This window comes from Durio zibethinus, chromosome 17 (assembly GCF_047325235.1).
Source record: "Durio zibethinus cultivar Kanyao isolate XHJ-2024 chromosome 17, ASM4732523v1, whole genome shotgun sequence".
NCBI classification, from domain to species: Eukaryota; Viridiplantae; Streptophyta; class Magnoliopsida; order Malvales; family Malvaceae; genus Durio; species Durio zibethinus.
This window is the reverse complement of record NC_143178.1, coordinates 9,208,607-9,280,695: the sequence shown is the minus strand read 5'-3', so window position 1 is coordinate 9,280,695 and position 72,089 is coordinate 9,208,607. Positions and strand designations below refer to the sequence as shown.

The 72,089-nt window shown below is 29.5% G+C and overlaps 3 protein-coding genes and 1 pseudogene across 3 annotated transcripts in view; 3 read left to right on the top strand and 1 right to left on the bottom strand.

Moving 5' to 3' along the window:
* The first annotated feature begins 2,307 nt into the window (after positions 1-2,307).
* On the top strand, positions 2,308-4,483 carry LOC111274467 (PTI1-like tyrosine-protein kinase At3g15890). The gene is made up of 4 exons (XM_022859134.2): positions 2,308-2,363; positions 2,494-2,638; positions 2,797-3,059; positions 3,833-4,483. The coding sequence occupies exons 1-4, from the start codon at positions 2,308-2,310 to the stop codon at positions 4,455-4,457; spliced, it is 1,089 nt and encodes a 362-aa protein (XP_022714869.2). The 3' UTR covers positions 4,458-4,483.
* A 10,546-nt stretch (positions 4,484-15,029) lies between these two features.
* On the top strand, positions 15,030-42,506 carry LOC149514013 (uncharacterized; annotated as a pseudogene).
* A 1,690-nt stretch (positions 42,507-44,196) lies between these two features.
* On the top strand, positions 44,197-48,258 carry LOC111274461 (uncharacterized). Its single transcript, XM_089745815.1, has 4 exons — positions 44,197-45,444; positions 45,534-45,938; positions 46,029-46,085; positions 46,320-48,258. Exons 1-4 carry the CDS (start codon positions 44,373-44,375, stop codon positions 47,744-47,746), a joined length of 2,961 nt encoding a protein of 986 aa, XP_089601941.1. The 5' UTR covers positions 44,197-44,372; the 3' UTR covers positions 47,747-48,258.
* A 23,093-nt stretch (positions 48,259-71,351) lies between these two features.
* The window catches only part of LOC111288352 (gibberellin 20 oxidase 1-D-like), a 2,800-nt gene continuing 2,062 nt past the window's right edge, over positions 71,352-72,089 (bottom strand). The window contains exon 3 of the mRNA XM_022879225.2: positions 71,352-72,015. Coding sequence (XP_022734960.1) covers positions 71,752-72,015 — 264 coding nt within the window. The 3' untranslated portion in view covers positions 71,352-71,751. The remainder of the gene's footprint in view (positions 72,016-72,089) is intronic.

The following is a 72,089-nucleotide window of genomic DNA, read 5'->3' as shown; positions in this document are numbered from 1 at the left end:
CGGTAGTTAGCTTAGGTGATAGTCTTTTGGTAGATATTATGTTAACTATCAAGAACCTGACCAGATTGAATCTTGTGTTGATTAAGAATGGGGTGGTTTATAGAAAGAAAGGGATTATCCCATTGTGTGTCTCAACCATTTGAACTGAAAAAAAAAAAAGCCGAATCAACAGGTCAAAACTTAGTGCTAGACAACCATTTCACCATGTAGGAATATTAAGTTTCCTTTTCTACATGCTGTATGTAAAAATTCCTTCTGGTTTGTTAAAGGCTTTTGCTGATCAGTGATCAGCAAAAACTGTTTCCTAATGCTACTCTTACAGTCTTACCCTCATGCCTTTTAATTCTCTCTTGAAAAAGAAGCGTTTGAACTTAGCTTAGCATTTCTTAGAAGTGGTATAAGCTGTTAGGCCAAATTTAAATTGTCGAGGTCTTCTCTACAATGGTAGTAATTCGGTATCTTTATACATATAGAACATATATATGTTTTTTTGTTTTATATATATATATGTATATATATATATGTATGTATATGTATGCCTCCTTCCTCCTTTTTAGGTATGACAAGTGCATTGATATGTTGGGCATTTATAAGATATGTCAGGAGGTTAATGATGGTAGGGCGCAAACTTTTTGTTTTTCATTTTCAGTGTCTCAATCCAAATTGCAGTGCTTGATGATCAAGCCAAGCATTTATCTTTATTTCAGTTGGTAAATATGTGTACATTACTAGCATCTCTCATTATGGATGGTTTGAATTCTTCAAATTCATGTATGTTGCTTTCTTCGTTAGATTTTTTTATTTATTTTAAAATTGTTTTTTTTATGCCTAATTCAACTGTGTCCTATCGATCTTATACGTTTAATTGGGATTCTGCAATAGCCTTACCAAATTAATAGTATATTCATTACTACTAATTTGGTAAATAGTTCTATAAAGCCAGTTAGTTGTCTCTTCTCCTAAATGGTTTTATATATAGAAAAAGAAAGTTGGGACAGAAATTATTGCCAGAAACATTACCACACTTGAACACTGTGCTCCTTGTTGTCTTTATATAATTTATTACCACTCTTTTTGTGCCATTTGAATATGCTTTGGCAAACCAGTTGGATTTTTGGCCCAAATTTTTCCAAGCTAATTATTAGTCCATCAGCTTAAGTACAATATGATAATATTAGGGCAACCATGGACAGCTAACCCAACGAATCCTTGAGCCCAGATGTCCAAGCCACCCTTAACACGTCTCTCCCTCTTTGTTTCCCAGCTATAAAATGAGGTGGAAAGTTCAAAGCATCCTATCGCCTTTTATGTATAATATCATTAGGGATATTTTTAGATTTTGTTTGAGTTTAAATTTTTTAGATAATTTTAAGAGTGAAATACTCTACATCTGCATTTAAGATTTTAAAATACTTAATCATAAAAATCGAAATTGGATTGATAAAAAAAAACTCTCTTTAACAATTGGATTAACTTTTCCGGGTCCCCACCATTTGTCTGGTGTAAAAATTTGTCAACCTCTGCTGTAAATTTTTGGACTCTTGTTTCTTATTTGATCTTAAAGAATAGTCCGTTCTCAAATTGACAAAAATATTAACTAATTCTAACTGATTAAAACCCTTGCGTGCAGTGATTCCTCTTTGAATGAATTTGGTAGGCTAATTGTCCATGATGTATGTCCTTTTTCTAACTAATTTAAACTTAAAGTTCAAGATCATGCGGTGGAAGATCTTTTAATTGAATTGCATTATGCTAAATTATGACATGGTCAACCAAATCAATGCTCCAGATATATTGAAAGCTGTTGTTAGGGTCTATCACTTTCATATGTACATATGGGCTGCTGAACCAAGTAGTTGTTGGATTTGAAGGAGTCGCTTCCATCTAACGAAATTATTACTATAATTAAAACCATGCTTATCACATTACCATTTGATTAATCGTGCTGTTATGTCACAGAAAATAAAGAATAATAATCGTCAAGAATGTTTAAAGAGTGATAGAATATTGTGATGTTTCCAATGGGAAAACAGATTAAGGCGAAACGTCAAGAGCAACAATTCAATTAGCTTAATTCAAGGCTGTTTATAATAGAAATGTATGCCTCATCTTGTTTTCACACCCCATTATACTCCAAATTCCTTGACTTCTTAGGCTGCCTTCTGTCTTCAGTGCAAGAAGCTATATATTTTCTTCTTCACTTATCTCCTATAATATTTGCTTGCTGCTTTGTATCCCCAACCTGTTTCATTTTTTTTGTTTGACACCTCGTTTTTCACCGCTCTTAACCTTTCTGCCATAGAAACTATGAACTGGAGATATTTATTCTGTTGCATCTATCAACAAAAAGAAGACCAGAACAGGTAGGTTTTCCAGGAATATATATATATTATATTTATATATAAATATCCATTTAACGGTTTTGAGAAGAGCGTTTCTGGGTTATTAATTTGCTTTTCTATTTTTTTATTTTTTGTATACTTTTGCTTACAGGGTGAATAAGAGAAGGGATTACCCCTGGGAAATATACTCTCTCAAGGAGCTTCTGTACGCAACAAACAATTTCCACAACGATAACAAGATTGGTGAAGGCGGATTTGGAAGCGTATATTGGGGTCGTACAAGTAAAGGCGTCGAGGCAATTATTAAATGTTTTACTTTAATTTCTCTCTTGCTTAATCTTCGTATCTAGTGGAAATTAACTAATTATGGTATATATAAACTTATATTAAATACATAGTATTTGTTTTTTTTTAATTATTTTGTTAATTTTGTGTAGAAAACATGGTGTTGCAGATAGCAGTAAAACGACTTAAGGCAATGACTGCAAAGGCAGAGATGGAATTCGCGGTGGAAGTGGAGATTCTAGGGAGGGTAAGGCACAAGAATTTGTTAGGTTTGAGAGGGTTTTACGCCGGCGCGGATGAAAGATTAATAGTCTACGATTATATGCCTGAGCATAGTTTGATCACTCATCTGCATGGTCAACTTGCCGACGATTGCTTACTAGATTGGCCACGCAGAATGAAAATAGCCATCGGTTCAGCCGAAGGTGTAGCGTAAGTAAAACAAAACTTTCTTAACTTGCAAGAAACTTATGGAATTTATTCTTCAAATTGTTCGCATATGGTGAATGCCAAATTAAATCAAAGATTAACAACATAATATATATTTGATACCATACACTGCATAGAAAGAGAATTAGATGATTTCACCGTATCACTGACCAAAAATATATACATCTATATATATATAGAGTTAGCAACCCAACTCGAGCTTGATGGGTTTCAATCCGATCACATAAGATTAATTTTTTTTTTTTGAAATTCAGGTTTTAGGTCAGGTCGGAGTATTATTAAAGAAAAATCGGTTTTGGATTTTAGACAAACCAAACCCGATATTATATTAAAAATTATTTTTTTAATTATTTTTTATTTATATATAATTATATAATTATATTTAAAAAATAATATTTTATTAATTTCGGATCAAGTACTATTCATACAAATATCAAATCGTATTGGATTCGAGTTTTTTTATTATAAAAATCAGGTCGGATTCGGGGCTAGCAAAAACCCTCCCCGACCCGTTGTCATCCTTTTATATATATATATATATATATATATATATATATATATATATATGATTTAAGTAAACCGACAATGTTGCTTGATGCTGATTGCTGACATAGTGAGATTTTCTGTATAGTCTAGTTTCAATTAATTGATCAGTGGAAATGTTATTAATCTACATATTTCCTTTAACGACTTATTTAATATGTTTTTGAGGCCGTCCTAATTTAATTTAATATGTCGTTTTATTTATTTTTAAGGTACTTGCATCATGAGGCCAATCCTCATATAATACACAGAGACATAAAGGCCAGCAATGTTCTTTTAGATACAAACTTTGAAGCAAAAGTCGCTGATTTTGGCTTTGCAAAGCTTATACCAGATGGTGTTACGCATATGACAACTAGGGTCAAGGGGACTCTCGGATATTTGGCCCCTGAATATGCAATGTGGGGGAAAGTTTCCGAGAGTTGTGATGTTTATAGCTTTGGCATTTTACTTCTCCAGATCATTAGCGGAAAACAACCTTTAGAGAAACTCCCAGGGGGGGTGAAGCGGGACATAGTGCAATGGGTCACCCCGTATGTGCAAAAGGGTGCATTTGATCATATTGTAGATCCCAGGTTGAAGGGAAAATTCGATCGAGCTCAGCTTAAATCTGCAGTCATGATTGCAATGAGATGCACCGACAGCAATCACGAGAATCGGCCTAGCATGTTAGAAGTAGTGGAGTGGCTTAAGGATGGTGTGGGAAGAAGAAGAAAAGAGGTGACTAATATTGAAGACATGCTTGAAGAAGAAGATGCAGACAATGATGAAACTGATACTGATTTTGAAGGGTTCAGAATGGTACAATCTGAAATAAGAAGAAAATGGACGTGTTAAAAGAAAGATTTGAATGTTTAATTTATTTGTTCTTTTCTTTGTGTACCTAATTTGCAAGAGATTGTCAATCTCTTGGATGTTTTTTAATGTCGTTTTAGTTAAAAAAAAGTGAAAAACCATATGTATATGACTAGGTCTTAATTTGGAATCTAATTAATTTTATGTATTCTTCTTTCTTTCTTCATTCGTTTTGATTAATTAATTAAAAATTGCTTGTATAGTTTCTCCTATGAAACACAACAGGAAGGACACAGTGAATCGCTTTCATTCGAAGAAACAAAGCAGGAGTTGGTCAAATTTTTACTATTTGGCCTTACCTTCACCAGTACTCTATAGTCAGAGAAATGAAGATAAATCTAGATATATTAGTGTAAATAAGTCCAACATGAGAAATGATTTGGGAGCCAATCTGGGTCCATCCCCTTCGCTTCAAAAATCGAAGTTTTCCACCAACCGCCCTCAAAAGGTAAATCCATTTTAAGAAAGACACGGATCCAACTGGCGAGCAGCCTTCCGATTGGATTTTGATCATGGGCTTTCCTTTTCCTAGCTAAGGTTTAGGTTCCAATGGGCTTAGAGTTTTGTGGCCTGCTCAGAAGGTCTTGTGTAAACCCTGTTTCGAGTTTGTTTTAGCCCATGTCCTCTCTTTTTGGATTTAGATTGGTATGCAGAGCGAATGCACTGACAATTCGACGTGGATGGTGATAGATGATTAATGGCAACCAGAGGCAAAGAAACATTCCATAATTCCAGTGCACTCTACTAACTTGTTAAAGCTTTAGTTTTGACCTTTTCAATAGGCTAAATATACTAATTTACTAGCAATTTCTAGTTTCCAGAATTATATATATATATTTCTTTTTTGTATATATTCTTTCTAGGCAGTGTAGCTATAGATGATTATAGAATATTGGGGCTCTGACTTTCGCAAGTGCGATTTTAGAAATTCCATAAATGGCTCAAAGTCCATTTTATTAGCATGAAAAGGACTTGAAGGAACGTAAGAGTTCATTCCTCATACAGCATATACGGGCCCTTTGATTTTGACCATGCGTTGCTTCAGCTGCACAAATGTTGAGTGTTCTTTCCGTTTACATTTATACAGAGAAACTCTTGTTTACCCTCATCCATCACACTCAATTACTTAAAAACAAGTCCAAGAAAATAGAAACCCCAATAGCAGATCCCCTTTCTTTTTTTCCTATTTTCAAATCCTAAAGTTGATGGGGCTTCTGAAATGCTAGAAGTGGAGACGGCCCTTAGTCTTGGGTTTTTGGATTAATTATTAATTACGAAAAGTTGATTCCTGTATATTTAAGAATTAATAAACAATTAAAAACATTATACAAGTGAAAGTATATCATTTATAATTATTACAATATAATTAATTAATAATAATATAATATTGTATAAGGTCCCAAAAAATCATGCAAAACTCACTTTTAAATGGTGAATTTTTACATAATTTTTTATTATGATTGTTTAATTATAAAATTATAGTAAATAGAATTATAAATGAAATGCTCCTGTTATGAGTATTTGTAAATAGAAAAATCAAATGGATCATGTCGAGTCGATATTGCTGGGAGCATATCACTGACACTCATGATAAAATTTGTATGTTAATGAATCATGGTGGTTCAATATTATTATTTAATTATCGTGCTTGCACTATTCAAAAAGCTAATAACATAGCCCAACACAACAAACGTCTCATAACCTTTATGGGTCATGAAGTGCTTGACATAATACTATTTTTCGTGTCAAATTAGATCAAACACATGTCTCATAACCTTTGCTTGTCGTCCTTTTGCACCATAAACTTTCCAGATGAGTCAGATGCTTCGGGTTCTGTTGCTGCGCTAGCCATTCCTACAGGTCAGGAAGCAGTCCTTGTGGCCTGGAAATATTGAGACGATTGGGACAGCCGGACAGGCCTTATATTTGAGGAGGCGTTTGGACTTTCAGGAGGTTAATGTTGAGAGAAATCATGGAGAGGAAATAGAGGTGCCCTGGAGAAGCAGCTGACCTTACAGAAACTAGTACCACTGCTAATTAATCAAAAAATCGGACATATCAATTTTCCTATTAAAGGGGAAGCAACATGCTGCTTCCATTAAAGGTGTGGCAAAAGATTTTTCAAAGTAGTTTTAAATGCTACACTACTCTCAATTAAAAAAAAATTAGCAGTTAGGACAAGGAGAAAAGCTAATTTAAGGCTTTCAGAATTCAGAGCTCGAAAGTGAATGCAAAACAATGAATAATAGCCAGATAATGCTCCATTTAAGTTGTTTTAAGGGTATTATAATTCCTTGAGGTTCACCCAGGTTGATGATGACGGATGTTTGCCTTGAAAATTACTGAGAAAAACAACAATGCGCCTTTGCTGCTAGAGAATGTTGGTAGAGAAAATTCACAATGTATATTTTGCCTGCAAAGATCCCTAGAATAATGTTGGGACATAGCAAAGATAAGATGCCCGACTTTTCAAATCCCAAGGTGCATGTTTTTTTTTTTTTTATAGTGAAAAAGCTAGGTACCCTATCTGCTAAAGTGCTACATTATAGGACTTTAGAACATTATTGATGTTAGTAGTAATAGTAAATATATAATTATATCTGCATAAATTAGATCGGTTTAGTAGTCTCCCCGTGATCAATTGAATCACGACCATTCCTAACGTAAAAGCAATGGCTACCTGTGTTAAAGCAACTGATCATAGTGGTTCGAGAAAGCATTTGCATGTGTAGGCTTTGATGGGAACACATAACACGAGAGAGAAAGATAAAGAGAGACCTAGCTGCAGAAGATCGGTGAAAAGGACATCAGCCGGCCTACAAACACTAGGGTTTTCAAGTAGAGCACAGAGAGGTTTCTCACATGCCATATTACTTGTCATTCTCTGTTTTCCAAGCTAACGGTTCGTGAAATTTAAGCTCTTTATTAATATAATATATATATATATATATATATATATTAACAACAATGCTAAAAGCAGCTTAACAATAGGAATTGAACAGTTGCCTTTATAAAGCGTCACATAATGTTTATTTTAAAAGCGAAAATCGACTATCCACCATACAAATAGGCTGGGATTGAAAGCCTTCACAACTTCAATCCTTCTTTTCTTTTCTTTCGGTTAGTTAATGATTTTCAAGGTTTTTCTTCTCTTTTGTTTTTGGAGTTTCCGCTCTTGAGTCTTCTCGAAACTCTGGTCTCCTTCATAAATCTTTGAAAACATATCTCCTCTAGTTTTTTTTTTTTTTTTAGAGCTTCACTTCTCTTTGATTTTTTAAATTTTAAAAACTTGAAACAAACTCACATTACAAAAAAATGACGTATTAGCGATAGTTTCACAGCGACCGTTCACTTACAAATATCATTAGCTTTCGTGGTTTTATAAAACTTTAGGTATTTATTATCAAAATATCACTAAATTTTTAAATAACAATATTGATACTTATAAACGTTACCCAAGACTAGATATCAGTGACATTTCTAGATAAAAATGCCTTAAATAATTTTTATTAAAAATTTCAGTAAATAATAAAGGTGTACTTTTGATAGACAATGTATTCAATAATCACATAATAAAAAATTGTATGAGATTATTGAAGGCGTTTTTCACAAAAAAAAAAAAACACCTTTAATAACTTGACAAACAAATTTTACAGGCTTATAAAATTATTTGGATCATACGGATGTTTACCATCAGGTTATAGATTCGATCCCTCTCTTTAACCTTTTTTTAATTTTTTGCATAGATTATTTGTAATTGATTATTCCAAGCATTTTCTTGGCAAAAACGCTTTCACCAATTGCTTTAAAAAAATTTTCAGATAATATTGAAGGCGTTTTTCACAGAGAGACACCCTTAATAATTTATAAGCTTTTTGGCCTATAGATACTTGAAGGCATTTTTTACTCAAAACGCATTTAATATTGTCAACGATAAATTTTAATGGGCGGATTATTGAAGGCAATTTTATCCAAGAAACGCCTTCAAAAATATTTTAGTTGGTATTATTGAAGGCGAATTTTGTATAACAACGCCTTCAATGTTTTTTGTTAGGGATGATTGAAGGCATTTTCTTGCTAAAAATGCATTCATTAATCCTATCAAAATAACATATTTGATATTGTATATGTGTAGTCATTTGTAAGTTTATGCCCAGAAAAATATTTGTTGTTAGTTTTATATTTATGCCTAAAAAATATTTGGTTTATATATCTGATACTATGAATTAAATTTTGGAATTTACATAATGAACATTGTTGTATTTCAATATATTGACTACACATCCAAAATTAAAACTGATATCATTGTCATATTAATATATTTTTATGAAATAATCATACTTAGTAATTTATTAAATACACATAGTGTATTCATATTAAGTATAACATTAATATTAAACCAATACCTCAATGTACAAACTTAAAGTTTTCATTCAACATGGCATCTTAAAAACATTATAACAATTTGTTCCATATATATTTACATTCAACCAACAATGTCTAACCTAAAGGTTTATCAACATTGATAAATGATAATACATAATCACACCATTCTTTATAGATTTCATCTAGTTCCTCTTTCGAGAAACTTTCTTTACCCTTCCACTAAAAAAAAATAAAAAGTAAATGTTAAGAAATGAGAACATAATGTACCTTTATATTTTTTTGAAGATATAAGGAGTTTATGAAATTTATACTAATCTTAAATGGTGTGATCATAAAATCATGTAACACTATCTCTCGCATGAAACGAAGGACATAATATTCATATTCAGTATTATCGGGTTGACGAGGTACCTAAAAATTAATTTGAGTAGGTTTAAAAAATATTTATCTACACAAACTCATAAAAAATTGTATATTTCACATTTACCAGTATGACACCTATTTCGATTTTTTTATCTTCTTATCGAATATAGATATTACCCTAAATTGAAACGAAAAAAATTTACTTAATACATAAATAAAATTACTTATGAAGAAACAGAAGATATATAATATAATAAAGTGTAATATCTCTTTATAAAACTTTGAATATCAGGGTTAGGTATGGCCGTTGGATTAACTGAATTAAATAAGTATGGCATTAAGGATTGGGTATCAATCACAATCAGCACCCAATGATGATTACAAAATAATAACAATGATATACTCAGATTACGCATCTGATCAAATTTGGGTGAGGTTGGAGTAATTAAGGTTGGAATATAGTTATTGCGTATTATACGGGAGTAAATAATAATCAACCGATCTTTTCATGTATATGATCACATGATTAGTATGATACGCGACTGTGCCACTCTACTCACTAATGAAGTTGAGATCAATGAATCTAAATTTATTAGTCAACTGTCTCCTTTTGACCTCTCTATATAGAAAGCTGTACGATAACAATCAACATTGTTAGTTAGTATTACACCTTAATATAGATTATTACATATTGAATGTGCATATTTGTATTTATAAGCTAACCTCATATAAGTAACGATATCAATAGCTGATAATTCATTCAGTTCACAAAATTCTTTTACCTCATCCACACTAATGTAAGAAAATAATGGTTTATCAAATAACCTTTCCTCAGACTCAATGTTTATGAAGTTTCTTCCAGATAAATGTTTCAGCAAATATTTGGATAACTCATCCATGAAAGCTTGAGCAAGGGTCATACTGTAAGTCTAAACATCCTGCTACAATATTTAATGAAGTATAAGTACTAAAATCAAATTAATCAATATAATAAACAAATTAATATTCAAATTATAAACAATATCATACTTCTTGGGTGGTAACGGAGGATGAGATCGCTTCTTTACTTCCAACGGAAGCTTCTTGTATGGGGACGATGCTATTAGGTCGACCTACTGGCATAACCTACTACATTGCATCCAATATAGCCTCCAAAGCAGCGAGTCTTTTTTGTTGGTCATTGAGGCGTTGCTCCTGGTCATTAATTTGTTGTTGTTGTTGCTCAATTATTGCTTCACATTGTGGATTTCTCATTTGTGAGGTTTTTGGATGTTTACCAAAAAACGTTGATGGCAAGACAAATTTTGCCAACCCCATGAACCTGACCAGGCCTTTCTTTAGCGCTTAATGCTAAAGAGAAAGGATCTTCGCCATATTGGGTTACCACTTCACCATATTTGACTTTGACAGCATATCATCCTGAAAGATAATAATCAGTTGAGCTGTAACAACAAATTTATACAAGCTAGTATACAGTCATGGATACAACCATAATGCCAATCATACATTATATAAAAAAAGCAGTTATACATACAATCTTTTTTGTCATTTCCTTGGTTACTTCATCTCCGAAGGATCCATCCTTCCGTGATGTCTTTGTTTCCAGACATCCCATTTGAAAACTTTTATGCTAGAGCTCATTGATTCCTATTAAATTATCACAATAAAAGAATTAAAATGTATGAAATAAAATGTTCATAAATATTCATTAATGAGTATAAAATAAGTGTGCGAATACATACAAGCTGATACTTCATATTTTCATATCCTTTTTTTACTATCCGATGGTGATATTATTGTTTAGCCCGAATGTCCCATTGTTGTTTTTTGATTTTTGACAAAATCAAAAAATTACGTCAATCACATATGAAAATCAAAAGCTATATTGCATAAAAACTTATAAATAATTTTTAATGAAAATAGGTTTGCGTAATGAAAAATCTTTTAAAAATCGATATTGAACAAAATTTATCAAATCTTCAATAGTTATGACATTTGCATATGCCGTAGGTGGAACCAACACATCACCTTCACCAGCTAGCAATAAAATATATTGGGTCATCAATTTGCTTTTAAAGTCTTTTAATACTTTCCTAATAGATTACAACATAATCTTTTTACACTCAATTGGAAAGTCAAACCGTTCCTAAATAAGTTAACACGATTAGTATGAACACATTGAATTTTAATTAATTGATCATTTAACAAATTTTATGAAATAGTTGAATAAACATACCGCAATCGAGTATCATATATCATCCTTGAGATCATTAAAAACACGTCGTCAATCGGTATATGTAATTGAAATCATATGACGGACGATAGCTCTAATATGAGTAGTCATCTTGACAGCTTCTTCAGACATAGACTACCCACTTTGATTGAAGTGAACATGAATATTTGTGTCAGTCACTTTGATTTATTTATTTTGGGCCTTTTCTTTTCCTTTTTGGCCTATATGTCTGTCTTGTGCATGTTCATTAGAAGAAGAATGATGTTGTTCGGAGTCCATAATACCTGCAATATTGATCATAATTATATGAATTACATAACATAAACGTCTAAATTGAACAATGTGCGTAATTTAATACAACCACTACCATACTTTATTCAGAAACACCATTTAGCAATGTGCTAAGACACACCCTTCAGCAAACCACTCAGAAACACCATTCAACATACGATTCAGTCCTTAAATTTCAACAAACCCATTCAGTAAAACAATATCAAACAACAATATTGCGTAAACCATTCAATATATATATCATTCAGACCCCCAATATCATACAATACCATTCGACAATATAATATCAAACTACAAGGTTCAGCAAACCATAATATATATTGGCGAACTACATAAAAACAACATAGTTGCAATATGAATAGAATCTTGGACAATTATGCTTACGGTGATGTTAATGAAAATATATACACGCATATGTCAATATTAAGGAACCGAAAAAATAAAAAATCTCTATCCAATATTGTAAATAATACAATAAACTAAAAAAAAGACTTATCGATAAAAACAAAGGTGTGCAACGTTGATTTGTTGAAGGTCGATGACGATGATAGGGATAAAGATACCAATGGTGTGATAAAAATGTGTTTAAGGGTTTAATTGAATAACTCAGCTTTTAATCGTTCTGTGTACCAACAGTCTGCAGATTCCCATATTCAAGGCAAAGAAATAAATATAAAATTAATTATTAAAGGTATTTTTAATAGAAAAACATCTTTAATAATCCCCTAAAAATATCTTCAGAAGATTATTGAAGGTATTTTTCACAAAAAAGATGCCTTTAATACTGAAAAAGAAATTTCAACTAACTTATAAAAGGCGTTTATTCTAAAAAAATACCTTTTATAATTCATAAAAATTATTAAAGGCATTTTGAGTAGAAAATCGCCTTCAATAGTGATGGATTTCAACTATTTATTACAAATTATGGAAGGTATTTTCTAATAAAAGACGCATTTAATAATTCAAAAAAAAATTTAAGAAAAATATTGAAGGCGTTATTATATGCAAATGCCTTCACTAAATATCTACAAAATCTAATAGAAATTATTAAAGGCATCTTTCTTGAATATACGCTTTCAATAACCGAATTAAAATTTGTGTAGCGGTATATTGAAGGTATTTTACAGTAGAAAACACCTTTAATAATTTCTAAATTTTTTTAAGAAAAAATATTGCAGACGTCTATTATTAACAAATGCATCAGTAATTGAATACTAAGTGTGTAAAGGTATATTGAAGGTATTTTTTCAAATAAACGCCTTCTGTAACTATCATCGTATATTAAAGGTATTTTATAATAAAGGACACATTTAATAATCCCATTATAGTATATTAAAGGCATTTTACATTAGAAGACGCCTTTAATAATACCCAAAATTTTTAAAAGGGAAAATATTGAAGGCATCTGTTATTAAAAAATGCCTTCCATAATGGATTGCTCAATTTAAGAGTATATTAAAAGTGCATTTTTGAATAAATGCCTTTCATAACCATCGTGGTATATGGAAGGTGATTTACTATAGAAGACACCGTTAATAATTAATAACAAGGATACTTAAAGGTATTTTTCTTTAATATATGCCTTCAATTATCATTTTCCAGTAGAAGACTTAAAATAAAAGCACTTGGAAATTATTCAATGCGTTAGTACCTAAAATAAAATATAAGCATTTATAAATGGCGTTTTTTTACAATAAATGCCTTCAGTAAATTACAATTGGAATAATGAAGGCATTTTGCACTAGAACACACCTTCAGTAAATTACAGGTGTTTTCAACACAAGGTGCCTTTAATATACCCAAACGGTGAAGGCATTTCTTGTAGAAAATCATCTTTATTGATATAAAGGTGTTATTGAAGGTGTATTATGTAAAAATCACCTTTCATAAACACACAAAAAATTTGATATGATGTATTGATGGCATTTTTTGTGTCGTAAATGCCTTTTATAATCTCAAACAATTCTACTACAACATTGGTGAATGCGCCTATAATATATTTAAAAATTATTTTGGATGGAATTATTGTAGGTATTTTTCTTAGTAAACACCTTTCATAATCATGTCCAATAAAAATCTTCCCAAACTTAGCACATCCAATCACCAATTTCAAGCTTTATATTCATTATTATACTATTTTTCTTTTCAAACCAAGTACAATTTACTTTTCCTTTATTTTAACTTTTAGTATTCGAGCATTGTCTTTTAGAACCCTAGTTTGACTATTCATAACTTATTTACTTTAGCTTTTACTTAATTCGACTATTCCTTCAGCTTTTTCAATTCGTAATTTTCTTTTTGGTGTAAACAATTTTCTTTAAAACCCACCTTATTTCACCTTTTGTCAACCCCAACTACAAATACTCTTAGGTATCATCAACGTTAGCAGCAGAGTTTTAACATTCAAGAGCTCTAGTAGCTAATAAATTACTTCATAATAAGGAGTTCACATTTTGTGTAAGAACTGGTCTTGTTATTATCTTTTGTTTAAAACATAGTAAACTTAAGTATTGTACATGTTCATTTTCATATACATTATTTATATACATTTGGTTTAATAATGTAGCAAGTACTAAATGGATAAGAGCTGGATGTAAAAGTCAAGATTAAATCAAGAGAACAGAGATTGAGTGAAAAAAAATTTTTATTTTGCATTTGAGAATACAAGTAAAGATAATATGATATTATGCCTATATGCAAAAGACATCAATTTCACTTATGAAAAAATGACTCCATCAAGAAAAAGAGTGAATGACATCTTTGAAGTTAGTGATAGTCATACAAAAGTTGGTGATCTTGATGTTTAAAGTGATGAAGATGATGATGAAGTAGATGACCCTAACGAGTTTGAGTTGTGAAAAAAAAGTATATTTTTTTAATTTCTTTATTGGGAATATAATTTATTATGTCATAACCTTAATTTGATGCACATATAGAAGAATGTTTGTGAAATTTTATGGGGACAATTCTTAATATAAATAAAATATTCAAGGATGACTTAAAGAATCAGCTTGACTTAGTTGATATGGGGATTCACCCAGACCTTCATCCAAAGTTGCTTCCTAATGGCAAATATCGATAGCCTGCTGCTTGTTTTGAGATTTTTAAAGTTAAAAAAAAATGTATTTTGTAAGGTTTTGAAAAATGTCAAAGTTTTGGATGGCTATGTGTCAAATATATTAAAATGTGTGAATCTTAAAGAGCAAAAACTTTCTTCTTTGAAGTCACATAAGTATCACATTTTGATACAAGACTTACTTTCAATTACTTTGTGCTTATCAATGTCAAAGTAAGTCACTTTTGTGGTAATTGAATTGAGTAATATATTTAAATCTCTATGTTAGAAATGTATGAATGTGAAAGAGCTTGACAAACTTCAAGATCGAGCGGCGATTATTCTATGCCATTTAGAAAAGGTCTTTCATCCAAACTTCTTCACTATTATGATGCATTTGGTTATCCACCTTCCATATGAGACAAAAGTCAATGGACGAATTTATTATCGATGGATGTATCCTATTGAAAGGTATTATTTGTTAATAGATTGATTACGTTTTTATTGATGATCAAGCCACTCAACTTAGAATAACATATGACTAATGTTTTATGCTATAGGTTTTTGATGAGGTTAAAGTCTTATTGTTACAACAAACACTATCCAAAAGGTTTTATTGTTGAAGGATATTTAGTGGAAGAGTGTATGATATTTTATTCTCGTTATTTGGAATATGTTAAAATAAGATTTAATAGATCATCGAGAAATGTTGGTATGCAACATATAGACTTTGCCTACAATTATCTTTTTCAAAGTTTTGGACAACCCATAAGCAAAGCTGAAATGATGGATTTAGATGATAAATCTTGGGCACAAGCACATCAATATGTTCTTTTTCATCATGACTCAATTGAATCGTTTCGCACGTAAGTTTTGTAGCAATAAAACAATTCATGAAATTATTATCTTTTTTTTATATTGTTAATATTTTTTCATGATGCTTTATAGTGAGTATAGAAATAATTTGAGAGATCCTACACATTATCGACGATTAAACCCTCGAAAGCTTGATAAGTTGTTCGCTGAAAACTTTCATGAATGGTTAAGAGCAATTGTAAGTAATGTCATACTTCCCATTATGAGAAATCTACATAGAATACTTACAGTATAAATAACATTAATAACATATATATATTTATTTCACTTTTATAGGTTTAGAGTGGAATGTTTGTTAGTGAAGAGGTGAAGTGTCTTTCACACGGTCCGAACCTTATTGTGAAACGATACAAAGGTTTCATCATCAATGGATTTAGATTTCACACTAAATCCCATGAGAAATTTAGAAGTACACAAAATTTAAGAGTTGTTATGACTTCATCAACTACTAGCTATGCTAGTGCTAGGGACACAAACCATTTAGAAGAAAATGTTGACTATTATGGCATGATTATTGACATCATTGAGTTGGATTATTATGGCAAGTGGAAAGTTTTTTTATTTTGATGTGATTGGGCTGATGTGAATAGTGCAAGGGATATTAAGAAAGATCAATATAGATTAACACTTATGAATTTTTCTCGATTAATTCACACTGGACAACAACTCATCGATGAACCTTATGTATTTTCATCTCAAGTTAAACAAGTATTTTACTCCGATGATCCCAAAGAATTAGGTTGATTTGTTATTATTCGAAACACATCTAGAGACTTATTTGATATGGGGTTAGATACCAAAGATGATGTTGAACATGAAACTGAATGTTATCCTTTTGCTGAACAAAACTTGGATGAAAATATCTCCAGTACCTACGCTCAGTGGGTCCGTCAAGATGTTACTGAAGATATTTACGAACCATGAAATGATGCATCTATAATTTGTAATTCGAGTGTTTAAGACATAATGTAGTATTGGCTAGTATGTAAATAATGTGACATACGCTATTATATAATTATTGTATTCTAAATCATACATTATCTTTTGATTTAATTAAATCGATATATTTTTTATCTATCGTAGGTTTTGATTTCTTAAATTGTCAATGTCTTTATATATGTTGTAAACTAATATTTTTTCTATAATCGTTTTTATGATGTAGATAATCTACAATGTGGAAGAGTAGGTTGAAAGAAAAACATATCAAAGATATTAGTTCAGAATCGTCTACGGCACCTGTAGATATTGGCTATGGACTGAATTTTTTAGAGGAAAATGAACGTACTGTCGAATCTAACTCCGTTACTTCTCACCTTTCAACTGATATTAGATTTGGCAATATAAAAGGTACAAATTTAGATAGTACCCCATCAATTGATTATGCTTTAAATTTAAATGCAGATATGATATACTCAAATTTTAAAATTCGAGTATAATGATAAAGTATTGTTATTTTACAAATATATTTATTATTTGTTGCAATTGATAACAATAGTCATCGGAGGACTAGAGTCCAGATAATTTTGAAGGAATTGTTTGCACTAACTCCTAAAGAGTATATTGTAATGTCTGCAAACTCTGATAGGCAACCAATTGGTGAAGAGGCTAACTATTAGCTAGATTTTTAGGCATGGTAGCCTATAATGGAATGAAATTGCCTATTCATTATGAAACATGGCATAAAGTTTCAAAAAAAGTTAAGGTCGATGCGTTAAACTTTATTGAAGTATTAGTATAATTAATTAGATATAAAATTTTTTTTATTTTACATATTGTTTACTTATTCTAACTTTTCTTATTGTATTATTACAGTCAAGATTTGTATTTGAAATACCAACTTCATTTATGCTTAAGTCATTGAAAAAGAATGGAAAGAGTATAAGCATAGTTTGAAGAATAAGTATTTCGATCGAAATACTACTGTAGAGGCAATGATGGAAATCTACTCCGTAATATAATTAGGTGGCAATATGAACAACTGATTAGATTTTGGTTCTCAAGAAAATGAAAGGTACTAGTTTATAACTTTGTATAGTAGAATAAAATGATGAAAGTGTTTTATGATTTAAGTTGATAATATTTGTATTTCTATCATATACGTAATTATTTTTTATGATAGAAAAAAGAACAGATTGGGATTGGTAGCAGAAAGCAACAGAAATATAACCACACAAGTGGATCAAAAACTTTTATAAGAAAACAAAAAGAAATCGTAAGTTTATGATAATAAACATATTATAATGAATGAACTTTTTTAGCCATTAAAGGGTAAATATGCAAACTAATAGTTATTGTTCTTTTTTAATAGTTTTGATAGTTTTAATACATGATATTAAACTTATCGAAAGTTTTGAACTTAGTTGACACAGATGATATGTATGAAAAGTCATTATTTACGTATCTATGCCTTTAATACAGATTTGTTGTGATTGTTGTATTTTAACAGTTTGGATAACTTCAATATTTGATATTAAACTTGTCCGATTGATTGAACTTGGTTTCTACGGTTGATATGAGAGAAAAAGTTATCGTTTTTGTTTGTTTGGGAGTATTTTTGCATATAAAAGGCAAATATACAAATTAAACTTTTTAATGGCTTTCAACATATTGAATGGCTTCAATTCTTGATATTAAATTGGGAGAAAATAATTGAATTTTGTTTTCATGATCGATAGGTGTGAAAGCCCAAAATGATTTTATTGTTTGTGTATGTTTAAGACTATTATGTTGTTACGGGGCCAAAATATAAATATATGAGATTAAAATTATTCGAAATTAAGTTATTATTTTATTGACAGGCTTGATATGTATGAATAAGTTACGGTTGATATGTATCATATCAAATAACATATGTTTTTGTATAGGAGAATGAGATGGGTGGTACAATTAGACGTGTGAAACTTTTTCGCATAACACACACAAAAAATATGGATCTTATATGAAGGTCGAAACACAAAAAATTATAGTAATTTGTATCATCTATTTTAAGAAAAAATAAATATTTACTCTTTTTAACATATAATCAATTAATCATTAAACTTGATAATTGTATATGACAAATTCACAGGAGAAAGTGAAAGAGAAAATGGTTGCTGAGATTGAAGTAGCATTTGATGGTTCTCTCAACATGCAAGAAATGAAAAATCGAATATTCATGAAGTTGTTGGAAAAGGTAGGCATAGAAGGGTCCGAGGCCTTGGATTGGGTCCAACACCATCTACCTACTATGGATATAACTCTTTGTAATTTACAATCTCAACAAGTCAGTCTTCGTGAGACATTTCAATTTTGAGAGGGGAGTTGCAAACTATGCAACAATATTTCCAGCAAATGAAAGCACAAAGAGAATAGGAACGTACCAAAATTGAGGAAGAACATGCTAGAATGAAGCAAAAGCGTGCTAAATTTTAGCAGTTGCATGATAGATTCGATCATCTTATGAATTTTGTGCAACAATAATTTCCAAGAAATGATCTTGGTGCTCCACCAACTCAGGTATTATATTTATTAAATTTTAAATTTTTAAATATATAAAAAGCTTATAATGAAGAGTTAAAAATTGTATGGTATTATTCAGTAGATTTTTTAATACGCTAGAGACCAAGGTAAAAAATTTTCTTCATCAATTGACAGTTAGCAAAATGTACGCAGTTACCCATTTTGTACATTTTAATTTTGTTAATGTATATAAAATATTTGAATGTTATTATACTAATTATTAAACTTTGTATTAATTAGATGTATATTTAAACATGAATAAAGTTGATATAAATTTCAGTTTTTAAATTTAAGCTCTTTAATGAAAATAAAATTTATTAAAAAAATTTTTAAAAAAATACATTTTTACATAATGACGGTGTTTGCGTTCGTTGTGGGTTACTAAATGAATAATTTAGTGGCGTTTGTAGCATAAAACATCACTATGATTAGCGGCGCTCTTAACAAAAATGCCGCTTGTTAAGTGGCATTTTTCTCATAAAAACATAACTAAAGCAACGACATTTTTCTCATAAAAATACCATTGAATTAGCAGCATCTTTAAGGTACAAACGCCACTAATATAGAGGCATTGTCAGATTCAAACGCCTCTAAAATAGTGACATTTTCAGTTACAAATACCATCAAAGCAATGACTTTTTTCTCCATAAAGTAGTTTCATCTTAATAATTTAGGGATGAATTCACTCAACTTGAGATCGAAATCATTTATCTGAACAATCTAAAATATTTTTCTAATAAATAGCTATCCAACTATCAATTCAATAGGAAATTGTTTTAATGTAATGGTGTCCTCTTCTCAATTTAAAATCTCCTATAAATCACGTTTCTAGTTTTAATTTCTAGAACCTAATAACCGTTTGATTCCAAGTTCAAAGTCTATAAGAAAGTTGAACAATTACTAATATTTAATTTTTACCCAGCAAAACAAATAGTAAAAGAATCTTGCAGCAAATATGGCATCTCTATACTGTTGTCTGTAGCCTCCTCTCGTTCTTTTTTTTTTTTTTAGAGCTAAAATTGGTCTATTATTCCATTTCCTTTGATTTAATTGTGTAATTTTTGTTATTTTTATCTTTTATTGGAACAGCATCTTAGATATATATGGAAGCATTGGTAGAGAGGACTTGTTCTTAAAAAAACAAAAAAACTTTGGCCGAAAACTTTAGACATTTGACCAAAAAAGGAAACCTATGAAAAGCGGTTTCCAGTTTTCATTATAAAAGCTTATACAATGTGGCTTTTTAACGGGGCAAGTCCTTAATAGCTTCTGGCAAATTGACTTTCCCTGACCTTGCCATTTTTAATCAATCAATAACCCATTAACCCCCCTAAATAGGAAAAAAAAAAGTGAGGCCTGGTGAATGAGAAATTTATAAGAACAATATATGGTCAGCTTTACAGCGGATGCATACAAAAGGAAGACCCCAAGGGAGAGAGCAAGAGAGAGAATGTGTGGCAATGTTTGAAACCATGAATAGTAAAGCAATCACGAGAGAGCATAACATAGGATCAAATTTCATGTTCGATCCCGCGACTTCCACAACCATATATATATATATATATATATATAAATATGGCCACTATAAATGATGTTACTTCTCTAAAAAATATATGCATTTTTAATGAAGACAAAATTTATTGGTGTAAAATTTAGTCATTACAATTGATAATTGAAAATAAACATTTTTTAAGTCATCACTTATAGTCACAATTACGTTCATTACTAATTTATCACTATTTTATTTGTACCAAGTTTTATAAAATTGTCACAATAACTCATTTGTTTCAGACTAAATTTTTTACTTAAAAAGATTAGAAAAATGAACGGAATAGGACCAGTAGGTTATCACAATAACTCACTCTACCTGTGACAAGAAAATGAATTTTAATGAAAGCAAAACCGGTCACTATAAGCATGTTCTGCTGTCACTCCAATTATTCATGGCGAAATTTTTACGTCGTCACTTGGGGTTACAACCACTTATGTCACAATAACTCCAAACTTAGTATTAAGTTTTTTATGAAAAAGGGAAAGAAAATAAAAGCTGGTTTGGAAAAAAAGAAGGCTTCAGTGATGTTCTGACCTCCTGTTCATCGAAGCTATTTCTTTCTGTCAATGCTTCTGTTGTATGAAAATAAGGATTCTTTTTTAAATCCAAACTCCCATGGAAGCCTAGGAAGAAAGGGTCCATATATAACAACTATAAGAGTTAAAATTCCTTTCTTAAACCGGTTACGTTTTTGCTGCATAAGAAGCGTTCATGTTGTATTTTTTTTGCCCGCTGGTTGCTTGCTTGAGGGGAAGGGCCGATAAATCATTTGGCGTTTTTGGTTTCTTTTCCCGCGTGAAGTGCATGTACTAGAACATAAAGCTCCATCATTTTTGGGACTTTTTAATTTCAGCATGAAGACACATGTATGGCTTTTCTTTGCATGATGGATGAATGAGGGGCTGGAAAAGCTTTACATATTTATGATATTTCTTTGCAAGTTGGTCGAAAATGGGGAAAAGTTGGATTTGTTTTTTTTTTCTTTTCCTAGACATGAATTTACTGCATGGGTTTGATTAGGGTTTTAAAGGAAAAAATAACAACAAAAAATATAAAATAAAATAATGATAAATAATGATAATAATAATAACAATAATGTAGTTAATAAGTAAAATATAAAGAAAGTTTAAATATAATTAAATGTTTTTTTTTTAATTTTGAAACCTGCTTAGGTGTTGAAGTAATTTTAATATCGAGTTTTAAAAAATTAATTTTGCCTAAATGTAAAAAAATTATTAAATAATATGAATGAAAATAATAAAACGTAAATAAATAATAATAATAATAATAACAATAACAATAATAATAATAATAAAATTTTAATGAAAAAGAAAATATATAAAATTATAAAAATTTATTTTTAAAGAAATTATAAAACAAGTTTTTTCCGAAAATTTGCCTAAATATTGAAATTTTTAGAGAGGCCATATTATTTTTAAAACTTAAACTAAACCCTAAAATGAAACCTAAACTCAATATATAAACCAAAATACAAATTACCCTCGATACCTAAATCCACCAAAAACCCCAAAACTATCCTAAATTTTTTAAATTTTTTGTGAAAACCACTTATAAAATAATCTATTTTTGAATACCACCTAGAAGATAAGGTATTTAAGAAATTTTATTTCATTAAGATTTTTCATATAATTCGTTAATTAAAACAATAATAAGGTTAAATAAAGGAATAAAAAAGTAAAAAAAAGGGACCTTAAATATAAATAATCGCACCTAAATTATGCCTAAAAGTTTGAGAGTCCAAGTGGTCTATTTATATTTAAGGACCAATCCCAAGTCGTCTCACTTTATTACTTATGACACACATTTGCATACATATTTGCATTTATTGCGTATGTACATGTATGTTTTAATTATTGATGTTTATGACTAACTATAGTATTTTTCATTTTTATTGCATAAAAAGTTCCTCAAAAATTTTATTTAAAAAAATAATAAATTAAAACAACATTATGGGGAAGATAATTTTTTATACTCTACCTATATATTGGACAATTGTCAACAATTATCATGTGTAAAGAGTATTATTTTTTATTTTTAAAGGAATGTTGTGATAAATCTTAGATGAAAATGACTATCTTTGAATTCTGCTGATATGTTAGAGAATTATAAGGTATTTTTTTAATCTAAAGGTTTTCATAATATCCTTAAATAAATATTTTTTTAATGGATTTTATTTCTTCAAAATAAAGGGAATTATATGGGCACTGTGGGGTGCTAATCATTTCTCATGCGTAACCGATTTCTAAACCCAATTTTATTTTTGTAGATCAAAATTATCTTTTTAATAAACTTTAAACCCGTTTTATTATTTTATTAAAAAAATAAAATTTTTGGGTGGCCACTCACTCTAAAATAGATTGGTGGTGACTCCTCATTTTCTTGATTTTCAAATGTTTATATCTAACGATTGAGTTTCTGAACCGATACATTATAACAGAAACGACTGGGACTAAACCATAAGTCGAAAATGAAATGACCGAGACAGAGTCATGAGTGAAAAATGATAGGGACTGAACCATAAGTCAAAAATAAAATTGCCAAAATTGAACCACAAGTCGATAATGAAATGATCGAAACTGAACCATAAGTTGAAAATGAAATGACCGAGATTGAGCAATAAGTAAAAAATGAAATGTTTGGGACTAAGCCACAAGTCGAAAATGAAATTATCGAAATTAAGTCACCAGTTAAAAATGAAATGATTGGGAGCTACTTTTTTTGCCACTATAATTTTGAAAATGAATGTTTAAATGTTCTTTAAAATAAGTAAATTGACCTGAAACAGATAAAATGTTGTTAATTGATCGTGGACCAAGCTATTATTGCAAAAATTGATGAATACAATTAATTGTCACTAAGAATTTCATCTTTGGACCTAAAACAAGCAAGAGGTGGAATACCACAAAGAGAAAAGTGTACCCACTAAAAAAGTAATTTGTGTAATTGGCACATGCTTTCTTAAACTGCCTATAAAAACCACATTCTGGCTTTTATCTAGATAATATCCAACAATAGCTTCCATGTAAGGAATAATGGACTTAGATCTTAAAAATAGCAGTGCCTTCACTTGCATAAAATATCACCAAAAGATTCTAAAATTATTCAGATATCACTTTCAAGTGATTTTGGAAAAGCTCGTATCACCACCAAAAAAATATTTCGAATATCACCAACGAAGAGAATGCAAATATCTTCAGATATCACCATAGAAAAAAAAATACAAATTCAGACTTGAATCCTCAAATATCACCACTGAGTGATTTAAAAAAAAAAAACAATCACAACCTTTTCTTAATTAGTGCCAACATCATTACACTTAATAATCTTATCTTAATGTTAGTTAAATTGGCTTTAAATCTCATCTTGGTGCCAGCTAAACTATACTTAAAATCTCATCAGTGCCAACTTAACTATGATTAAAATTTGAGTGCCAACTAATTTAGGCATAAATTATCTTTATGCTAATTAAACTAGACTTAAATCTTATTAGTGACAGCTAAACTGAACTTAAAATCTGAGTACCAGCTAAACTGGGTTTAAAAATCTCGATGTTAACTAACCTGAGCTTAAATCTCATTTTAACTTATTATCATATCTCATCTTTTAATTCATTTCTTCAACAATCCCTTTTATTTTTGCATATTCTTTTTTGACTCTTTAAACTATTTTGACATTTTTACCTCTTGTCAAACTATTTTCTCTTCTTATTTTTTTTTTCTTTTCATTGATATACTTTCTTTTTTCCTTTTGCATTATTTTTGTTCAAACTCTTTTCTCAAAGACTTTTTTCTTTACATTTCCACAACTTAAAATGTTCTTCCTTTCTTTTTTTTTTTTTTGATATTTACAAAATTGACAAATGCAATCATGACACAAATACAAATGCAAATGTCTTTTCTATATTGCAAATGTACCTAATGAAATTGCTTAACAAAGATGCGAATGAAAAATTTATCCCAATGATGTAGATGACACTGGTATTTCCATGTAGATGCCCCTATAATGATACAAATGCAAAATTCCTTTTTTATGACAAAAATGTATCCAACAAAGATGCATTTATAAAATTTTTTTAACAGTAAATTTTCATTTCATGAAACAAATGTCATTTACAAAAATGTAGATCCCACTATCAAATTTATGCAAATGCTCATTATATGATACAAATACATGACTTAAAAAATGATTCATATGCCCTCCTAATGATGCAAAGACAAATATCTAATGACGAAAATGACTTTACATGATTTAAATGCCCTAGTGATGCAAAAGCCTAAAAATTCTCTTTTTTTTTTTATTTGCAAAATTCTTTACTCTTTATTGTCAAATCATTCACTTATTCTCTTTCCCTCATCAAATCATTTTTCATCTTCTTTCCAAAAGATTTTATTTTCCATTCCTTCCTATCTTTCTCCCTATTCTTTCATTTATTTTTCCTTTTGTTTCCTTTACATTTTTATTTTTGTTTTCTTTTCTTCCCAACCATGATTTCTTGACTTTCTTTTCACTTTCACTTTTTATTCCCGTTTTTAAACCCAATAATGTAACATACATACAAGTAGTTCCCACTTTGTACTCCATTGTAAATTCTAAAAGACAAACCCACATTCTTGCTATTCTTTGATTGCATCTCGATAGAACTTACTCAATGCAACATAACTTCTCATTTTAGAAAGAAACACTCCCCTTTTCATATTTTCTTACCCAATATCTCATACACTTATTCACCTTTCCATTGAAAATGGTCCCATTTATTCTAAAAAAAAAATTATTTTTTAAAAAAACTAATTTTTTAGTGAAAAATATTTTATTTCGTAAATCAAAACTCACATTGCATTAACATAATCCTCACTAAACATAATTTTTCTTTTACATCAAAATTGATTTCTTTACTCTTTACAAAAATGCCTAACAAATAACTCAAAATTGCCTTACATAACTAAATTTTATAATCAAGGAAAATGCAATATTAAAAAAAAGCCTTTTAAGTCCCTCGAGAATTGGTGTTCACCATTATGGATGAAAGAGGTGATATTTTTTGAACAGATTGAATAGTTTATCATATCAAAGTTTTGGTTCATCAAGAAATAAATCAAAACTTGATAAAATGAACAATCTTTCATCTAGGCTTACGAATGAAACATGAATTTTTGAAAAAGTATAAATTCTTTGAAAATCAAACATGTTTGACACTCTTTATGGTCTCCAAATGTTGCATTTTGATTGATCTCAAGTCTAGTTGTGATAAATATTCAAATTTTTGAAATTAATCCTTCTGATGGATTTTAAGGCATCAACCTTCTTCAATCTTTCAAAAGTATAGGTTGTTTAATACTAGGTTCTCTTACTTCACTTGGAATCTAAATTGGATTCAAAATTTTCCAATTTACTCTAAAATGCTCACTTTTTATTCCTATTTTTAAACCCAATAATGTAACATACATACAAGTAGTTCCCACTTTATACTTCATTGTAAATTCTAAAAGACAAACCCACATTCTTGCTATTATTTGACTGCATCTCGATAGAACTTACTCAATCCAACATATCTTCTCATTTTAGAAAGAAACACTCCTCTTTTCACATTTTCTTGCCCAATATCTCATACACTTATTCACCCTTTCATTGAAAATGATCCCATTTATTCTCATAAAAAAATTTATTTTTTCAAAAGACTAATTTTTTAGTGAAAAATATTTTATTTCGTAAATCAAAACTCACCTTGCATTGACATAATCCTCACTAAACATAATTTTTCTTTTATATCAAAATTGATTTCTTTACTCTTTACAAAAATGCCTAACAAATAACTCAAAATTGCCTCACATAACTAAATTTTATGATCAAGGAAAATGCAATATTAAAAAAAAGCCTTTTGAGTCCCTCGAGAATTGGTGTTCACCATTATGGATGAAAGAGGTGATATTTTTTGAACAGATTGAATAGTTTATCATATCAAAGTTTTGGTTCATCAAAAAATAAATCAAAACTTGATAAAATGAACAATCTTTCATCTAGGCTCACGAATGAAACATAAATTTTTGAAAAAGTATGAATCTTTGAAAATCAAACATGTTTGACACTCTTTATGGTCTTTAGATGTTGCATTTTGATTGATCTCAAGTCTAGTTGTGATGAATATTCAAAATTTTGAAATTAATCCTTCTGATGGATTTTAGTGCATCAACCTTCTTCAATCTTTCAAAAGTATAGGTTGTTTAATACTAGGTTCTCTTACTTCACTTGGCATCCAAATTGGGTTCAAAATTTTCAAATTTGCTCTAAAATGCACACTTTTTATTCCCATTTTTAAACCCAATAACGTAACATACATACAAGTAGTTCCCACTTTATACTCCATTGTAAATTCTAAAAGGCAAACCCACATTTTTGTTATTCTTTGATTGTATTTCAATAGAACTTACTCAATCCAACATATCTTCTCATTTTAGAAAGAAACATTCCCCTTTTCACATTTTCTTGCCCAATATCTCATACACTTATTCACCCTTTCATTGAAAATGATCCCATTTATTCTCACAAAAAAAATTTATTTTTTCAAAAGACTAATTTTTTAGTGAAAAATATTTTATTTCGTAAATCAAAACTCACCTTGCATTGACATAATCCTCACTAAACATAATTTTTCTTTTACATCAAAATTGATTTCTTTACTTTTTACAAAAATGCCTAACAAGTAACTCAAAATTGACCAACAAAATTGTCTTACATAACTAAATTTTATGATCAAGGAAAATGCAATATTAAAAAAAAGCATTTTGAGTCCCTCGAAAATTGGTGTTCACTATTATGGATGAAAGATGTGATATTTTTTGAACAAATTGAATAGTTTATCATATCAAAGTTTTGGTTCATCAAGAAATAAATCAAAACTTGATAAAATGAACAACCTTTCGTCTAGGCTCACGAATGAAACATGAATTTTTGAAAAAGTATAAATTCTTTTAAAATCAAACATGTTTGACACTCTTTATGGTCTCCAGATGTTGCATTTTGATTGATATCAAGTCTAGTTGTTATGAATATTCAAAATTTTGAAATTAATCCTTCTGATGGATTTTAGTGCATCAACCTTCTTCAATCTTTCAAAAGTATAGGTTGTTTAATACTAGGTTCTCTTACTTCACTTGGCATCCAAATGGGGTTCAAATTTTCAAATTTGCTCTAAAATGCTCACTTTTTATTCCCATTTTTAAACCCAATAACGTAACATACATACAAGTAGTTCCCACTTTATACTCCATTGTAAATTCTAAAAGGCAATCCCACATTTTTGCTATTCTTTGACTGCATTTCGATAGAACTTACTCAATTCGACATATCTTCTCATTTTAGAAAGAAACATTCCCCTTTTCACATTTTCTTGCCCAATATCTCATACTCTTATTCACCATTTCATTGAAAATGATCCCATTTATTCTCACAAAAGAATTTTATTTTTTCAAAAAACTAATTTTTTAGTGAAAAATATTTTATTTCGTAAATCAAAACTCACCTTGCATTGACATAATCCTCACTAAACATAATTTTTCTTTTACATCAAAATTGATTTCTTTACTCTTTACAAAAATGCCTAACAAGTAACTCAAAATTGACCAACAAAATTGCCTCACATAACTAAATTTTATGATCAAGAAAAATGCAATATTAAAAAAAAGCCTTTTGAGTCCCTCGAGAATTGGTGTTCACTATTATGGATGAAAGAGGTGATATTTTTTGAACAAATTGAATAGTTTATCATATCAAAGTTTTGGTTCATCGGGAAATAAATCAAAACTTGATAAAATGAACAATCTTTCATCTAGGTTCATGAATGAAACATGAATTTTTGAAAAAGTATGAATTCTTTGAAAATCAAACATGTTTGACACTTTTTATGGTCTCCAGATGTTGCATTTTGATTGATCTCAAGTCTAGTTGTGATGAATATTCAAATTTTTGAAATTAATCCTTTTGATGGATTTTAGGGCATCAACCTTCTTCAATCTTTTAAAAGTATAGGTTGTTTAATACTAGGTTCTCTTACTTCACTTGGCATCCAAATTGGATTCAAAATTTTCAAATTTGCTTTAAAATGCTCTTTTTACGGTTTTTACCCTATAGCCCCATTTCTTTCTTCTTTTTTTTTTTGTTTATTGGTTATTCCATCATGCATTTTAGATTTCCAATTTCACCTAAAATGAGTTGATAGATCAAATAGGTAGCTTGGCAATGAAAGAAAGTAAAAGATTCACAAGTTTTATAATAGTTCCTAAAAAAAATCCTTAATTTAAGTATTTATGCCTAATCCAATATGAACTTTTTTAGGGAACTAACGTAGGCCAAGATTTAAGGTTTTCAAATAAAATGAATAGATGGGCCTAAAATAAATGTTTTAAAGTGAGTAAACCAAGGATCATTCTTTCCCATTTGAAAGATTTTAAGGCATATATCTTTTCATTTTCTCATATATTCCATTCAAACATTTTATTTCTTTTCTTATCCTTTTTTTTCTTTCTTTTTTATTTTGTTCTTCCCTTATTATTTTTCATTTGTTTTTTCTTTCACTTTCTTTCCCTCCTTTTTTTTTTTTTCTCTTTTCTTTAAGTGGATTCATAACTTTTAGAAACTTTTTATTGGATATTTACCCTTAACATAAAAAATTTTTTTTCGACTTCACCATATTTAAGCCTTGAATACACCCATCTTTTGCCATCCAATATGAATGATCATCCTTGGTCTAAGTTCATTGAAAAATAATTTATCAAGCTCAAAGTGATAATAAGTAAATACTTTTTATTTTAGTGAAAAGACAATGAAAAATGGTCATTTGTCATTTTAAACATAATCACTTAAATTAAAAAGCAATTCTTACTAGGAAAATGAATTTAATGACAATTGTTTTTTGGATTTTTTAGTTTTCTTGTTTGACTTCGAGTTTTTTTATTTTCTCTTCTTGGTTTCTTTCAAAAAAATTTTTTTTTTTAGAATTTTCAAGTCTTTGCTTGGATTTATTCAAATTTCTCAAATGCATGATATCACAATCTTTTTTTTGGTTTTTTTTTATTATTTTCACATGCTTCTATAACTCACACATCAATCTATTTCGCTAAGCACATGATTTATGAAAAATGTCCCACTTCAATATGCCAACTCAAATGAAAGCCCAAACAACAATGACAATCACATTGATGAACTCACTATATGTCTCAAATACTTCATGTAATTCAAACAAAAAGAAAGGTTATGACACAAACTAACCAAGTAAGGACAATGAGTTAACTTGCTATTTGGGTCAATGTGCCCTAAAACTTAGAATAAGGTAAGGCCAAAAATAAGGTCATTATGTGTTTGAGGTCATTTGATGAAATTTGAGTGATTCTAGTTTTGGCCCGTTTGAAACTGTGGCATAGTTTTGACATATCAAATTACCAACATCTGAATTTTTTAAAGAAAGTATTGTGTTGGCCTGATCTTCTAGAAATTAAAAAAAAATCTTTTTTTTTAATTTACTGTCTCATTGTTTATTGCTTAGGAGAAGATGATCATCATTTTATATTACAATATGATCCGGTGAAGACAAAGTTCACGAATTTGAGTTCATGCCTTTTAAAAGGTTATCATTGATGAACAAAATTAGACAAGTGGTTTAGAACATGAGAGTGCTCAAGGGAAAGTGTAAAGGTATTAGATAAGTTTATTTCTAATAGTAACCACAAATTTTTTCTAGACACTTGTCACTTATTCATATAAAAACATAAATTTCTCTTATCTTTTTCAAAAGGCCCTTTTTTTCTTTTCTTTTTTTTAGTCTTCCTTCCTTTTTTTATTCTAGTTTTCCTTTATAATCTTGAAACCTGCTAATATAAAGCTTTATCCTCAAACAATTACAAATCAATTTTTTTTTTTTAATTTTTCTTAAACAAGAGTTAGAAACTATGTAAAAAATAATACTTACAAATTCAATATAACCAATCAATATGTTATCATTTACAAAGTTCGAAAATTAAAAATATCCATTTTTGAAGAAACAACAGCCCACTTTCAAGAATTTCAAAAATAAATATTATGTATAGTGCTAGAGACATCAAAGATCATTTGTCATAATGGTTTTGTGTCCGCCCGATGAATTAAAAAAAAAAAAAAAACGAAGTTGTCACCAATTTTTTTTGGTTAGGTGCGATTGGCCACCTATTAAAATATATCTTTTTAATAAAATCTTAAAATTAATTAAAATTTATTTAAAAAGATAATTTTAGAGTCTGCGAAACAATTTGGTTCCTAGAGTCGATTATGTGTGGGGAATGATTAGCGATCCCACAACATCATTTTAAAACGGTACCAATTAATTACATGTTATCCATTTATTTTAATAAAAACAGTCTTATTTTCAGTATTTGAAAAATAGTTTCCATAATTTTTCTTATTTATTGAAATTTTGGTTTTTTAGTATCTTTTATTATTTATTGTTTTGTTTTTATTCAAGAAAAATAAATTAGAACCTTTTTATGGAAATAATTCTTAAAATGTTCCAATATGTTTGAAACATTAAAAGAACTCTTTCTCACCTAAAGATTTCTTAGGTATCATTTCTTGGAATACCTTAAAATCTCATTCTTGGAGGCTCAAATTTATTTTTTATAAAAATTATGTTGTGCATGCAATGCAAAATGCTAATATGTTAATGCACACATTTTATTTTACTCTTTTAGAAATTTTAGTGACTTTATTTATTGAATTATTATTTTTATTGTTTTATTGAAGAAAATAGAAAATTTTATCATATTGAAAATTTTTATAAATATTTCAATACAATGATAATATTTTTAAAAAAAATCATCTTACGTAAAACATCACTACTTAAAATACTTTAAGAATCTCATCCTCAGATAATATTTTCTTTTTCCTCATTCTTATTTTATCATCAACTTTATAATAAAGAAAAGGAAAAATTTTAATGTATTGAAAACATTTTATAAATACTCTAATACATTATTAGTATTTAAAAAATCTTTTCACTAGAGATTTCGTAAGTATTACTACTCAAAGTACTTTTAAATTTCATCATCGGATAAAAATTTCCTTCTCTTACATTTTTTACTATTATTTTTTATTTTTTTGTTGTTATTTTATATGGTTTATTCCAAATTTTAACAAAATTATCAAAAATTTTAATTATGTATTTCATTGTTTATTTATTTATTGATTAATTATTTATTACGACAAAATTTATTCTAACAAATTTAAACATTATAACATGCATAAATATTAATAATAAAAATAATATATATATAAAAATTTTAAAAATTAGAAAAAAAAACTAAATTGGACTGATCAACAGTCCAGTCTGGGTTGGTCTAGTTGGCTCGATGATTCAGACCAAATTTTTGGCAATTCGATATCTATTCAATTAAATTGATCTTAAGATGAGGGGAAACCAGGTCATGGGTTGGTTGTGCAGACCTCAAGTCAGGTCAATGGGTCACTCGTGGATCTTTAGGCCTAAAAACGACATCATTTTGGCCATTTCTTAAACAACGTCATTTTAGCTCGCAGTTCTATAAAAAGGCCAATTTTTTTGTTTCATTTTTTTTGTTTTTTCTCTTTCTACTCTCTCCCTCTCTCAAACTTTCTCTTTTTAAAACCCTGTCGACCATCGTTGCTCTCAGAATCTGGTGACGGCGTGCCTTACCATTCGTCGATTGCCATCCACTATTATCGACGATCAAAAAATCTCAAAAACTATCAAATAGCTCCCCTTGACTCTTTGAACCCAAATATAAGCCTATTTTATGAGAAGTGGCCTCGAACTATGTAAATCAAAGCCTAAAGTTACAACCAAGATTTTTTTTTTTAAAAAGGCACTGAGATCCCACTCTAAGGATTATGCGTTTTTTTGTGGTGTTTGCTTGATTTTTTTATCAAGATTTTTTTGAGATCTAGCAAAAAAAATTTTTCATCTGGTTTTTCATTTTTGTTGTAGGGTTTTTCTTTCTGATCATCTCCCTCGCTAGGTTTTTATGGCTCTATTTATAGAGTAAAAAAAAAGATTAAAATCTTAAAAAATATGGGATTTTGTGGGATTATGGCTGCCAGCTGCCAATGGCTGTCAGAATGGTTACCGGTGGTTATCAGGCAATTGGCAGAAAAGTTACTAAAAAAATAAAATAAAAAAATAAAAAGGGAAAAAATAAATAATAATAAAAATATAAATATAAATATAAAATAGGTGTCTTCAGCTGTCTCTCTTTGCCAATTTCTGAGAATCATGAATAAGGCAAAGATCAAAAGATAACCATTTTGTTCAGACAAATACATACAAAAGACAGAAATTGAACATAAAGTTTTTCTTTCTTTTTTTTTTTTTTTAAATTTAAAAGATTCCTCCAAGGAAATGCTCAACGAAAATAAATTAAACCATTAAAAAATAACTTTGAATATCACCATCGAAGGATAAATGATCACGGATATCACCACTGAGAATATATGAATGACTTTAGATATTGCTACCAAAGAAAACTCAAATATCACCATCGAGAAAATGTAATTCAAGTTTTAACACTCAAATATCACTACCGAGAAGATGCAATTCCAACTTCAATACTCAAATATCACCATCGAGAAGATGCAAATGACTTCAAATGTCACCATCGAAGGAAATTTGAATATCACAATGAGAAAATGCAATTCAAGCTTTAACAGTCGAATATCACTACCGAGAAGATACAAATGACTTCGGATATCACCATCGAAAGAAACACGGATATCACTGTAAAAAAAATACAATTCAAGCTTTAACACTTGTATAACACCACCAAAAAAATTTTGAAATTATCTTGGATATCACCATTAAGAAAATGAAAATTCATACTTTAATACTCAGATATCACTGTCGACTGGTTTTGAAAATGCCTTAAATATCACCATTAAAAAAATGAAATTCATACTTTAATAATCAGATATCACCATTAAAAAAATGCAAATGTAGAGAAAGAATACAAATTCAAACTTTAAACTCGAATATCACTACCAAGTGATTTTAAAAATATCTTAAATATCACTATCAAGAAAATAAAATTTATATTTTAATATTCGGATATCACCACTGAAAGATTTTAAAAATGCCTTGAATATCACCATCAAGAAAATGAAATACTTTAATACCCGGATGTCACCAACGAGAAAAAGAATATAAATTCAAACTTTAAACTTGGATATCACCACTGAGAAAATATAAATGTAGAGGAAGAATGCAAATTCAAATTAAACTAGGATATCACCACTGAGTGATTTTGAAAATGTCTTGAATATCACCATTAAAAAAATGAAATTAATATTTTAATACTCGGATGTTACCACAAAAAAAATGCAAATGTAGAGAAAGAATGCAAATTCAAAACTCGAATATGACTACTGAAAAAATGTAATTCTATACTTTAGTACTCGGATATCACTACTAAATACTTTGAAAATAATTTATCACAATATGTTTCTTGGCTGATGCCGATTTCACTGGGTTAACAACTTTTCTGCTAACTAGATTGGGTTTAAAGCTCTCATCTTGTGCCATCTCATTGAAATCCTAAAAATTCTTAATCTTTTGAATTTGTTTTTACTCATTTCTTTTCTTTTTTCTTTTTTAATGTTTCCAAAATTGGTGAAAACCACTATGATGCAAATGTCTTCTTTTAAAATGATGATGCAAATGTTTTTTCTTAAAATGATGCATATAAAATGCAAATATCTTTTCTTAAAATGATGCATATGAAATGCAAATGTCTTTTTTTAAAAAGATTTAAATGTCTTTTCTTAAGATGATGCACATGAAATGCAAATATTTTTTCTAAAAATACCAATGCATGCATTCCTATCAATGATGGATAAGCTAATTATGCAAATGCAAAGTCAAAAGATTCAAATGCTCAAATTTTTTTTCTTAAAAAAAATCAAGTCAAGATATGCAACTGCCTAAAATCTTCTTTTGTTAAATTTTTTAAAGTTTTTTCTTCTTTCAATCCCAAATCTTTCATCTCATTTCAATTTCAAATCCTTTCTTTGCTACTCATTTTTCATCAATTTTTGCTTTATTTCTTCCCAATTTGGATTTCTTGACTTTTCTTTCCATTTTTTCATTTTCAAATCAAACATGTATATGATCAACTTGAACTTAATGAAAGAGAATTGAAGAAAATAAGCTATCGAACTGTGGTGAAACTCAACTGATTAAACATACTTTTATATTAAAAAAGTGTTTCTTATAGTGCCATTTATTTTCCTTAAAGTTCTTTTTTCAAAATTTTATTTTCCTTCCTAAAAACATTTCATTTTAATGATAAAACTCTCACAAAAAATTGCCTTAGTCAACCTTTATGAAACAATGTGACTCTTAAGTCTTTAAAAAAATGATGATCATTATTATATACATGTTTGAATAGAATGGCAATTCCATCTTTTCAAACGACTTGGATGATTAATTATCAAATTGAGGTCTGCATTATTAAAAGGGGCCTCACGACTTGATATGCAAAATTAAATTTTTATCCAGGCTCAACAACAAATTTTTTTGGAATGTTCTCTTGTGGTTAAATAAGATTTAACACCTTTTTTAGTATCATAATGTATTATTTTAATAGATGTCAAAAGCAGCTGTAGTAAATTCAAGATCATATTGAAAAAGGCCAAGATTTTCTATGTTAACCCTTGCATACATCTCAATCATTAGTTGCAATGAGCTTTCATGTTGCAATCTCATTATTGCTCTAGATGGCCCATTTTCGGGTTTCCACCCTAAAGCTTCATTCTTTCTTTTTTTTTTTTTTAGTTTTTTTTTTACAATTTTATTGTACACTCAAATACTCTTGTGAAAGAAAATTTTGCAAAAAAAATAAAAAAAAGTGAAATTGGTCATAAGGATTCTATAAGGAAAAAATTCTTCAGTTCAAGTATCCATGTTTGATCGAAATGATTTTTTCAAGGTATGTAACACAGGCCAAGGTTCGAGATTCTTAAGGAATGAATAAATGAGCCCAAAACATGTATTTGAAGGTGATTAGACCAAGGATCATTTCATATCACGTAAAGGACCTTTTTTGGGCATTCATCCCTTTTATTTTTTTAATCGTAATATTCATTCATGACCTTTTTTTCTTCATTTTTTTATTTTTTCTCTTTTTTATTGCTTCCACTTTTTCTATTTCTTGCATATTCCAATATTTACTAAAATATGTTCAAAACTTCTAAAACTCTCCTACAACTTAAGGCATTCTTTCTTTATTATCGAAGCATGGCTTCATCAAATAGATCTTTCTTTGTATTTTTTCTTTAATGTAAAAGATGATTCTTGATCAAGGTTCATTTAAAAAGAATTCACTAGGCTCAAAGGGGTAGTAAATGAATAATTTCTTGTTTGTAAAAAGATAAAGAAATATGGTCATTTGTCATATCAAGTCTGATAATTCATGCTGAAGAGTGATTCCTTAAAAGATCAAAATTTTATTTTTATCACCTATTTTTTTAACATTTTTTGTTTTTTTTTTCACTTTTTCTTTTTGAAATCTTTTGAATATCTAGAATGCATGATGTAACCATCAATATTTTTTCCTATTATTATTATTATTTTTTTTTCACAACTCATATGACAACCAATCTTTATCTTATCTTGGTAAGTCAACAAGGTTTATATGACAATGCAAATCATGTTGAAAGGGTTTATTTAGATCTTGATTGTGCACATCATCACTAAATTGGATAGTGGCATGAACTAGGTAATTTTGGGGCAATTGCAAATCATTATCTTCTATCAATCTGCCCCCTAGATAAAAAAAAAAGATGCATTTATGTATTCGCAACTATCTAAATGGCTTTTTGTTTGAAGCATAATCTTGACACCTATCAACTTACCAGCATCTAGATAAAAAAAAGTATCATATTTATCTGATTTTCAAAGAACTCAAAAAGTTTTTTCAAATTGATCATTTTAGTTTTCGTTGTCTTAACAAGATGCGTTATAAAGTTCAAACTCGTATCCTTTGGAGCATTAAGGTTTTTCAAGTGATTTTACCATAAAAAAAGCATGAGAATATTTTATTTGGATAGATTCATAATAACAATCACCAAATTTTTTGAGATTTTTTATTATGAAAAGAAAAGAATTTTTTTATTATTTTATAAAAAAAAGCTTGAGATAAAAAAAGAAAAAAATGCTCTCTCAATTAGTATTTAGATTCAACTTTTATACAAGTCATGAAGTTCATATATATGTCTAATACAAAAGTGAAAAGGAAAATAAAAAGGGCACACTTTTCGAATCAATCCGCCTCTTTGTAACACCAAATGAAGTATCTATCATTTTTATAGAAAAGCCACAAAACCATTCTCTAATTCTTCATTACATCCAAATTATTCATATCAATGCTTTAATACCCTTGGTTCACCTCTTTTCCAATACATCAAGTTAGAGATATTTTAGCTACATGATGATCCCTATTAGTTTCAAATTATATTTTTTCAGCTTTAATGAGATCTCTAACCTTGTATTTTAGTATAAGGCAATTCTCTATTGAGTGACCTATTTTTTATTATAGTAATCACATTTTGCATTAGGATCATACCATTTTAGGTAAGGAGGTTGAAGGGATTCTAGACGCATAAGCTCCAAAAGTGGATTTTGGATAAATTAAGGTAATAATTCTATATAAGATATGGGAATAGGGTTGAAAGTGGTTCTTTCTTGGGTATTTCTTAGGGCTTTTAGACCATTGCTTAGATTGGTTCTCCATTCTAGTTTGGTAAGTGCAACAAGACAGTTGTATGAATAAATGGGTGTCCGAAAAAATAGTTAAAAATGAGATGGATAAGTTGGCTGTTGTAGTGGCTGATATGGCTGATATGGATGAGGGATGGACGTAACATTATTTATGGGAGGGTAATAGGTTTGGTACACTAGTGTAGGATATGGCGTGAAACCTTTAAACTGTTGCCTCACATAGTTCACTGTTTGGGCTTCATTTTTTTTTCTTTTTGAGAGTTTCACCTTTTTTTGCTTCGCTTGTCTCCCCTAGCTTGCCATTTTTATGACATTTTTAACAATCTCACATGATATCACCATATATTATAAAATTCTTGATTGCATTGCCTATCAGTCTTTCATAGTAAGGTATTTTTAGGGTGTTCACAAATATGATAGTTGTCTCTTTTTTAGTAAAAAGAGGTTGTACTTATACGACCATATCTCTCAATCTCTGTGCATACTCTTTAAAGCTTTCTATTACTTTTTTTTCATGTTCTATAAATATAGATAATCTAGAGCTGATCTATGACATATCGATATTATGTAAGGAATGCCCTTGTGAGCTCTTGTCATGAATAAATACGAGTCTTGTTTAGATGAACATATCATCTGGCTGTAGAACCCGTAAAGCTATATTGAAATATGTGTATAAATAACTTCTCGTCACAAACATATGCCGCCATCTTATGATAATACATGATGACTTGAGTCATTGGATATTTTGTGCTATCATATTTTTTAAATTTTAAGACCTTGAATTTAGGTGGAATGAACTCGTTTGAGACCAAACAATGCTCAACTACATCCATGGAGCCATAAAAATCTATTATCTCTATTGCCTTAAGTTTTTCTTCTAATAATTTCATCTTTTACTAAGCACCAATATCTTTTACTTTTTCAAGTATCTTTATCCCTAACTTTTCTCTCTCTTTGGGATCATCCTAGTCAAGAATCAAGATTGGCTTGAGTGATTTTTCCATCATAACAAGATTAGAGAATTTTTAAAACTATCCTAGTATAGATGTAGATGTCATTCTTAGATAAAAATTAGAATATCCTCTGGGAGTAGAAATTTACACTCTAGTTCCTTAAGAAAGTTAGGTCAATCGTGGCTCAAACCCTGAAAGGTATATATATCCACCATGACTGACAGTTGTTCTTGAAAGCTAGAATTTTTTTTCACTACTTTTCTTTTATCAAGATTCTTGAGCATGTTTATTATCTTATCAATATCTCCTTTTATTTCTTCTTGAACCTTCTCCATCTTTTCAAATCGACTAGCCTGTTCTTGTTCTATAATGGCAAGTAGATTGAGTCAAAATTTTTAGTGGGTGAGCTATTTTTGAACCTTTATTATCATAAATTTTTAAAAATAAGAATGTCATGTGATGAAAATTTTATTTTTCATTTTTATGATTTTTTTTATAAAGAAAACAACATTGGTGCATATGATGCATGAATGCAAGTGGGAGATATTTGCTTTTGGTCAAATTTCAGTACTAAAAATTTTCATTGATTCATACAACTTTTGTTACATGAGATTTATCATTGTATAAGAGGATGAGCAAATCTTAGTTCTATGGGATTCATAAAAAACTTTTCAAGAGAAAGATGTCTTAGAGCAAATACATCGATGTAGAACTATATGATATAATTTATGTAAAAAATAAAAAATAAAAAAAATTAAATTAAATTAATGTGAAGATGTGGTTTAAGATTAAAAAAATATTTTTTTGCAAGCCTTGCCTTTTTTTTTTTAATTTCCCCTTCCTTTTTTAATCCAACCCTCCAAAGAAAGAGCTGTTAATGGAGATCTTCTACTACTTTTGTGTTCGATTCATTTATCCGACCTTCTTCTAAGGGGCCCAAGTTTTCACATCAGTTTACTACTTCATTATTGGTTGAAATATCTTTGTGGTTAATTGAGGGTCTATTTGGTCAACACATTAGCTAAATTGATAAGATATAAAATATTTTATTTGTAAAATTTAAATTTGATTTTGTTGTTATTAATTTTTAGAAATGATGGATAAATCTAATTTAATTTTTTTCAAACTTGTAATCTACCCAAATCTTAAAATTAAAAAAAAATATATGTTCACTTCAAATTTTTATGTAAAATAAAATTAAAGTTATGTTTTTCTCCTTTTTTTTTTTTTTATCAACAAAAAAATGTAAAAAATTGAAAAGTTTTTGGTCCGTTACCTAACGCTACATATATGCTAGCTCCTACTATTAGAACTAGAGAATAAGTTAACATTCTTTAGGAAAAACCCAAGATAATGTTTTTGAGAATAAATGCTCAAATTGAAATAACCATGGCACATTTTATACAAGTCAATTTTTTTTTTTTTATGGTTTTGATTGCATTGGTTGGTTTTAGATATAAAATTTAGTTTATTGTTATAGTACTGCTTTGATTGGTCTTATCTTTTTTGTATAATTACAATCAATAATACTTTATATAAAAGTGTAAAAGTTTATAATCAATAATCAATGAAGTTGGAGAAGAAGTAGAAGAAAAATTAATGCTCAAGAAGAAAGACATAAAACTATTAATTAATTATTATATCAATAGTATGAATTAGTATTCATTGATTTGAAATAAGAATTAAGAACTTATCTTATGTTTATGAAAAAAGTTTAAAAATATTAATTAAACTTAATAAAAAATTTGAAACCTTAGTTTCTAACAATAAAGAAAGGTCTAGTCTACCAAGTAAAAGTAATGTTAGGCAGCGCATCTTCCTTTATAAAAATTTGATGCTAATCTAATCAAGTTGTTAAGGAAGGGAAGAAAGAAAGGAAGAAAAGCCAAAAATAAGGCAAAAAGAAATGGCCATAGAGAGAGTGATTGGAGCAGGGGCATGGATTCGAAGTGTCCACATCGATGGAGACCTCAGCAACCAAAAACCTTTGCACACACTCTCTCTCACGCTGATCCGCACACTCAGACAGAGTCTCCTCTCCCTCCCTCACTTGACGCGGGAAGCCGGAACCTTCCCTCTTCTATCTTTGAATAACCAAAAAATAATAACAATAAATGCTCTCCAGAAAACAAAGTAGGAGCCGCGTTTTGCAGTGCCAGTACAATCATGACCCTCCTACCTCTAATCATGCGCATAAACTATTCTATATTATTATTATTAATAACATTAATGTTTGGATTGTTATTGAATTTAAAATTAAATATTTTATTTGATACAAATAAAAGATTATACGTTTTAAATCCGTAATAATGTGAAAATTTTTTAACAGTTTAAAGAGAGTAAAACAAATGTGTCGTTAACTCTGAACTGAAAAAAAAAAAAAAAACACAGTTGACCAAAAAAATTAAACTAACAGCTGCTGACTGATACAAAAAGTAAAAAATTTTAATTTTTTTACTTTTATTTTCTTCTCCCTCTTATTTCTTTACCAATTTTCTTTTAGGAAAAATATTTAAATGAAATTTTTTTAAAAAAATTCATGAAAATTTTTATTCAAAATATTAAATAAAAATTAAAATTAAAAATCAAAATTAATAAATTAAAAATATCATTTTATAGATTACGTATACAATATTTTTTAAAAATTTTAATATATTTTTATACAGATATTTTTAATAAAATATTAACAAAATTTTAAAATTAATAAATTAAAAATATCATTTTATAGATTAAATATACAATATTTTTTAAAAATTTTAATATATTTTTATATAGATATTTTTAATAAAATATTAATAAAATTTTTATCATTGAATAAATATAAATCAAATTTGAATTAGAAGTAATATTTTTAATTTTTTTTTTTCGTATTATTGATCTTATACTAAATTCTATCAATTTATTAATTTAAATTTTTTATTAAATCATTTTTAAAATAAAACTTCAAAAACTTATCCTAAAAAATTTTATATAAGTTTTATCCCTCTCTCTTAGACACTCATACGTCGGACTGCCTCTTCCGACCATCGCTTGCCGGCGATGTAGGTGTTTATTTGTAAACAAAAGCTATAAATACTAGAGCACAGTTAAATAAACATATAAAGAGGGCGATTCTGAGGTGGATGGAACTATAAGAGAGGTGGGTTCATGAGGCATCCAATGTGTGAATTCCACAAGACCCAATGCTATGGGAATAACGAGTTATAATCAAACATGTCCACAGAACACTATACATGTCATATATGCCAATGGTACCCATTCCTGGTACAGATTTTATGATACACCTTAAAACAAGTGGACTTATTTTTGCATATTTAATGTTCAATGCATGCAGCATCCAGGACAATATGAATATTACAAGAATTATGATGACCTTGAGGCGAGATGACTTCTATATTTCTTTTGTTTTTCTTTTTCCTCCTCGTAAAGTTAATGGAATTTTGAAAATTGTCTGCCATAGATTCATTTTCGCCGAGGACATTACCTATGTGAGGATGAGGTTTGCCTTGCCAAAAAGTTTATTGTCTTTCAATCTGAAGCTGAACTAAGAGTGACTTGTTGGGGCATATAAATTTTGTTATTCTTTTTTATTATTTGAGCGTGTCCTTAGTTAGCTTAAGTTTTCTTTTCTCATATTCAGTTTTTATGTTTTTTTCTATTATATCCTTTCATAGGTATATTACCACTGAACATGGAGGTCGCATGTCTAGTGCACGGGTAGTGCTGCTTTACAAGTATGTATCATCCTTCTAATTAGTGGACTCTTTACAAGCTGAATTTTCTCACTGATATATTCTTTTGTAGATGTGTTAGTCAGTACTTCTTTGTTATTTTGTTAATTAATTGTACTTTTTACAGATACCAACAAGCTTTCGGTATCGTCGAAGTAATGAAGATAATCGTCATGGAAGGGGACGAACATTTCGGCGTGAGCCATCCAATAATGACTATCAGCTTTCCATGGTCATTGAGGCAAGTTTGGAGTCAGCCAGTGATCCGCCATCATCATCTACTACGCAGGTGGTCTGTGATCATTGAAACATAAATGATATTGATCCACTTGTTCATCCTTTTGAATTATTATCTACAATAGATTCGGAATCATCTTCAAGATACCTTCAAGCATTGGGGGAGGCTCTGGAGTGCACCTTTGCAAGAATCTTGTTTTCCTCCTCACCCCCGACTTCCAGCACCAGTCAACAAAAGCCTAAACATGGCTCAGAAGGTTTGCCTAATAACACCATGGCAGCACATCTACGTGGCTAGAAGAATGACAATACAAATGTTTTGAGTTTAGTTCAGGCATGGCCAGTGACGATCGAAGGAGGCAGTTTGGCACCGAATTCTGAGTTGTCATGGGTATGTGAGAGAGAACTCGCAAAGAGAAAAGAGGGAGAAGAAAATCAGAGTGAAAGAATAAAATTTTTAACTTTTTTTAGATTAGTATAATATAATTATATTTTTATGTAATTTTATATGAAAATTATGTGTTATAATTTATATTAATATAAAAATATAAAATATTTTTTTATTTTATTAAATTTATATATAATTATTATTAAAATTTTAAATTTTAAAATTTTAAATTTTTTATTTTAAAATTTTATTGTGTTAAGTTATATTTATATTATATTATCATATTATATTTTAAATTATGAGATTTAATTTTTTATAAATCAATAACTGTTAAATTTAATTTTTTTTATTGTATTTAGATGTGTAAGCAAATAGAGTTTTTGATGAACTGTTAGTGAACATGCTTAATTTTTATTCGATTATATTCGTTTATTAAATTTAACAAACGATTTTAAATACTATTTATGCATTTATTTATTAAATAAATTAAATATGAACAGCTGTTTGTTCTTTTATTTATGTTCATGAATAAATTTATTTACAGTTTATTTAAAATTTATTCGTTTATTATTTGTTTGTTATTCGTTTATGATAATACTAATAAAATTATATTTTTATTTTTTATTATAATCTTATTTTAAGGTTTGTTTATGTTTATTTGAGTTCGTTTATATTTATTTAAGGCTTGTTTATTTAAATTTATTTAGTTATAATTTATTTATTGTTTATAAATATATTTATTTATATATGTTTATAAATATGTTCTTTTAATATTTAAAAATAAATTTATTTAACTTAATTAAATGAATATAAATTAAATACAAATAATTTATTATTTAAATGAATAAACATAAATAAATAAAATAATTTTACTAACAAATATTAATTAGACACGAATAATTTTAAAAATAAATAAATCAACATAAATATACTTTCATTCAATCATATTATATTCATTTAAAATTTTATTACAACTCAAATTAACAGCGTGTGCGTTTTGTTAAAAAAATTATATTATTACGGATCAATAATATTTAATCTTTATTTTTATAAAATAAAAATTTTAATTCTGAATTGTCAATCACTCGAATATTTATTCTCCAATTAAGCATTTAACTTTATTTATTAGTACAAATTGATACTCTCCCTCTCTCTGCTCTCTCTTACTTGTCAAAATCACACATCAATAATAACAATGTGTGGTTGTATTAAGTGATAATTAACTGAAGGGTCTTATTCACGGCAGCTCCACAATCTCGACTTTTTCTGCTACTTCTTTCTTGGCCTAGATGTTTGCTTTAGCATGCTATGATTTCCTATGTTTTTCAACTTTCCCATTGGGAGATACGCTGGCAATCAAAAGTCCAAAAGAATCCACAAAAAGCCTTCTGGAGTTTTGGCAAGAAAACAAAGATAAGACTTTGAGAGAGACCATTATCTTCAACCAAGCTAGTTCCACAGTAATGGTGCTTGTGCTTCCTGTTCCTGTTCTTGTCTAAGGTTTTTTTTTTTCTTTCTCTGGCTATCTCTTGTTTGGGCCCATTTGAGATGGGTGACAACAAAGGAGATACAACCAAGAAGCAAACACCCCAGCAAACTCATCAACAACAACAACTCTCGTCTTCTCCCAAAGAGGCCCTTGAGGAGTCCTCAGAATCAGGGCAAAAGCATCTACAGCAACTATCAGCTGTTGTGGAAACGGCCACTGGACCTCCTTTCATCTCGGCGCCTTTATATGTCCCAACTGGTACAACTTCTCCCTATGAACAACAATACGAGTCAGTCAATCCTAAGAGACCTCGATACAACAGTGGCCAATGGAAACTACTTCCATCCCCATCTTCCTTACAATCACAAACTCAAATGGCTATAATCACCAGCGAATCAAGCCCGTCACCGACCACAAACCCTATAAATCCACAATCCCAAGTTCATACCACAGCCGCTTCCTCCTCAGACACAGCCTCATCTCCACCCTCCTCTCCCCTCCCGTCCACGACCGCAGGCCAAGAAACCAACAAACCAGAAGGAGAGCAATTTCATAACCAATTCAGAAAGGGGAAATATGTCAGCCCCATTTGGAAACCGAATGAAATGTTGTGGTTAGCAAGGGCTTGGAGGATTCAATATCAAGGTGGGTCTGATGCGTCGGGCTCTTCTTCAAGAATTGGCCACCAAGAGACCGGTCATGTTACAGGCAGCGATGCTGCAGTCCAATCCACAAGAAGCAAAACTAGGGCTGACAAAGATAGGGCAGTAGCGGAGTTTTTAAACAAACATGGGATCAGTAGAGATGCCAAAACTGCTGGAACTAAGTGGGATAATATGCTAGGTGAGTTTAGGAAAGTGTATGAATGGGAGAGAGGAGGTGAAAAAGAACAAGTTGGCAAGAGTTACTTCAGACTTTCTCCTTACGAGAGGAAACTGCATAGATTGCCCGCTTCCTTTGATGAGGAAGTCTTTGAGGAGTTGTCTCAGTTCATGGGGCCTCGCATGAGAACTTCTCAAAGCAGAGGAGCTTCTGCAATTGCTTCTAGTGATGATGCTCGGCCAATTCTTTCTGGTTCTAGAGCTCTGCTTCCTCCCCCTCCTTTCAAAGAAGATGAACTTCCTCTGTCAGGTAAGTAAAGATCCTTTTGTCTTTTTTTCTTTTTGTTCTCAATATAGCTAAACCAAGACGCTGGTGTTATTTTATGTTATCTCCTTTAGTGAGGACTAAACAACTGGTAACAACTAGTGGAGGTGATACCTTCTTTCATGGAACTAGAGGAAGCCTGTTAGGATTCGACACTTCACTAGACGTTGGTGTTGCTCTCCCTTATTCTTCTTCTTCAAAGGAACTTCGTAGAATTGGGAAGATAAGAATGACATGGGAGGAGTCAGTTAGTTTATGGGCAGAAGAAGGTGAGCACCATAGAGGAAGAGTGAGACTTCAAGGTTCAAGCTTTTTGAATGCAGATGAACTCACATTCTTTGATGATGCCGTGGTAGCTTGCACAATGGAAGCCTTTGAAGATGGCCCTCTAAAAGGTTTCACTATAGATAGATTCGTTAATGGCCAGCAAGTGAAAGTCTTTGGCAGGAGAAATTCCTCAGCAGCTTCTGCATCTTCTGGTACAAACATATTTGTTAATGTTTCTTATTCTGGAACTGTTCAGAAATTTCAATCTAAAAGTCAGCCTCTCTCTCTCTCTCTCTCTCTAGTGACACCAGGTTTCATTGAAAGAGCTCAGCTTCCGTTTGCAGAACCCTCTATTAGATGTGAGTCCAATTAAAACTATTGTTCATTTTACGAAACATTGAGCCTCTTCTTTCCCTAAGGACGCAATCTAGAGCTTGAACCTTGTTGAATTAGAATCGAATGTCTTGACTGCCTGATGGCTGCCTAGGAGAAAGTGCTTCTATTAGCCATTATCATGTTTAAAATTTGTTGCTAGTGTACTGAATTTTGGATACATGCATGCGTTAATGAGATTATTGTTTTGGTTGCTACAGCAATGCCTCCATTGGAGTTCCAAGATCCGACAGACTACTATGTGGGGTGCCTTCGAGTTCCCCCAACGACACTGCCTAGCTTGTTTGAGCTTTCATGGCACTTACAAGAGCCACTACCCGAGGAATACCGATTTCCCCTAAGGAGAGATGTGTACCGAGATTTGCCACCTGGTAAAGAAGCTTTATTTACTATTTCTAATGAACTGTTAGATTGTAGAGCTATCCTATATGATATTTTGAGCCCAATTATCCGCACCAACCCTAGTCTTAGTGCAGCTACTGCCACAGGCAGAGACTCGTATATTGGCCTTTGGGATGATTGCATCAATAGGGTTGTGTCCAAATTTTGTTCCGTGGAAATGGTTATTATTCGAAAACCTTCTTCGTCATTGACTGAGCCATTGCAGGATCAATGGCCGAACGTGACAGGTTTTGTTAGAAATTTTTGCTTGTGGAGGGGAGAGGAGACTGATCAACTGAGGGAAGGGCAACTTGACCCACCATCTTCTATTGTGGAGAAGCTGCTATGGACTTACATGGATCTTCCGTATCTATTAGGCTATTATGCTGTTGGCTACATGGTAACATTATGCGCATTAAGCCGGTCACAAGATCGCATTATCAGGACGGATTTATATTCAGTAGATCTATCCTCCCCCTCGGAGAGACTAAAAGCCCTAGTGCCTTGCTGTAGAATAGCAGGCCTGTTACCTTTGCTGGCTGATCGATGCTTCAATAACGTCAATAATGTTGGCTCTTACAAGCAGTTCCTATTCAGTGATTTTGAAAGAATTGATTTGGGGAATGGAAGTAAAATGGAAATGACACCAAATACGGTGATAAGATCATTCTCGAGCAAGAAAAAATGGGCAGCAGTGAAAGAAATATATAACATCTTGGATCATCGAATTCCACACTCTGAATTTATTTGTCGGGCATCTGAGAAGGATCTTACATTAGTGTTTAAGCCCAGAGGGTGCAAATCCAGGCCCATAAACTGTGACCAGCTTGTGGAAGCTCTCAAGTACGTGACAAAAGCATTGGTAGCTCTGCATGACTTATGCTTCATGCACAGGGACTTGTGCTGGGACAAAGTGCCTAGAAGGAGCGACAGAGAAAACGAATGGTTCGTTTGCGGGTTCGAGGAGGCAGTGGGTGCACCACAAATAAACCCTCACCCAGCGGTAACTGCGGAGGCGGGTGGAAGGCACGCTCCAGAGATGGGGAGGGGGTTACATGGGGTGAAAGTGGATGTATGGGGGGTAGGCCACTTGGTTAACACTTGTGGGCTCACGAACATGCCTAAAATGCTGAGGGAGTTGCAAAATAGGTGCATGGATCAGAACCCAGAGCAGAGGCCAACTGCAGCTGATTGTTACCACCACTTGCTGCAGGTGCAGTCAGCCTCATCCAGTGCACCCTATTGAAGTGACACGATGACAGATTAACAATTTACCAATATTTTTCCATACCTAGTATTAAGAATCCTTTTATGTCACATTAATTAATTTATGTAGCTGGGCTTAGCTTTAGGTCTTTGAGATATATGTTACATATTTTTTTTCCAGTGGAATTCTGGACGGCTGTGTTGAATATGTGTGGTGATTGTTTTGGTACCTTAAAATTGAATGAGAGGTTGGTGGCTCTATAATCGGTTTTCGAGGGAGGAGGGTCTGATAAACGGGTAAATCTGGTCTGAGATTTTGTAATGAAGATTGGCGGCTGCTGCCAAAGGGCGGCTCCTCGGTTTGAACAGTTAGTCCCTTCGTATCAAATCAAATCAAGATCTGTAGTGGTTTCTGGTACTTCTCGTTCCCTTTTTTATGACGGGGTTAAAAAAAAAGTAATTAGTAACTGTTATGTGTTGCAGTGTTTTGGTTTTTGGATTGATGTATGATGTATCTCGAGAGATGATATTTGCGAGATGGCAGTGTTTGGTACATCGATGATTCCAATATTTAATATTATTGATATTATATTTTGTTTGAAAATTATAATTTATGTGTAGGAATAAAAATATGAAATATATATTTTTTAATTTTGTTAAATTATTATTGTTTTAAATCACGTTGATGTCGTATTATCTATCCTATTTTATATTATTAAATTTAGTGTTTGGTGATTTAGTTACCCACTGCTGCCATAGTAAATATTGCAGCACATGTCAATTTGTTGGGGTTTGCTTTTCTTTCTCTTTGGCAAACATTGTTCAAATAATTTCATCTAAATCCGGTTTTTCTAGAATAGTCTGGTAAAGGTTTAATTACTCAAAGTTGATTTTAATAAACTGTACTAAAGTTGTTAGCATATGGTTTGAAAATAAACGGTGTAAAGAATTAAATGAAAGGTGATGGCATGGCTACCTAAAAATTTTAGATGAAGAAACTAATTGGTAAGATCGAGATATTCTAATCTTTAATTAAAAAAAATTTTGGTTTATTTATTGTCAATTAATTTTAAATAAAAATATCATTAGCAATTATCTATCGCTGTATCATTTCTTTTGGCCACCCAAAAAAAAAAAAAACTAATGTTATATCATACTGGTATTTTTCACCCCTCGTTGATAGACTTACTAGATTGGATGATGAATTTATCTTTGCACGGTGGAATAAAATAGTGTTATAATACATGAGGAGAATAATTAATATTGTTTTAAATTTAAATTTTAGTAAATATAATTGTTTTTTATTTTTATAATGCGATATTTTTATATTAAAAAAAGTCACATTGATTAGATTTTTAACTAGTGGTTTTAGTTAAATGTAAAATGTTAAGGCCTTCAATTTATTTTATAAGTTGAATAGTAAATAGTCAAACTTTTTAACCGTCAACACATAATTTTCTTTTAGCCTCTAATTCTAACAAGTGGCATAAAGACATTCATTAGGGGATATTTAAATAAATATTTTCTAATTCAATTGTAATGTTTGGCAAATGTATATAATAATTATCATATATATCAAATTAAAAATTAAAAGCAAATTACTAAATACGACCATTATACTTTTTTTTTAGAGAGTTGGCATCCTTTCATCTACTAGTAAATATAAAAGCATTTATGAAGTCTAGTAAAAGTGCTTCCATGTCCATGTCTCTCTCTCACAAGTGCTACATCTTTCTCCATTGATGTTGCACTTACATGGTATCATGCTACATAGCCATTGACAAGCACATATGGTCCAGCTCCAAACGGCCAGTGACCTCCACTTGGAGCCAGTGTGTTTTCCATTAGGCTTCACACCCCAGAATAACTCCCAACCACTGTCGGCTCCCTTTAACGTTGCGATCATAGCTTTGTATAAACTTTACAAGAACAAAAGATACATATAATTCCTCCCCAAAACTTTTTTCTCACCACCTGTATTGGATCACGTAGCCCTAAAGATTGGCTGTTGCCTGAATGTGGGTTACAATGACAGAACTCGGGCGTAAATCAGAACCAATGATACCAGCAACTTTCTTGGGCAGCTTATTTATTTGAACGCCTCCTCTCAAATGTTAAAGGAATCCTAGTAAAAAGTTGCCTGCTAGGCTTTTTCAAGGTATCTTTGAATAATTATTGTAGATTAGGACCATACAAAATAATGGTTTAAACTTTAAAGCGAGTAAATATACGTCGTGATTTATTGACAATTGTAGTTTCTCTTTTGCCATCGAGGGTCTTTCGATTCAGCTTTTACGCTAATCTCTTTGCAGATGTGGGTTGCTATTTTAGTATAATTTAGCCCAAATCAAGCCTAGTCGAGCATGAGCCCAGCTTTTCTAGGTCTTTCTTCAGCCCGTCTTTTTGGGCTTACTTTCCTGTGGTATGTAGTCATCATAGGCAAGGCCCGTGGACTGTTTGAACCGAATTTTCTCCAACTCTTTAGTTATTACTTGTTGTCCAAGAACTCGTGTGGATTTCTTCTTCCTATACAGGAGCAAGGATAGTGGTTTATTGGATCCTAAAGTCAATATGCTTTTAGATAGTGTTTATAATGAGGTGATTGCTGAGGCGATTTATTTATGAAGATTAAATTATCATATTTGATAATTTTTTCATAATTTTATATGATGATAATTTTAGATCATTAAAAATAATTAGATTATTATTTTAGAGAGTAATTTAATTCCCATTTAAAGGGATAGAAAACTTTAATCATCAAGATAAAATGATATATAAAATTTAAGAGTCAATAATATTCAATTAATATGTGAATTAAAAGTTTTTTTTTTAAATTAATTGTAATTATTTTATACTATAATTTGTATATTTTCAAATAAATATTCATTGTAATAAGTTTAAAAATATTTTGAGTGATTTTTTTAATTTTTTAAAATTTATATACAATATATTTTTTATTTTAATATATAATTTTTATTTTATAATTAAAATATTTTTTGCATAATTTTATACTATAAAAACTAGTTTACTATCAATAAATATATATTTAATTTAATAATTTAATTATATTTATTATGAAGTAAATAAAATATTATTAATATTTTATATACAAATTATTATCTTTAAATAACATTGAAATCATTGATTTGTGTAACTATTATAATGTGTATAATTATTTTAATACTTTTAAATAAAATAATATTTGATTTTTAATATTACCAAACACTGTAATATTTAATTACTAAGAATTAATAATTTTTAATCAAATAAAGTAATTTCAAATTATGAGTGATAAGATTACTATAGTAATAGTATCATCTTGATGATTAAGTTACCATTGTGATTTTGAAAATAATATCAAATAATACCTTAATGTAAATTTGAAACAGAATATATTTTTTAATTATGGCATGTGATGTTACATGTTAATTATCTTTTTTTGTCAAATACTTTATATTTAATAAATTTTGTTTAAAATTATTAGCTTTTTAAGTGAAATGGTGATTTAAGAATAGGTGAATTGGATCCCTCCAAATTTGTTCTCAAAACTAGATTTCAATATAATTGAATTAAAATTAATATCAAAATATGATGCAAATAACAATAGATTGATAAACTATAAACAAATATAAACTATAATAAAAATAAAGAGATAGGGATAAAGAAAACAAACACAATGATTTATAGAGATTCGATCTTTCTCTACAAGGTACCTACGTCATCTTTCTTGATTGTCCATACCACGGCTTTAATTCACTAATTGAAGAAAAACTCTTATGAAATACAAACCTATCTTATATTAAATCTCTATATTTTTCTTAAGGCTTAGATAGCAACATCTACCTTTACAATATTAAGAGGATACGCCACATCTTGCTTACAAGATAACCCAAATGATTTTTGCAAACTAAAAATACCTCTCAAGGTTGAGTGTTTGCCTAATGAAGTACAAAGAAATTTGATGAATGAACAATAACAATGATTTAGATACAGCAAATACAAATATATGGATTTTAAAGCTCTAAAACTCTTGATTTCTTTGAAAGAATAAAAATATGACTTGTTTGATCTTGCTTTCTTAATTTATCAATTTTCTTGGTGTGTTGGATGCCTAATTTATAGGGAAAATGAGGAACTAGCCGTTAGGGATGGTTTGGAAGAAAAAAATAGCTGTTGAAGCTTGATAAACTAGCAATTGGAATAATTCTGGGCATAGGTGATCGATCCCTTTTTGGTACCAATCAATCCCTTTTTCAAGTGATTGATCCCCTAGTTTGGGTGATTGATCCATTTTTAAATCCTAGAGCAAAGTTTTTATTCTGGATAAAAAACCAATAGATCCCTTTTTGAGGGGATAGATCTTGTCCAGCAGGGTGATTGTCTCCTATTTTGTACTTTACTAACTAATTTCATCATATCTCGAGTTATACAAATCAAAATTAATAACCGTTTGAAGATTTAGAAAATAGACTTAAAGAGCTTTCTATCTATATAAAATTCATCACCTAACTCAATATATACGAATTATAGTAAATTTTCAAAATTACCCATTGTGTAATTTTTAGACAACTGCAAAGTGTCAAGTAAAAATTCAAAATCTTTTCTTAGAAAATTTGGATTTTGATTTTGTTTAATCAATTAGAAAGTAGACTCAAAGAGCTTTCCAACCATATAAAATTCAAATATTAAAGCTTTGTGAATTAATACAAAAAAATAAAACAATTTCAATGTTAGAAAACTTTGTTATTGTAAAACAACTTTCTTAAGTTAATCTATTTCTCAAAACTAATATTATCAAAATTGTATTAAGTCCAAAAAGAATAAGTTCACTTTAAAAACAACAATTGGACTTTTATTTAAGCTCAAATAAATAATCTTTAAAAATAAATTTGATTTGAGAAATATGAAAACAAAGAAAAGGTTTGTTTACACTTTGAAAACATATTATTTATTTAGTACCAAAATATAAAACTTAAGAACATGTACTAAATAAATCTTTTTCAAAATCTTGATCAAACTTATTTAGCTTAAGGTTTTGTCATTTCAAAGTAAGGATCAATTCAAGGCTAACAATCTCCTCTTTTTTGATATGATAAAATTTAAAGATAAATTTGCTTGATAAAAAAAACTTTTTTTAATATATCTAAGATTTTGAAAAATATTTTGAAAAATTTTCCCTTGAACAATGCATAACAAAACTCCACCTTAATTAATGCATCTTAATCCAACACAACTCAACAAATATATGTTAGTTAAATATATGAAATAAGTACAATCAAACATATGCATGTCAAGTATAAGCAAATTTGTCCATATGATATTTTTCCTCATTTTTGTCATAACAAAAGAGTATGAGCATATTAATGAGCAAATAAACATAAAGAGGCATCCTTAACAAATATATTCATGAAATGTTTCTTCTTTTTTTTTGTTTATGCTCTTTATACTAAATGTTTAAGCTCTTATATCAATTATCATAAGCATACAAGAAGAAATATCTCCAAACTTTTCACTTTTGTATCATTTCAAAAGAAAGAGAGATCAATTCAAGATATAAGACAAAATGCTTGATACTAATAATATTAATAGTATTTTGAATGCATGTAATAAAGTGTAATATGTACAATGAAGTTCACATATATGTATTTAAGCACAAAAGCATAAGCGTATCCAATTAAAATGTTATGGCACAAAATCATTCATTCAACCAACCAAATGAAATTTATGAGCAAAAAGATAATAAATGATATGCAACCTACTCATAAATCATGTTGTCATAAGATGTGCTTAGAATCTAAAATATTAGTAGTAATTAAGCATAAATTCAAGTATATGCATACAAGCTCATACCATTTATTAAGGATACCAATTGTTAAAGATATATTATCACAAAGCATACAATTGTTATCACAAAACAAATCAAGCAAAATTATATTCTAAGATTTCTCTTCTTTTTCAAAATAAAGATTAATTAATTTAAGGTACACACAATTTTTTATGAAAACTATAAGCTATATTAAGGATAGGCATATAAACAAGTGTCCATGAAAGTTAAAAAACTCTTTAGCAATTTTGATACCAATTGTTACAAATTTTTAGCAATTTTATTTAATAACTTTCATGGAGCACACATACTTCAAGCATATAAAAGATTTATTCAATACATGCATAACAACATTATTTCATAATCATATCCTATCCAAAACAAATATTCAATCATCATGTTATAGCAAAGAATTATACAAGCATGGTTTTTTAAGCATGATGAACACATATGTTATAGCAAAGAAATAATGAAAGCATAATTATTCAAATATATTCTTATTTATTTCAATGCATAGCAATGAACTTAATCTAAGCATATGCAAGTATCAAATATATATTTCAATCAAAATCATACAAGCATAGGAAAAAATATTTCAAATCACATATAGTAATATACCAACAAACATTCACACATAATGTAGTGTATGCTATCTCAATGATCTCAATCAATGAACATGTTCAAATAAATCAATCTCTTTAACTTATATCCATGTCCAAAGATTCAAATGAATATTCATGCAATAAAAACTTTTAATCAAAGCAATCAAGAACTAGACATGAATATTAATCAATCCAAGCATTTAATAAAGTTAAGACAAATTTTATCAAGTAGCTTGGTGATTAATCTATGCAATGTGTCTATATATTCAACCACAAAGTCATATATTTGCATATATCAAAGCAAGCATTTTTATGTATTGAAACTCATACATCATATCATAAAGTTGATACATTTACCTTTATCTATGTCAAGCTTTGTTGTTGTGCTAATTTGACTTGAATTCTCTAATCCACTTCATTTGAGCAAAACCAAGTTTGATTGGAGATGATGACATGCTTTGCTTGCTATACTTAAAATTCCAAAAATGTAAGCTCATTCATGCTAATTTCAAGTTCTCCTAGCATAAACTTAGAAAATATTCTTGACAAATGAATGTTCATTAATAGCATCAAGAATATCAATTGATAAAAATTATACCAATTGATAGAAAATAATTTCATATTCTAAGTCATTATAGGTAAAAAAAAATTTTGCTCATTAAGCATAAGTTGCCAATTTGCTTGCAAATCATTCAAAATTAACTAAAGCTATAGATCATTCATCATAATAAACATTATAAAGCACAATGGTGGCATTAAAGCAAAAGTTCTTAAGTAATGTGCAAAATATTAATCTTTATAAATCATTTATGAACACAATGAGGACATGTTCAATAATTATGTATATTCAAGAAATCACCAAAGAATATATCAAAATAAAATTTAGGCTATATGAAAATAAAAAACTTGGGGAAGACATATTTATCATAAAAAACATATTCAAGAAAATTTTAGCATAAAAATATATATATGTCTACACAAATTATAAGTCATAATCAATAATGACTTAAGCTAAAAATAAGTATCATAAGAAATTCATTTACTTGAGTTATGTTACAACTGTGTCAAGTAAAGAAAAATCACATTTATCATATATGCACACACTTGACAAGAACAATAGATGAACCAATAACACATATAATTTAAAAGGCAATTAGGTCATCAATTTAAAAACACAAATCAAAGAGATATAACATTTAAGCACAAGAGCAAGCATATTACAAAAGTATTTCACAAATTAAGAAAAAAACAATGTAAGCACTTTCAAATCATAAGTATGAAGATCAAGTCAAACCAATCATCATATGAGCACATATCTTGACCGAAAATATAGAAGAACAAAGAATCAATATATATCTTTTAAGCATATAAATTTCATCAATTCATCAACATAAGAGAAGAAATAAATCTTGAATTAATAAGGATAAAGAATTAAATCATATTTCAAGACTATTTCATAAAAAATCAAAAGATGAACAATCAAACATCAATATTTATGATTTAAGCACAAGATGATTATCAATTTATAATATCACAAATCAAGAGTTAAAACAATCGAGAATAAAATAGTCAAGTTTAAATAATATTTCATAAGATTCCAGCATTACTAACAAGTGAAACAATTTCAAACATCATGATTATATAGGCATGTTCAACAATCATAAATCAATAGGCATAAAAATCACAAAAATCATTTTTATCATGCCAAAATCATGCAAACAAATATATTTATGCAAAATACAATAGGATAATCCCTTTAAAGCTTAATATTTTCAAGATTTTTATTTTGGATATTTTGAAGCTCATTTTTGTTTGAAAAAGATCTTGAAAGATCTCATAACTAGTCAAGCTTATTTTTAACCAACTTGAACCATTCCAACAAATTTCAAATGATAAAACAAAATTGTTCAAGTGATCATTTGGTATTAGAAACAAAGAAATCAAATTAATTTCCATATTTCCTTAGAAAAAGGCTATTAAGATGGGCAAATATGTTTAAATACACATTTTAAGCTCTTCAAACCATTTAAAAAGTTTTATATCACACTTTGAAAAAGTTCAAATAGTTTTTATGCCCATAAAATGTTCAAAAACAAGATTTGATATTTTAAGCTTCACAATCCATTGAAACTTGCATATAGCACTTATGAAAATTTTAAACTATTACAAGTTATCAAGTTATTTTTGTTTGAACAAGTTTAAATCATTGAATTCAAGATATTCAAATTTATTTTCATTTAAAAACTTTCTAAAGCAATATTTTATATTTTAAAGCTTGATTCTAGCAAAAGTCAATTTCAAAACAAAACATAAAATTTTAAAATTATTAAGCTTTGAGTGCTCTCCCTAAGTTTGTACATAAATATAAAAATAATTTAGCACATAATTAATCACATTAAGCACCGATAATAATTTCACAAAGCATGCATGATATCATCAATATCCAACATTCATATACACAATCATGCATAAGTACAAGTTCTCAGAAATGCCAATTTTATAAATAATATCAAAATATCAAGATTATTTATGCAATCCCAATATCAATAGTATTTACATGTAATCTTACAAATTCATTAGAGCATTCATGAATTTTTCTAAAAATGTATCTCAAACAAATAAATATTAAACACAATATCAACAAGCATGAGGAATATATTAAAATCATGCATTCAAGAAAAGAAATAAATGCCTACTCAACTCAAGCTCATATATATCAAATAAAATTGGTATATTCAAGATATATCAACAAAGCATATACCAAAGTCCATTAAGCACTCAATGTCTAACAAGAATAGCAACCAATTTCATATTCACTTAAAATAAAAGTTTAGAAACTATCCATCTCCATTGTATGTCTAAAGTATTCAATATTTAATCTCACATTGTAGCTCATTATTCTAGCACACCTACAAGAGAAATCCTCATTTGATTTTTGGTACTCAAATTGTTTTGGGTCCTTGAGAGTTAATCACAATATCTCATGTTTCTTTTAAAACCCATACTTACCCAATTCTAAATGAAACTTTTCTCTTTATGAAATAAGTATGGATAATATTATCATGAAAATTACAAAAATTGTATTTAATCATTTTAGCACTTAAACTCTTATCTAAAAATTCTTATTTTTCATTCATCAAAACATCAAATTTCTTTTTCAAATCAAAATTTTCTTTTTCTAAAATTTCATACCTATTTTGAGAGCTTTTTAAATCTATTTTCAACTTTTCATTTTCTTTTCTAAAACAATTTTTGCATTTATCAAAAACTTGTTCTCTACATTCAACTTTGAAATCATTTTTTTATATTTCATTCTTATTGACTCAAATTTCATAACTAACTCATCAAAGGTATTTTACAATTTATCAAAAATATATGAATTTCAATAAATTAAGTTAGAGGTTATCTTCGACTCTTCAAGAGCCAAGAGCCATGAGCCATGAGACATGATACATTTTGGTTGAAAATTTTTCTTTCATATAGCTCATCTAACTTCCTCCATATCTCATTTGAAGTGGAACAATTTGAGACCAAGTTGAAGTAGTAAGCATCTAAGGCTCCATAGAAAATGCACTTGACCTTTGCATCATCCATTATCTGTTTCATGTAGTTTGTATCTTTGAAAAGAGTTTCAAGCCTTTTTTCAACTACATTTCAAGCTCTAAAATCTTGAGCCACTATAAACACCTTCATCCTTATTCTCTATTTACAAAGCTCATATTTATTTAACATTGGAGGTTTGAGGACTTCATCACCATCTTAGAACCTAAATTGAGCCATAGGATCTTTACTCAAAGTGGTTAAACTTATAAAAAGAGACCAAAACTCTGATACCAATTGTTAGCTTTTTAAGTGAGATGGTGATTCAGGATGGGGGTAAATTGGATCTCTTCAAATTCTTTTTCAAAACTAGATTTCAATTAATTGTTGAAAATTAAAACCAATATTAAAATATGATGCAAATAACAATAAATTGATGAACTATAAGCAAATATAAACTATAATAAAAATAAAGAGATAGGGATAGAGAAATCAAATACAAGATTTATAGAGGTTCGGTCCTTCTTCACAGGGTAACTACATCCTTTCTCTTGGTTATCCATACCAAGGTTTCAATCCACTAATTGAAAAGAAAAAACTCTTACAAGATATAGACCTATCTTGTATTAAATCTTTATTTTTTTCTTAAGGCTTAGATAGCAACCTCTAACTTTGAAATATGAAGATAACCCAAATGATTTTCACAAACTAAAAATACCTCTCAAGGTTGAGTGTTAGCTTAATAAAGTATAAAAAAATTTGATGAATGAACAAAAATGATTTGGATACAATAAATACAAAGATATAGACTTTAAAGCTCTAAAACTCTTGATTTTTTTAAGAGAATGAAAATATGACTTATTTGATCCTGCTCTCTTAATTCATCAACTTTCTTAGGTGTTGGAGTGTCCAATTTATAGAGAAAATGAGGAACTAGCCATTGGGAATGGTTTGGAAGAACAAAATATCCATTGAAGCTTGATAAACTAGCCATTAGAATGATTTTGGGCATAGGGGATCGATCTCTTTTCGGTACCAATTGATCCCTTTTTCAAGTGATTGATCCCCTATACCTGGTGATCGATCCCTTTTCAAATCTTGGCATAAAATTTTCATTCTAGATAAAAAAAACCAATCGATCCTTTTTTGAGAGGATTGATCCTATCCAGCAGGGTGGTTGTCTCCATTTTTACACTATACTAACTAATTTAATCATATTTTGAGTTATACAAATCCAAATTAAAATTTGTTTAAAGATTTAGAAACTAGACTTAAAGGGCTTTCTATCCATATAAAATTCATTACCTAATTCAATGTATACGAATTATAGTGAATTTTCAAAACTACCCCTTATGGAGTTTTTAGACAACTGCAAAGTGTCTAATAAAAATTTAAAATCTTTTCTTAAAAAATTTGGATTTGAATTTTGTTTAATCCATTAAAAAGTAGACTCGAAAAACTTTCGAACCATGTAAAATGCAAATATTAAAGCTTTGTGAATTAATATAAAAAAATAAAATAAATTCAATATTGAAAAACTTTGTTCTTGGAAAACAACTTTCTTAAGTTAATATATTTCTTAAAACTAATATTATAAAAATTGTATTAAGTTCAAAAAGAATAAGTTCACTTTGAAAATAATAATTAGACTTTTATTTAAGCTCAACTAAATAATCTTTAAAGATAAATTTAATTTAAGAAATATGAAATAAAAGAAATGTTTGTTTACACTTTGAAAAACATATTATTTATTTAGTACCAAAATATAAAACTTAAGAATATGTACTAAATAAATTTTTTTCAAAATCTTGATCAAACTTGTTTAGCTTAATGTTTTGTCATTTCAAAATAGGGATCAATTCAAGGCTAATAAAAATTTAATCATCCAAATCTTCTTGGTAACTTATTAGTGTTAATTCTTCACTGAATAAGTTTCATGCAATTAATGCAATAATAAAGTGGACTCATGTTTTATAGTAATAAAAAAAGTAGGAAATTGTCAAATTTATCACTGTATTGAATTGGTGGTTTCATATTTATTATTCTATTTTTTTTTATATAATTTTATTATTTTATTATATTTTTATGCAATTCTAGTCATCTATGGATTGAAATAAAATATTCTATCTAAACTAAAAGATATTATTTAAAAATTTCAATTGTTTTTTAATTTTGGTTATATGAAAAAGTAAAAAATATATTATTTCAAAATTTAAAGATAATACCAATAGTTAAACAAAAATAGTTAGATTGTTTTTCTAAAAATTAAGATTATGTAAAGTTTGTTCTATGTGCAAACTACACCACATTAATATAAAATTTATTATTTTTAATGTTAATGTAAAATTAAGATTATGAAAATAAAGAAATTCAATATAAACTTTAACTTATTTTTACAAATTTTGACTTGTTTATTTATAAAATAAATTCATTTACTTTTAAAATTAATGAAAATTTAAAATTTTGATGATAAAGCAATTCAATATAAATTTTTAATTTTTAATTTGTTTTTAAATAAATCTATTTAACAAAATTTTTTTAATGAAATTAAACTTCTTACTTATAATTTGATAAATTTTATTAGAAAATCCATTTAACGAAAGCATTTAATTAAATCACACTTCCTACTTATATCCGATTAATAATAAAATAATTTACCATGGCAATTTAGAAATATATAGGACAACACTCATCATTTTCGTCAGTTCAAAAGTTTTCCTATATCCATACTTTTATTTATACTAATATTTCTTTTCACGTGCTCTGGTGAATACTTGTGTTTTATCTATTTTTTAACAAATAGCCATAATTTTACAAATTAATTAATTAATTAAAATTCAATTTTATAATATAAAATAATTATAATTTTATAAAAAAAAATTAATTAACACACTAAATAAATAATATTAATTATTATTAATTTTACATATTATTTCATTTCAAAAATAAAAAATTTGCATCCTTTTAAAAGGAAATTAAATCACCCTCTAATTAAAAATATTTTTTAGTTAACCCATAATTTATTAAGGAGCCCAAGGGTTACAAAGCTACTGATAGCTAGCAAAGAGAAAATTCAAAGATTATAGTGTAAAGCAAATTAAGCAACAAAGATCACGTAAATGTAAGTAGTAGCAGGCATGTCATACCAGCTAACTAGTACAATCTAAGAGTGAGCAAAATAACAAGCAGCAAACTAAAATAAAAAATGCGTATGATAAGAACCACCCCACATGAGTTTCATCCAAAACCTCCAGGAACCAATTGTGAATAGTAAAGGTAAATTATGTTAGAAATAATAATTCAAATCTCATAAAAGATTTATTTTGAGATTAGTTAGATATTGCTTGATAGATAAGAAAACTTACAAAAAAAATTTTTTAAGAGAAAATAGATTCTTAATAGGTAAGTTTGTATGCTTATAAATAAGTGAAGTCTTTATAGGGTTAGGTATGAAAATAAGATGAAAGAGAGTTATAGGTTTTATGGAATAAACACCTTATAAGAGTATTAGAAATTTATGTCTTATGTGTGTGTATGTTTGAATGTTTGAGAGTAAACTAGAGAAAACTGAGAGGGTCCACATAGATATAGTGAATGTGAGTGGACTAGAGGAGACTAAAAAGGTCCACATCGGTATAGTGTATGGGTGTACATAGGTATGCGTTTATTTAGGTTAAAAATACTACATAAGATTAAAAGAAATTGAAAGGGTTTATGGGTATTGATTGTTGAGTGTTTATTGATATGAATTATATGTTTTTAATTCTATACAACTAATGAATCTTTTTTCTTATCCATGGACGTAGATTGGTTGGGCTAAATCACATTGAATTATTGTCTCTTATGTGATTGCTTAATTGTTTAATTATGCTTCTATTAGTGTAATTGGATTGGGGTTTTTTGGCTTATCAAATGGTATCAAAGCTATGATGATCCCTTACAAGTGGTATCAAAGTATGGTTCGAACCATGAAAAGAGACCAGTCCAAAAAAGCTTGACTAAAGGAAAATGTTCGAGTTCGTGTTTTGAAAATTAATTTGCATGAAATGTGAAGACATACAAGAAAAGATGATTGTGAGGCTTTTATTGCAAGTAGAGCCAAGTATGTGTAATTTGAAAATTGATGATTGATAAAATTTTAGTCAAAGTAGAGATTATTGAGAATAGTACCTTAAATCCCATAAAAAATTTGTTTGAAATTGACTAGGTATTGCTTGATTAACAAGAAGACTTGTAAAAAAAAAAAATTCTAAGAGGAAAATTATTCTTAATACGAAGTTTGTATACTTATAAATAGATGAAGTCATTATAAGGTTAGATATAAAAAAACAAGATGAAAAAAAGTTGTAAGATTTTATAGGATAGATACCTCATAAGAGTACTAGAGATTTACGTCTTATGTGTATGTATGTTTGAATATTTATGAATGGACTGAAAGAGACTAATAAGGTCCACATAGGTATGGTGTATGTGAGTGGATTAGAGGAGACTGATAGAATTTACATAGGTATGGTGCATAAGTACACATAATTATACATTTGTTTGGGTTGAGAATATTTTATAGGATTAGAGGAGATTATGAGAGTCTATGAGTATTGATTATTAAGTACTTATTGATATGATTGTATGTTTGTAATTCTTTACAATTAGTGAATTTTTTTTTCATCCATAGACGTAGGTTGGTTAAACCAAATCACGTTAAATTGTTATCTCTTATGTGATTGATTAATTATTTAATTATATTTTCACTGGGTGTAATTGAATTGAAACTTTTTCACCTAACAAGTGGTATCAAAATTATGATAATCCCTAACAAATCATGCTTACCAAAAACGAATTGTGAACAACACCCAACTTGTGAAAGCCAATGGCGAAACCGACCACACTATCATATAGAATAGAACCACAGAGTAGAACCACCGCCAAACAGCCACAAAACATTAACTGTTAATTATCATCGAGTTCTCTTCGTTCCATTTCTATCAAACTTGTTAATAATGATGTTTTCTTCACTTGCAAAGGACAACCCAAGGCATTTCCCAAGTTTCCATAATTTGATAGTCTCATCACTATGAAAAGAATTTATCCAACGAATATAATTATTTGAAATGCAGTTATCTTTTTAAAAAATACACAAGATATAATAAAACAAACTGAAATCTTTGAATGATCATTCTTACTACTCCATTTATAGTTTTTATGTTTTTTTTTTTTTTTTTTTAGTTGATCAGTTTCAATGATCTAAAATTATTGTCATATAAAATCATTAAGTACTTATCAAATAAAATAATTTAATCACCACATATAAATTATCATGATTTTTACATTAAACATTTCGTAGCAAATACGGACAGAAGGAAAACATTGCTATTTTATTCATTATTATAGAAACTAGAACTTCAATAATTGGTCCAATTGAAAAAAATTGATACTTGCGAATAATAGTAAGCCCAGTTTCTACATTGGCCTAGGACTACGCTTAGGCGTATACCTTTACCTTTCAATATCCTATTACGAGATCACTATGAGCCAGTCCTCTCGGGCCTACCCGGTAGCCTAGGGCTTCGTTTATTTTGTATCGGCCGAACAGCCCTTCTAAAGAAAACCCAAAAAATTGACTCCAAGTCCAATATCGTGATCATATCTTTATTTATTTATTTTATAGAAGATCGTGATCGTATCTTGGCTCTCAAGCACGGGTTTTTGATTCCTTTCCAAACTTGAATTTTAGGTACGTTTCAACTCTCTCAACCACAAAGCAAAAATATTTCTTTGTGCCACATAAACTTTGAATAACATTAAACGGCTAGTTACGATGGTTATTAGTTAATTTCTCATTTTAGTACTTAAAAGTTTATTCCTGATCCTGCTTTGTACCATAGTTATATACATACTGGAAAATAAATAATCTTTGGGAGTTCTATTGTAGCGTAGAGCTCTTTAGGAGTTAACAAATCAATGTGAAAAAATGCTCATATAAGATAGATAGAAAGAAGAATTTGATTTAGATAAAATCTGAAAAATATTCTTTGATCGTATTAAAAAAATGAATAAACTTCAACACTAGTATGTCAATGGAACCATTGAAGCTGCAAGAACTTTCCATTTTTCCTTTTTATTCAGGTCTTTTGAGAATGGATTGAGAAGGGCTTCAAGAAAGCTGCGGAGTGGAGGTGAGTTGAACCTGTCACAAAATAGGAAACCGTTAATGGCGTTGGAGTTGTGATTTGGTGACACACTTCAAGGCTTAAGTCAGTCAGATATTGGTGCTGTATGAGGGATTTCGCAGTTGTCTCCTAGAAGAAATTTAACACAGTCCAAATTAGGGTGCTAGTATTGATGGTGAAAGCGATCCCATATCTAATCGGGAAGGGATTGGACTATAATTTTATAAAGATTACACTTCCCATCTGACTAACTTTTTTCAGACAGAACCATGAGGGCAGTCTCGTCAAGCCCTCATAGCGCCAGGTGGCGAAGAGCCGACTTTGAGGTGCCAAACCTTCCTGCCGATGTGAGCTCTTGGATAAGATGAGAGCGGACAGTATCTCATAACGATCTAACAATCCTTGCATCAACATTGTCTTCCTCCTATATAGTCGTCTATGTTATCCATAGTTCAGACATTTACCATCCAACCATTTATGCCGTTTGGAAAGAAAAGTAATATGTGGTCAATTTGGTGGAGCAAAACTCTTTAAAAAAATGACAAATGTGTCGATATCAGGACTTTTATATTTTACTATGTACTTTATTCCGTGATGCATATGCAAAATCTAAACTTTTTTTTTTTTTTTGTAGAACTCAACAACAGACATGTACAACATGTCACATTAACATAAGAAATCGACCGCTACACTACATGGCAAGCAACAATTTTCCGAAACCTGTTTTGAAATATTTGTCTCGTCTAACGATATGTCCAAACCACGAATGGCGTTTTATTTTGCACGAATCGAACTCTACATTAAAATTTTTGAAACAAAGTTCCAAAACTTTTGTCATTCCCTTGCACTAGTTCCTATCACCTTTTATTTTTATTTTGGCTAGATGACGAAGAAATTGAATGCAACTGGTCGAAATAAAAACCAGTGAATGAAAGCCACCCGCTTATGATCTTCATTAAGAAAGGTAACAACTAATGCTTTAATCAATTTTTGAGAAGGCAAGTTACGTGGCCAAATGCTAATTAATCTAGTGATCTTAATTATAATTGAATAACTATTGATTACCTATAGTTTAGAGGAGACAAAGAGATGGAAAGAGAGTGATGAACATATTCGTCGTCTTCCCATTTCACTGTCACACCATGTAGCCAAAAGAAAAGACAAGAAAATAGAAGAAATAAGATTTTGCCTAATTGATTAACCGTTATGTGTGTTGCACATCCCGGCACGTAATTATGGAATAGGATCTTATGTAAAAATATCACTTAATTATGGAAAAAAAAAACCAAGTATCCCAACTTGATTTCATCATGCCCTTTTATCGTTACATGGCTTCTAAATAGATAGCTTTAAGTGAGGTGATCTTGTAAGTGATGTTGGATATTAAATATTATCATCCGAGTAATCGAGTGAACTCCTGTTTTGCCTTCTTGCTTTTACCATATTGAAAATTTATTGTCCTTCTTGTCATGTTCCATAGAAATAACAGAACGACAAAAATATACATATTAGCAATCAAAAGCAGCATATCCAAAATAGAAAACAATAAATTGAGCAGCCCTAGGTATGAAAAAAGATAATTTTTTTTAGCATTAATTGGATTAATTAATTAAATGGTGTGCTAAGTTTTATGCATTAAACTAATGAATGTGGGGATAGCATTTGAATTTTGGCTTTGTTGGTTTTTTTTTTTTTTTTTTTTTTCCTTTTGTTTATGAATGTTTTATTCTTTTACTAGAGTTATCTTCTAATTTTACTTAACCGATCTAATTTGTCCATACCTTATCCAATGAAAATTTTAATGTTTATTAGGATGGAAGAAGTACTAAGCCACTGGACAGATAGTGTTCATGTGCATTTTCTGAAGTGGAAGTAAATCTACCGTGATTGAAAGAGGCACTATAAATGAGTACTGTTCATGCAGTTTCACATGTGGTGTGGGGGAGATCTTCTCCAAGTGGGAAAAGATTAGTTTGTCTGTTTAATCCAACCTTATATACTTATATCATCTACCTGTTTTGGTTAATCATAGGTTTGAGGTCAAAAGATCAAAGCTCCAAGAAAAAGGGAAGAAAATTAAAACAAAATGCAGGAGTAATTAAAAAAAAATCCTATTTAATAAATTGGATGATAAATAGAATAGTAATTAGCTAGGAGTATATGCTTGAATTAAACATTGAGAAGTCAGAAGAACAATTCATATATATATATATATATATATATATTATATGGTTCAGCATATTATAGAAGGTAATGTCAATGCTAAATTATTTATTGTTGGGAGACGCATAGGCTTCAAGTCAATATTTTGAAGATAAGGGCAATTTCAAAGTCATCACTTGACAAAATTCACATTATTAACTTCATGTGGTTTACATATATATAATTAAATTCACTTCCTGATAACGTAGATTGTCAGGTTGAATTGTGTTTGAGAGGAAGAGAAGGCATACGATAATGACATATATATGATCAATAGAAATCTCAAATATTGATTTTTTTTTTAAGAAAAAAAGGAGTTAAAATTAATTAAGTTCAAAGAGTGTTGTTGTTTGCAAAAGCCACAAGGGGCAAACTTAACGTAGGACAGATGCATGAGTAGAGAAATCGAAAGTGTGATAGAGCAAAGATATCTAACAAGGGATGGGTAGAGATGGATATTGAGAGATTCTAGCACCCTGTTCCTCTGAATTAAGAGGAGGGAAGGTGGTGCCAGAACAAACAACGAATGGTTCCACGTGATGCGGGCCTTTTGGAAGGGAGTACGGGAATGGGACTGTCATTGTCCTTACTTGCGGCGGCTGTGCGTCATTGACAAACAAAAGCAGTCGGAGGAGAGAGATTCGGTTTGCCCTTCTCTCTAATTTTCTTCATCACCTATTGTAGTTATAATCATATAATTCCTCCGAATCCCTCCAATTTTAACCTGCATGCTAATATGATGAGAAAACCGCTTCTTCTTTTGGAATAGGAGGGAGAGGGTAATGGATCGATCTTGATGGGAAGGGATGAATATTTCACGATATCACTCTTTTTTAATTTTTTAATTTATCCTTAATCTTTTTATTCTTTATATTTATCCAACCAAAAAAACCATTAGGCATATAAGTTCATTTGGACCCGTCCCAACTTCCACACACTAGTAGAAATTTCATACCAACTGATCTAGACATTAGTAAAACTAATGTTATCATTCTTTATTATTCATAGAAGATACGGTATTTTAGACTACTAGATACGGTAGTCAATGGGGGTTAACTGGCAATTATGCTTTAATCCAAAATATTTTAAATAGAAGATCGCGGTTAATAAGTATAGGACTGAAATAGAGAAAAGTAGGCAAAGTTATTGCAATAGTTATGTGAATGATGAGGATATAATTAGATGGGAATTTATAGACACACACACACTCACACACACACACAAGCCCCTCATTTTCAAAAAATTGGAAGGATTACTATTTATATCATGAAAAGAATGTTGCAGCATTTAAGGGCAAACACCACGACAATGTTGCTTTTGCATTGTATACACCACAACCTTCCAAATCTCTAGCTATAAAAAAATAATTTTAAAACGGAATAAAATATTTGCAGAAGAATACATTTTACAGTGAAAGCTCTGCCAATCCTCAATGGATTCTAGCACCCTGTTCCTCTGAATCATGCAATCGGTGGGCCAGCTCGTCCTTTGGATTTATTTCACATGTAAGTCCAGACACTTCAAAAGGAACAATTGGTTGATGCAAGCAAGCTATTACAGCTTCGGATCATGAAATTTGTGGTTGGAAATGAAACGAATGATCATGAAATCTAATGGCATCTTTTTTTTATTTAAGAAAATTTGAATTCTCTTTTTGTAAATCTTGAAATGTAGATATTTTATGTGGAGAAGGATTAATTATGTTCCGTGGTTAACCAAACCCAATAAATCAAATGGGAGTGAGCAATATGTATCTAAGGCTAACTACAAGGTTGTTAAGAGACCTTTAATATAAACACAAAAATGGTGGCTAAAATTAAGTCCCATCTATCTTTCAACATCTGTTCAACCTGTTCCATAGCTAGCTAGTCCGTAGCCTCCACCCCCAGCCTTTACTTGCACACTTTGGCAACCATTTCAACGATGATTTGGCGATAGGAGTAGAGTTGAGAGACCCTAATGGCCCATCTGCTGTTCATGGCACTTTTTTCCATTAACGGTAACGTGAGGTGAGGTTCATTTGGATAGTATCTCAATGAGGTGGTTAAGAGTTTTCAATCTTATCGTTCTTTCATTTGGAGATTAGAGGGGAAAGTTTCAGTGATTTATTATGTTTTAATGTCTTGGTGTAAAATTAAAACATAATACATTTAGATTTTTTAAAAAAATGATAGCAATGAATGTAAACATTTCATTTTATCTGCTATTTTCAATATTATTATTCCTCGCGATTAATTTGATATTGAATTTTTAATTGTGAAATTAAATTCTAAATCCAAACTAAAAGATCTAACATAATTTTTTATTTGTTTTATTTATTATTTATCTTGTTGGTCGAAGTCAATGAAAAAAAAAAGAAAAATCGAAATTGATACATTAGATGTTTTTTTAAAAAAATTGTGATTTTGTATCGAAGATTTAAAAATTAATGATTGAGGTCGATTTAAGAATTACTTGATTGCCAAATTCATAATATGAAGGGAATTTTCAGAGTGTTAAAAATCGGATCTTGATAGAACCGGTTGATCAGAAGCTTTCCAAATTGGTATGGCATCCAACACCTATAAAATTCATCGGCAGCTGCAATATGGAGATCTAGAACAATAATAGAGAGCAATTCAATGAAGCAACAGAGAGAGCAATCGAGACATCAAATTGAGCATACATAATAATAAAAAAAAAAAATCAGAGGCAATGGAACCAACCCAGAAAGCCCATCATTCCCCAAGTAGCTTTCGATTCAGAAACCCAGGCAAGAAATCCATACCCAGAAACCCATTCCCAGCAGTTTAATCAAGCACACAGAAGAGTAACAAGCAATCAACATTTAATCTCACAGATTCGGAATACAGAAACAAACAGAGGGGGGAAACAAGTCAGAGTCGAACAACTCCAATTCAGTAATTAGCCTCCCATAACCAGAAGAACCCAGATTTAATCCCCAAGATATACATAACCCAGCAAAATTTCAATTCCCAGAAGCAAAAACCCATAAATCAAGTCAACCCAGAGCAAATTCAATCAGACCCGAAACCCAGCAAACCCGAAAACAGTATAGCACAACCAGTAGCAAAGACCTCAACAATCGGCAACCAAAATCCACAATACACACAATCATGAGATAATAGCAACACACACCATAAGGCAGAAAAGTAGACACACGGACAGCAAAAAAGGGGAAAGCTGGGTTTAGGGTCTGTCACGTTCTTGTATTTTTTTGGGTTTCGATCCAAACATGTGCTAGATTAGAGAAAGGAGAATCCGGCGATTGTTTTCTGGGCTGTTGAGATTTTTCGGTTCAAGTTTGGAAATTTAGAGAGGTGGCTGAGGTTTTGGGTAGCTAGGGTAGAAAGACAACAGCAAGGGGAAGAAGAGGGCTTTCCCTGTGGTGGCACACAGAGTACCGGCGCCGGATTCTGGATAAGTAGGCGGCAGTAGCAGCTTACTTCAGTTTAGTTCCAGGAATTATAAAGAAAGTCGAAGAAATTTAGAGAAAACGATAAGGAAACTGATGCCAGAGAGAGAAAGCTTTAGATAAAAATGAAGGAATAGATAGTTTTTCCTTTAATCGAAAAAGGAACACTACACCGTTTTACTTAGCTAAGAGAACCAGAGTTTTTATTTAGGGTGACCCGCGTGCCTACCCATCTGCGCCCCGACCCGTTTGAATCCATTGCGGTTATATTTTCGGTTTTGTTTTGTTTTATTTTTATTTTGTTTTTATACTTTCTAAATTTTATTCCTTTAATTTTTATTTTTTAAAATTTTCTATTTTTCTATTCCATTTTTTTTATTTAATTTGATTTGATGAAAAGAAAAAGAAAGAAATTTTTAGTTTTGTGAAATTTTAATTGTGTAATATATTTGTATAATATTTTTTATGATTATTTTAATGTGAATTTTCTTTTTGTGATTTGTAAATAAATAAAATGGTTGTAAATAAATTATTTTTTTATAAAATATTTAATAAATCCGATGATAAAATTTCTTTAAAGAGATGACAAGTTTTTCTTGAATACTCTATGTGAAGAAAATTTTGTTTTCTTGAAAACATAAAGATTTTTTTTCAACATCTAAATATCAAAATTAATTAAAATAATTGATAAAAATCATTTTTTAAACTTAGATAAAATAACATAGATTAATTAGGTACTAATTTTGGACAATTGGAGTAGGCTAAAACATTCCTTACACATAATCAACTTTTGAATTTTGTTACAAAGATTTAAATTAAAAAAAATATATATATATATATTTTAAAACCCTTAATTAAGTTTAGGATAATTTTTAAAAGGATAATTCAAAGAGACGACGTGTTTTTCTTGAATATTGTGAAGAAGATTTTGTTTTTCTTTGAAAACTTAAAGATATTTTTTTAATATTTAAATATCAAAATTAATAAAAATAATTAATAAAAACCATGTTTAAAACTTAGATAAAATAACATAGGATTAATTAGGTATTAGTTTTGGACAATGGGAGGATGCTAAAATACTCATTACATGTAATCAACTTTTGAATCTTGTTATGAAGATTTAGACTAAAATATATATATTTTTAGGAACCTTTAATTAAGTTTAGGATAATTTTTAAAAGGATAAATTTAATTAAATAACTAATCACATTTAGATAAAAAAAATGGTGATTACTTTATTTTTTTACGTCAGGCTCTTGAATTTAAATTTTATGATAGTGGACTGTCTTTGATCAAGCATTCAATTGCTTTATTTTTTGACATGATAGATTATTATTGGTCGAGTAATCAACTGTCATATTCAATCTCATTGTTATTGTTGTATTTACATTTAAATACATATTTATATGATTAATTTTAATCTCATTATTACTTTATCTAATTTTACTATTACAATAATTAATCTTATCACTAACATCGTTATTTTTTATCTTACCATCCATTTAAATGTATACATTAAAATTGACAATATTTCAAGTAGGAGTTTCCACCAAAATTTGCAATTGGGTACTGATATGCTGATGCTGATGTAGTGAGCCAAAAGCTTTGATGCGCACAAATCCTATGTAAAATTTAAGGTTCGCTGTGTAGGGTTGGGTCGAGTTTTGGTAGATATCTATTTGTACCGGAAGGCCATACCTAAAATGAATAACCTAAGCCGGAGTATGAGATAAAACATGTTTATAATAACATTTTTTTTGCATAGAGGATAAAGGATGAAGATGCTGAAATTCAAACTTTCATCTTACATGTTTCTAAAATTTCTTAATCATTAGACTAAAAAACTGAAGACAAATATAATTTTTGCAATGAATGAAGATGCCTGCAAAAACTAATAGTAATTAAGTACCCTAATTTTGTTTTTACATGAGGAAAGGTAATTCTATTGATAGCATTTCCATATTATCAATTGAGATACAAAAAATTTAGCTGATCGACCCCTTTATTGGGTTCCTTATAGTATCTCTTGTCTTGCCTTTTGTTCATCACTAGAAGGCTTGTCACCCGACACCATAAACATATAAACAAAAGAAAAAAAAAAAAAAAAGAGGCATTTTCCTTTAACTTTGCCTTTTGGTCTTCCTTTTAACTCGTAGCAAAAATCCCAACTCTTCAATCTCTTTTCTTTCCTCCAATCAATATCATTCTCTTGGCAGAGAAAGGCAAGTGATATGCCAAGATCTGTTTTACAATGACACCTTTACTAGGGCAGTAGAAACTAGAGACAACACCGGTTCAGCTATTCCTCTGCTGAACCCAGTTTGAGAATACTTCAAGAGTGTTCATGTCAGCTCTGTAATGCTTTTGTGTGAATTCAAGCAGCATAGGCCATGTAAAATCTGGATATACTCTGGGGCTGTACGCGTCCACCAACTCTGTTGGTGGGGTAACCACTTTATCACCCTTTGGACACAAAAAGAAAGCAAGAGATTTTCTTGGGGTATGGCTGTTCACAACCGCTCGGTGCAAGCAACTTTTGTATCTCCCATTTGACAGAGCCTGAAAAGAAAAAAAAAAAAAAGAAAAAACCATCAAGCTTAAGTAGGATTAGTCCAAAATTTTTTTAAGCCTTT

Coding starts and splice junctions, on each gene's coding strand:
- LOC111274467 (XM_022859134.2), top strand. CDS start 2,308: ATGAACTGGAGATATTTATTCTGTTGCATCTATCAACAAAAAGAAGAC. Junction 2,364..2,493: donor CAAAAAGAAGACCAGAACAG/GTAGGTTTTCCA, acceptor TTTTGCTTACAG/GGTGAATAAGAGAAGGGATT. Junction 3,060..3,832: donor GGTTCAGCCGAAGGTGTAGC/GTAAGTAAAACA, acceptor TTTATTTTTAAG/GTACTTGCATCATGAGGCCA.
- LOC111274461 (XM_089745815.1), top strand. CDS start 44,373: ATGGGTGACAACAAAGGAGATACAACCAAGAAGCAAACACCCCAGCAA. Junction 45,445..45,533: donor AGATGAACTTCCTCTGTCAG/GTAAGTAAAGAT, acceptor TATCTCCTTTAG/TGAGGACTAAACAACTGGTA. Junction 46,086..46,319: donor TGCAGAACCCTCTATTAGAT/GTGAGTCCAATT, acceptor TGGTTGCTACAG/CAATGCCTCCATTGGAGTTC.